The 60,948-nt window shown below is 36.1% G+C and overlaps 2 protein-coding genes across 3 annotated transcripts; one reads left to right on the top strand and one right to left on the bottom strand.

The window, feature by feature from the left end:
- Nucleotides 1–14,272: 14,272 nt before the first annotated feature.
- Nucleotides 14,273–43,205, bottom strand: LOC149793229 (centrin-3). The gene is made up of 6 exons (XM_089967197.1): nucleotides 43,105–43,205; nucleotides 34,645–34,780; nucleotides 27,138–27,252; nucleotides 25,855–25,969; nucleotides 23,897–23,973; nucleotides 14,273–21,774 (listed from the first exon to the last, which is right to left on the bottom strand). The coding sequence occupies exons 1-6, from the start codon at nucleotides 43,119–43,121 to the stop codon at nucleotides 21,731–21,733; spliced, it is 504 nt and encodes a 167-aa protein (XP_089823323.1). The 5' UTR covers nucleotides 43,122–43,205; the 3' UTR covers nucleotides 14,273–21,730.
- A 76-nt stretch (nucleotides 43,206–43,281) lies between these two features.
- On the top strand, nucleotides 43,282–54,544 carry LOC149793228 (uncharacterized). Of its 2 annotated transcripts, none has more exons than XM_089967195.1 (4): nucleotides 43,282–43,423; nucleotides 49,055–50,047; nucleotides 51,813–52,692; nucleotides 53,400–54,544. In XM_089967195.1, the coding sequence occupies exons 2-4, from the start codon at nucleotides 49,285–49,287 to the stop codon at nucleotides 53,707–53,709; spliced, it is 1,953 nt and encodes a 650-aa protein (XP_089823321.1). In that variant the 5' UTR covers nucleotides 43,282–43,423; nucleotides 49,055–49,284; the 3' UTR covers nucleotides 53,710–54,544. The 2 variants fall into 2 exon arrangements, with proteins under 2 accessions (XP_089823321.1, XP_089823322.1); XM_089967196.1 differs by having other exon boundaries at nucleotides 43,297–43,401.
- The last annotated feature ends 6,404 nt before the right edge of the window (nucleotides 54,545–60,948 follow it).

Raw genomic sequence — 60,948 nt, 5'->3', positions numbered from 1 at the left:
AGATGGTCTTTAGGTTTGCGATGAGGGAGTTCATCTTTAGCACAGACGACAGGATTCCAAGAAGCCGTATACGAACTGTGGATCAAAAGGTAATAAAGTTCCCAGGTATCCATTGATTTGTGTCTGTTTTTTTTCTTCTTCACAGATAATAATAAGTCGTCAATTCGATCCTGACTTTTTGCTTGAAAATGTCTGACAAGTAACCGTTTCTTCTTTTCGTCTCCTCACTCTGATTCAGGAGAGCTTCGATACGATGGATCTCTTGAGTGGTTAATGGTGGACAAGAATGTTCACGCAAGTCTTTATACCACTGATGCAACACGTCTTTGTTCGAGATGAGACTCCAAGCTTCGTCTAGATATTCGTCCAATTTTTCTTCTTGACTTAACATCAGGCATTTATCGTGTTGAATTTGACTGGGATGATCGTTTTGACATCCATAGCAATTTTTCTTGATCAATTCCGTCATTTTTTCGACCAAGTGTTTGGCAAAACAGAAGACTAAATGGGCTTCTTGTTCTGGCCATCTCGACTTCATCATGATCACTTCTTCTTCTTTTTCCACGGTCTCCTCACGTTCCATGTCCAAAGTTTCTCCACTAGGTAAAGAGGGACAACAGTCTTCCATGGTTTCTAGTAATCTAGAATGACTTCTCTCAAACTGTTGATTTCTATCGTATTATCGAATTCTGCATACAGGATGACGTTCACTGTCTCTGGCAGTTTATTTGCAAACTGAAGTTCCACACGAATCTGGCCTGGTTTTATAGGGTGGAAATGTCCCTCGTCGCTGCCTTGGTTTGGAGTGAAATCGAAAGCCCACAAAGCATAGCCTCCTGCATAATATTCGTACGTAATGCCGTGACTGGTGTTGGTTCCTAACTGGCCGGTGGCTTCGTACAGGGACAAGTACGATCTCAAGTAATTCATTTTTTCGGGATCAAAGTCAGGTTCGAAAGGTCGGGTACACAAGGTCTTGCCATCGCGACTGACTTCGATTTTCTTCACGTTGAAGTGTTGAAAGTTGAAAGGATTTTCAGCGAAGGCTCCGTTGAAGGCTGAATTCTCGACCATACCAAGGATTAAACGTTTGGGTAGCTGTCCTTGAAACAGATGATCTTCGATCATGGAATGATGGTTAGCGGGAATGGTGAACGTTTTCACTTCCACGCGACGTATGGGATACTTGGCGGTCGTTCTGCTCAACGTTTGACTGATGTCGTTACCTACTTTAGGTAACACTTCCACGCATCGTACGTAGAGTTTGGCCTCCTCGATTTTGGTTTTAGGATTGCCACCAGTAGTAGCATCACCATCAGCCAACAAATGGAAAGCGGCACTACTGCGATTCAGTCTCAAGCGGACATTGACAACGTTCAGCAAATATTTCTCTTGCAACCACATGTCCAAATGCAAACGATCCATCAGTTCTAAACTCTTGTCGGGTCCTTTGATTTTGTTTCTTCGTTCTACAAATCCCTCATTGGTGGTTGTTTTTGTTTTGGGGTCAGCTTCAAGACCTTTTTCATTAAATTCGCCCGCTTCGTCAGGTTCCCACAGCACACAGGCATTGAGATGAGTATCCTTGGCATCTATTCCGTACGTCAAGAGATTTTCCAGGTAGGCACGGTAAGGGTAAGTATCCATGCTGCTGCTGACCAGTTTGTTATTCAAGTACAAGTCCACTGAGCTGAACAAGGAATGCATGAAATTGTTGACGGGAGCTACTTTCTCTTCGCCGCTTATAGAATCTCCTCCCTTATCTAGAACTTTGACTTTCAAGTACAAGTAACTGCTATTCAGATCGATGTAATCTTCGGGCTGTCCCTTGATTTCAAACTCGATGGGAGCAGAATCGGCCAATGAGGAGACGGGGTGAAATTCCACCCATTGGGATTCTTGCATCGTCATCATGGTGGGGGGCATGGCAAACAGATCCAGTTCCGTCTTGGAACAGGCGCAAGACTCTCGGTGCATCATTTTTTGTTCTGTTCTTTCTCAATAATCGAAAACGTCTAAGTCTCGAACGGTTCTTCTTTTCTTGGCCTTTCTAGCTTGAAGTCTGGTGAAAGGGTGTTTTCTTCGTCGTCTCTTTCTGCCTTGTCCTTGCTGAATGCCTGACTCGGTAGCGTGCAGGGCATTTATAGGTGTGTCTCGTCGGCTTAAAATGTCTTTGCCCGTTTGCAGCAAGACATTTTTGCCTGCCCTCATGAAGGCTTCTTTAGGGTTTTGTTTGTCCATGATGACATTTTGGAGAAATTCTTTGCCTTGCGTCAGTGCTGCATCTTTCAAGGCGTGCAATCCGCGTGTCACCATCGGTTTCAACACCGGGGCCACCGAACGAAAGGCCGATTTTAACATATCTCCTAAACCGTGTCCTCGTTGTCGAGCAACCCCTCGGTACACTGGATACATGACTTACGACTCGTGAGAGAACCGTTTTCGAAAATGGAGTTTCACCGTGACTTTTCCTTTGGTGAATGGAATATTTTGTCCCAAATCTCCTTTTATAGCAATGTTGACCGTGTCCAAATACGACTTGCTGACCGGCAAATAGTGAGGATGGACAAATTCGCGGTGGACGTGGTAAGTGTTTCCACCTTCCTCGTCAGCGTTCGTGGCAGAATCTACTTTGAAAGCAATGACACGCAGTAACGGCACGGAGGTGTGTCCCACCACGTTGTATTCCACCACATCGGAGTACACAAACATCGAATTCAGTCCTTGGTTCAGTTCTACCGGGGTACGAAAATACTTGGCAAAAGTCTCGTTGTCGGAAATGATTGGTAATTCGGGTTTTTGTTCTACTTTCTTCCTCAGCTCCATGTCTCCGCCCAACATGTCAAACAATTCAGGACAAAATAACAAAGACATGATTTTACGCCCCTCAGGAAATTTCATCAGGAAGCGACGAGCTTTTTTATGGTACTCCAGGGTGACGATACCTTTATTGACACTTTCCAAAGCTTTCAGAAACACGACATTAAACCTGGTGGCTATGGTGCTGACCAAATGTTGACCACTAAAATAATAGCCTGGGGGAATGAACAAGTGATAGGTGGCGTACTTTAGATTTTGTGTACGGGTTTTCTTGTCATATTTGCTATGGGTATCCAACCACTGTTGCAATTGCTCGTCATTAACTTCCACATCAAATTTATTTTGATTGGGAAGGACATTGAGGACTTGGGTCGGGTGAATCATTTCTACTAAAGCCACTTCCCAATGGGCTTCGTGATCTAAGGGGATGGCCTGAGGTAATTTGGCCGTGTAACAGCACAACGTGTTGTGGGGAAACACCTCCATGGAACTGTCACTGGGTAAGGTTAAGTAAAATTGGTTTTCGTGACTCATAATTCCAGAGTTCTGTGGCTGTCCGAGGGGTTATTACTGGACGTCAGAGGCGTGTCTCCGCCCAAAATGGGGTTCTGGTTGTGGTTGGAGTGGTGACTGACACTGGCACTGGACACAAGGTTCCCGTGGTTCCCGTTCGAGGAGAATTTCAGGGAGGGATTAGGAAGCAGGTAACCGATGCAACTGCTCAATAAAATGGTCCACAATTGTTTGTCTCCTTGTTGCAAACTCAAATTGGCGATGGCTGCCCCGATGACACAATACACCACGAAGATTTGGCAGAAAAAGACGATTTGCGTTTTAGGCACACGTTCTCCACACCACACCCACAAGGGTTCTTTTTGTAAATCTTGCACAGAAGAACTAGGTGAAGGAGGAGTGGTCGACGTAGCTGCGTCTGCTGTGTGAAAGGGCATGATGGTCACTTCTTTTTATAGTCGATGACTTGCGAAGCGTCGATCCAAGAATCAAAACTGGGTGGATATCCTTTCCAACGTACTTTGACTTCTTTGACACGTCGTTTGCCCACTTTACGGGTTCTGCGTTCGAGAATGCTTTCGATGTCGTACACGTCGTCTTCTTTTTTGGTGACACGTTGTAACTCGGGCAAATAAAACGTTCCTTTGAGCACTTCTCCGTTCATGTCTTCCAATTTATAGATGGCAGGATGACGGCCATGCACTCGTCCAGTGACACGAAACAGTTCGGTCGTCCAGTTAGGTAAGTAACCTTTGTCGAAAGTGCGTTTGGTTTTGCCAATGCGCACCCAATCTCCTACGGCCAACTCTCTACTTTTCTTGGGGACAGCCCTCGTTGGGGACGTACCAAACAGGCGCTCAAACACCAACACTTCGTTCTCGGGAGTCACGTCTTGCGGGGCACGTCCGATGCTTCGATAGTAAGATTGGTTGTACGCTTGCACCAGGTGCGGTAAGATGTCGATGTACTTCAGAGTGTGGTGATGCGTAAAATATTTCCACATGCGTTCTTTCAAAGTGCGTTGAAAACGTTCCACGATGCTGGCTTTGGTTTCGGGATTCTCGGTGGTAAAAAAATGAATATCACGTTTCTTTAATTCTTTTTGGAAAGCTTGGTTCAGAAATTCGGTGCCTTTGTCCGTTTGCCATCCAAGAGGGTGACGACCGCTTTGTTTCAACACCCGTTGCAGGGCTCGCACTAACTCGCTGCTCGATTTGGAAGTCAAGGGCACGACCCAGGCAAATTTGGAAAAGACGTCCATGACACAAAACAAATATTTGTAGCCACGATTGTAGCTGGCCAAATGAGAGACATCGGCTAAATCGGCTTGCCATTGATGATCGATGCCTTCCACTCGGGTGCGACTTCTGGCAAACTTGCGTCGAATGGGTTTGTGTAAAGTGTAGGTAGCTTGTTCTTGTAACCATCGTTGCACTTGAGGTAAACGGAGACTTTTCAGTCGAGTTTTGGCAGCACGATACCATTTTTGAACTCCTGCATAACCTGCAGGATGCGAGGGATCGTAGTAAATGCTGGATAAGACTTTTTCCATTTTTTTTTTGTGTTGGCTGGTGTGTTAATAAGGCACCCACTCTTGGAGGATGCTACTCTTTTTCTCTTGGGGTATTTTCTTGGATTGCAATGCTTTGCGTGTGCGACCGGCAATAGGTGTCGAAGAGGAGGATGTCTGAGCGGGGGATATCGGTTCTTGTTTCACTTCTGTCTTCACTTCTGTCTTCACTTTCTTTTTCTCTTGTGATGAAGAAGGGGTGGCCATCATCTTTTTAATCCATCCAATTCTGGAGGTAGGTGGTGTTGTTAACTTGCGTGCTTTTTCTGGTGGAGTTTGAAACCCTTCTTCTTCTTCTTCTCCTTTTTCTGTCTTGGTCACGGGTAGTGATGGTACTGGTACTGGTACTGGTGATGGTGTTGGACTTTTCATCAAGGTCTTAAAATCTTTAAAAGTGGGTAGAGCTGTTTCGTCTAAAGCTTTCTGGTGAAAGAGTTGCAGTCGATGCAAGAGTTGACCGTACTTTTGCGATTTTTCTGTTTCGGACAAATCTTGGCGATCCATCAAGGACTGCAATTCGTGTTGTAACTGGGACATCTCGCTCAAATTGGGATTGGGAGGTAAATGGCGGGTACGTTGTTCTTGCCACCGATGGTATTCCATCCATCGTTTGTAAGGCACTAAAGCTAGTTTTCGTCCTTCCATGGGGTTGTTAGGGGTCGATTCTGAGATCTTGGGACTTCCGAGGGCCTTTTTATCTTGCTCCCACCAGTCCTCCCAACATGGTTCCCAAGACTCCTTTCAGTATGGGGCCTAACAAGAGAGGTAAAATACCTCCACGTTGCACTAACATCTTCTTTTTTTGACGAATGGGAATTTTCTTTTGAACCATTTGGCGAAGAACGTGACGATGTTTGCCTAAGCATTGTTTCTGGTGTTTGGACAAAGGGATCGTGCCTTTCAAGACGTTCAAACAACATTCGCACACGGTATCGATGACCTCTTTGGAGGCCGATTGAATGAAACTGTCCATCGTATCCGGAAAAATTGTGAGCCATCACCGTGGCATGACGATGACAATCTCCGTAACGTTCGATGTCCTCTTGGCTCCACGTCTTGTCGATGGGATCTAAGACCCATTGGGCAAAATCGGCTAACGTGTTCGGTCCCCGAAAGATTTTTTCACGCCCTCCAGGAATCTTGCTGCAGTGAGGGCAATGACTGAAGATAGGTTCTTGAATGCACTTCTCGCACGCTCGATGAGCCACGCAAAAATTAGGAATGTGAATGCCGGTCTCTTGCATGCATTCGAAATCGAAAAAGATGAAATTGCCTTTCTTCTTGTGGCCGTTCTCTTTCTCTGGTGGGGGTTGGTATTTTTGCACGTAGCATTGGTGTTCCAAGTCCACGATGTGGTGACAAATGTGACATTATTTCTTTCCTCGACATACGTGTGCCTTGGCATTATTGGTAAGTATGCCTTGTCCACACGTAGGGCACAATCTCAGGCGTTGACAAGCACATTTCTTCTGTGAACCTTGCGTCTTCAGATGTTGTTGGTAACAGGTAGGGCTGACAAACGTGCGCAAACAAGTTGAACAAGGCACTGGTTCTTCGCTCAGACAGGGTGGAGAGGCCAAACATCCTCGGCATTTCGATCCACAAGACTTGTGTTGCTCTCGATTGTTATAACCATAATCACATTTCTCACAATAATAACCGTATCGCAGGAATGAAGTGATACTGGTAATGGTATCGAAATGGTCATCGTGATGATAAAGGTGAATGTATTTTCCGTCCTTAAAATCTTGCCCTCGAAACAACAGAGACCCACGCATTTCTTGAGGGTGCACTTTCAAGGTGTAGCGTGGAGCTAGGGCATCTTGCAATTTTTGCATCTCAGGAATGCCACAGGGTGTGTCTTTGGACAGGCCAGCTTGTTGCAACAGGAGTTCTGCTTCGTTTCGTTATTTGGCTCGATCGGATCGTTGAATAGTTTTCCAGGCTCTTTTCCATTCTGCCGTGTCATTCTTGTTGGCATAGGTTCGTCCCACCACGATGGCTCGGGCTAAACACATCTGGTCTTGAGGGTTGTTAATTCGGACGAGACTTGTTTTGTTGTTGCGAAGGTCGTCCACCAATAACATCTTTTTGCGTCCAGTCCCTTGAGGAAGAGAGACGTGGGCCATTTTCAGTGTGGCTTTACCATCGGTGATGTCAAACTGGTCATTAGATTGTTGTACGTGTTGAATCTTGTCCATGACTTTGGAAGGGGTCAGTTCTGCGGGTCTGCTAAACTCGATCCAAACAGGGGATTTCAAACCGTCGTGATCTATGGATAGTGTCAAGCGATCGTCTTCTTTGGGTTGACATTGTCGCTTGAGTGCAGTGAGCAAAGAATCCCACATCTCGGTGATGAACCCTTCTGCTTTCTCCAAGGGTACGTCGGCCTTGAAATCTTTAAACTTCACCGTGTAGGTGTAAGCCGTGGTTCTAAATTTTCTAGAGGAGCGCTTTTCCGTCTCTCGAATGGAATAGTACTTTTCAGGGTTGACTAAGGGTGGTGAACTTGGTTTAGAGGTTTCAAATTCTGGTTCACTCATGTCCTCTTCAAAATCACTGGCATGAATTTGTGCCAAGATTTCAGCTCTGGTACGAGGCGATAGATCACGTTTCTGCCTCTTACTTTCTTCTCGAATGAATGGGATCGTTTCATCTTGAGTGCAAAACGTCAAATGACTCAAGTGTAAACACCATAAACTAATTTATAGTCATGACAGACCAGCGTATATAAAAAGGTGCGTGTCTTGTCCTTTCACTATTCATTTCACTCTCAAGCCGAGCACAACGATGGAAGAGACTAACCAAATCGGACGTTTCGTCAGAGCTTTGCGAGGGGTCATTAGAAAATTCTCTTCAGACCAGCCGACGGATTACTCTCCTTCCTTTCGAGATAAAAGTCAAGATACTTGCTATATCTGTCAGAAGAAAGGGCATTGGTCTTCAGAGTGTCCAGACCGTCAAAAAAGAACAAAAACAGGGACTAAAAAAGACAAAAGTCAAGATACCTGTTATTATTGTAAAGAAAAAGGACATTGGTCTCCAGATTGCCCAAAAAAGAAACAAGAGGAGTCAGAAGAAAAGAAGGATTCTTCAGAAGAAGAGAGGGATTCTTCGGAAGAAGAGAGGGATTCTTCAGAGGAAAAAGAGGAAGAAAGAAGACAATTCTATTTACAAGAGGCAAAGAAACAGGAGAAGAAAAGAAGAAGGGAAGAAAATGAGGAAAAGACGGTGAAGAAATTTAAAAAACAGAGAGACTAAACAAGGAGAAAGAAGAAGTCAATGAACTTTTTATTAAAGTGTTGTGTTGTGAATTGTGAATTGGATTGTAACAATGGAGAAAAGAATAAATTAATGATATAAGGTAAGTGTCTTTGAGTTTTGATTTTAAAATAAGAACGTACACTCACGCACTCATACAAAAAGACACGTGCGATAAGGGTAAAATGGGTGGGTTATTTTTTTTTTTTTTTTGAGTTATTGGCAAATTGAAATTGTATTTCTTTTCGAGAAATGTGGCTGGCCCTGAAAAGGGCCTTTTTTCTTTATGGTGTAGGGGTGAGTTTAAGCAATCAACTTTAACTGCCTTATGCCTTTGCCACGGCCAAGGCCTACGTCTGGACTGCGTAATGTTGATGATGATTGGGTTGAAATCACTAAGGGTGGTACGGTAGGCTTAGTCACAGGGTTAACGTGTTTACCTCGGGAAGGTCGTATTCTCTTCGTCGTAATAAAGAAGTCTGATACATTTGTTTCAGACTTCTTAACTCCGCTAAAATGTCCAACAGTACCGTGACCGTTTGATTTTCACCCTCCTGTTCCTTGCTGCTACTTCTTCTTGCTGTTGTTGCTGTTGTTTTTTTCTTACCTCTTCTTCTTGCTGCTGTTGCTGTAGGAGAAAAGCTTGTTCCGCTTCCTTTTGTCGTTGTATTGAATTTCTCCAATTCTTCTTTCTGTCTCTGTCTAAAATTCTCCACTTGCGGTAATGAAGAAGGTAACGAAGGTTCCGGAACAAATTCTTGCGAGGAGAGAAAATCCACAAAATCCCAATTCACCTCTTCTGAAAGTAAGTCCGGGTTCCCTTGGGCAGTCTCCCCTGTTGGTGCACCCCAATGGATCGTTTTCTGAGTTTCCGTCATGTTGAATCACTGTCGCATAGATTGACTGCACACAAGCGCTAGCGAATCTATATAGACCACGTGACGTCACAGACTGCTCTCTTCGGATTGGATGCGAGCTGACTGAATTTTGTAACGCGTGTTCGGATTGGTGAATGAACTCAATCCGTTTCAATCCTTCCTCTACCTATAAATAAGCGCAGTTCACTGCATTGATTCACCTGTTCTCGTCGCTTCAAGATGTGGACCACAGTTGAGTCATCCACCCTTGTGTCTTCCATGATGTTTAGGACGGACATGCTCATGTATGTCCGATCCAAGTGGACCGTTGTCCACAGGACAAACATCAGCCTGTGGATACGTAGGATCTACGTTGAAAGACAAGGATGCCTGAAAAGAGTGCTGATTTACGGACCAACAGTAAGACGCAGCCTAAGGACAAGAAGAAGACCAATGCGGTGCCCTTTATGTTAATGAATACATTAACATAAACCCAAAGGCCCTTTTCAGGGCCAGCCATATTTCTCGAAAAGAGAAAGCCTTTCAATTGCCTACCCCTTTTTTTAAAAAATTTTAAAAAAAAAAAAGAAACCATGTTCAATTCCCCTTGAGGCTAGAGTGACCCAAGACTTTTTTCCATGTTCAATTCCCCTTGAGGCTAGATTGTCCCACGATTTTTTTTCTCCATGTTAAATTTCCCTTGTCGCCAGAGTGTCCCACGATTTTTCTCCATGTTAATTTTCCATTGTCGCCAGTGTCCCAGGGGTCTCTGTAATGCTAATTCTCATTGTCGCTAGGGTATCCCACTTTACAACTCATATGCCTGTTTCTGTTTTTCTTTTTGTTGTTGTTATTTTGTTTTTTATAATTCCCATTGTGTGCCCGAGTAGTCTAAAGCACAAAACTTTACTGATGACTGCTCCTCTCTCCTGTCTTTGTTGTTTCAAGTCTCAGGTCTCAGGCTTGGCCAGAGTGGCTATATGAGAAAGGTTGCTAGCTCTTGTTTTGTGGGCCAGTGGTTTTCCCAGTGTTCCTCCTATGCCAGCTATTTGGGCCATCATGTGTATTTTATCTTGTGCTGAAAAATAGTGTTAAATCCCGCAACAACAGCTCTCTTATGCAAACATTTGCATCGCTGCATCAATTTTGTGCATCTTTTCTCTTTTACTCAGCAGAAATGTGTGTGTCTATATATATATATATATATATATATATATATATATATATATATATATATATATATATATATATATATATATAATCTTTGTAAAGTTTGTCACTGCATCAATGTTGTGCATCTTGCTCTCTTATGCAAACATTTGCATCGCTGCATCAATTTTATGCATCTTTTCTTTTACTCAGCAGAAATGTGTATATATATATATATATATATATATATATATATATATATATATATATACATATATACATATATATATATATATATATATATATATATATATATATAATCTTTGTAAAGTTTGTCACTGCATCAATGTTGTGCATCTCGTCTCTTTGTAAGTACACACACAGATATATATATGTATATTTGATTTAATTGTTTTTTGTTAGTTTTAATTTTTTTTAAATTCCATTACATGTTATCGTAATGTAATTTTATGTACTGCATTTGACATTTTCCAGAAATTCAGTTTAGTTTGACCTGTTTTTTGTAAACACTAATAATATAATTTTTTATCTAATGCTGACCTAGTTCCTGACCTTGATTCAGAATCAGTAAGTGTTGAAGTAAACAACGTTTTTTAATTTTTGTAATGCTTTCGCACAGTAAAATTCATAAAGTAAAATCAAGGCCATACCTGGTGTACGTGAATTGATGCTGCGATACTTGACCTGAATATCAATACACAAATCCAACCATCTTACGGTCCAAGCCCTTTCAGCCTGTGACAAACCATTATACACAAAAAGGTAAAATTTAAAAAATACCTAGTGGGAAAATAAATACAGATCTAAAAAGAAAACTTCAAATCTCGAATATCAACCTAGAAAAAATACGGTACTACCCAGATCCCCTGTGGACCTACCCCACACCGCAAATCAACCATAGCCTACGTAAATTAGGAAACAAACAAAACGACCCGATAGGACTAAGGGCATTAATACTAATGTACATAGACAGCAAAGACGAGTCATACACGCAAACTCTCAAAGACGGATCAAAATCCAAAAATCCAAATAAAACGGCAGAAGTGATAGTGATTCCAAAACTAGATATCACATTTGGAAAAAGACTACCAGACCAGTGTGCAATTTACACTGTAGAATTCATGCCAATACTAATGGCACTAACCTACGTAAAAACATATTCAACAATTAAATCGGTCATTCTAAGCGACTCGTACAGAGTACTAGAATCTTTGGCAATGGACCAATCCAAGAGTAGACCTAATATGATTAACCATGCAAGATCTCTACTTGAAAAAGAACAACAAACACGTTGAATTCGTATGGATCCCCTCCCACATGCAAATTCCGCGTAATGACAAAGCAGACGCAGAAGCAAAAAACTCCACAAATGAACCCATGGCCAAAAACATAGTTTACAGCGTCACTGAAATTAATATTATTATCCGGAACAAGATCAATGCCTTGTGGCAAGAACAATGGGAGAAATCGGACCCTAGTAGCAAATACACAAAATAAAAAAGTAAGTAGAAAAGTCAATTATCCGACCTTCAAAGACCCATACGACATAACAATAGGTAAAACCCTATTGGCAGGATGCGTAGGGAAACACATCAAAAGGGGATCAACTAAAAACTGCCCCATCTGTCCAACTCCAGAAACAATCGAGCATGTGCTAAATATATGCCATAACTACAACCAGTAGAGGGCCGAACTAAAACCCAACAGGAACTAACAGAAGAACGGTGCACGTACCCAGAGTTACTAGTGGCAAAAATAAATAACATAGGAAAGACATATAACAACATCCTGGCATTCATTAACAAAATAGGCAAAAGGGGACAAATTTAGGTTAATGTAGAGCTAGAAATAAAGATATGTCTTGTACAAAGTTGCAACCAGTACACCTAAAAATTGAACCAAAACATATAATTAACTTTATACATGAATCTGACCCGCTAAATAAATACCATTCAATTATTTACAACTAGGGGACAGGCTAACAAACTAAATACAAGGAACAATAAGAACAGATGTCTTTGACATGTCTTAGCGACCCGAGTATTCGGCAAAGATATCTTTCTGTTCAAAATAGATTTAGCCCGAAAATAACATCACATAAGTAAATCAATTCACAAGTTAGGAAATAATCGAAACAAAAATATGTCCGAACTTAACAGACAGGCTAATAAACTTAAAATTAGGAAATACAAAAGATCAGATGTCTTTGACATGTCTTAGCGACCCGAGTATTCGGCAAAGATATGTGTCATATCAAAGTAGATTTAGCCTGAAAATCACATAAATAACTCTATTCACAAGCTAGGAAATAATCAATACAAAATATGCCCAAATTTAACGTAACAAGTAGACAGGCTAACGAACATAAAATTAGGGAATAAATAAGATTAGATGTCTTTGACATGTCTTAGCAACCCGAATATTTGGCAAAGATATCTGTCTTAACAAAATAGACTTAGCCTGTAAATAAAGTAATAAAACAAAAAACAATAAAAGCTAAATTTAACAAAATAACATTTAACTAGCCATGTGATCAAGGGGGAAAAATAAACACACACCCCCTCCTAGAAGCAGACATCTCATATCAAGCGTGGCAGTATTAAAGAAGATCAGGAGACAAGAAGAAACAAAAACATCAGTGGGCACGGAAAAAGAAGAGTAACAAACTTTTCAAAAATTTCAAATACGCACGGTACATGAAATTAAAAGAACTAACATAAGATAGGAAAATACACAACTCAGAAATATCTGAATCGAATGTGAAAATCACATGTTTGGCAAAATAGTATAGATCAGCCCGATAAAAACAGGGAACTGGACATTGATTTAAAACATGAATTTTAAAACCACTGCTGCTAGTGTACTTGGTGACTGCCTGGAATGAGAGAGGACGGGGATGCAGACCCCCACCGGAAGACAAAGATGGAGGATGTCGCTCTGACGGGGGCATTGGCGGGGCCTTTGGGGCTCCTCTGCTTCTGTTGCTTGCTTGGGAGTTATTGCACTAATAGCGGTTAATCGCACAAATTAAGATGTACACAAACGTGTACAACTAACGAGTCGCACGTGGCCCACATGACTATAATCCAAGAATGATGATGATGGTAAATTGGGATCCCCAGAAAACTGGTTAATTTTCAAATGGCAATATAAATAAATTGTGCATCAATGCTTTGTACTAATGCAGACTCAAAATATGGAGCCTGTCTTTAAAAATAAAAAAAACTGCATCACCCCTACCACTTAGATGCATCAGGTCCAAAATCCAGTTATACTATATCTAGCATATCATATCGATACGTCATCTAGCCCATGTAAATCTGAGTGACATCAGTAACCATTTCTGGGCAAACTTTAAGAAATAAATAAGGACTGTGTCAGATTTTAAGCAGATTGTTATTTCTTTAGCTATGTAATTAATTTAAATCTGTAGAAGAAAGCAAACTGTGAATATACAGTGGAGTTGCATTTTGCTTGGTAAGATGGAGAAGGGGGATAGGGTTATGTGAGGTTGTCTATAACTGCGTCTGTAAACGAATGTCAGACACCAGTCTGTAAATTTTCTGAACCTCATGTATGTATGTATGGATGGATGGATGGATGAACGTATGCATGCATGCACGGATGGAATAGGTTGTTACATGAAGTTAGGCAGGGACTGACTATGCATTCATGTAAAAGACCAATGAACAGATAGAAGCATATACCAGAATTAGTAAAATAAAAATTTCCAGAAGATAGTCTGCAGCAAACAGAAATAGAACCACATGGTTTTGCTTTTAAACTTTTTCAGCATCCAGAAAAAATCAAAACTAATGTATACATTTTCAGTCTTCTTTTCTTACAATACTACATAGGTGGCTTTATACAGAGAACTGAGGGAACCAATGTGACAAAAATGCCACTTTATTTTCAATAAAAGATTGTGATAGATAATCTTTAGTTCTCAGATACTTTTCTTTAAACAAAGTGATGCAATTACTTTTAACACACTCAAACAAGCTGATGTTAACACAACATTCCCAACACAGGTGGACTCAATAGCTTTTTAATGGTGCAAAGAAATGACTAACAAGGGGAATATAAATGAACTTTTAATATAGGCTAAAATATATATATACCTATGATATTTTGCTTACAATAAACATGTGAAGTTTTAAAAATCAAATTATATGTCTTATATTTAACAAATACAAGGTACCTGAAAAACAAAACAGTAAGAGAAACACGAAAACAAAGCGAGAAAAAGATCAAACAGAAATGAGTTTAAAGGTAGAAAAATCTAATTTAAGAAACATATAATAGAAGTGATTATCACATGCACATATACATTTGTAAATTGATTTGATCTTATAATCAGTGTAACTTTGGGATCTGTCTTTTGTGTGAAATAATAGGCATTCTTCACTTCGATTTCAATTCCTGTTGCCTGTACCAGTCTCAATTAATTTCATTTTAACTTTAAAGCTCCTACACAACACCGTTTCTAAATTCCACAGAAATACTCTTAAGTTAGAAATCTTGCAATATAGTTCTTAGAGTAACAAAATATATGTTCAGAATATATTATTTCTATTGTTTGTTCTGTACTGTTTAATGCTAATCAGAACCTCTTACAAATCAAGAACATTTACATGACATATATGTCATAACCCCTTATGGCTGTTCCGTTAAAACATACCTGGGACCCACTTTTAATGTGGGGTACACACCCATAGATGCAAGTTAGAATTTTCTTATCATTTTAATATCAAATCTGAAATCAAAGTTCCCTGGCATATATTTTATACAAAAGCTACCTTGTCTGGGTACAATGTGTATTGAAATGGAATAGCCCTTATTAAAAATCTGTCAATAATTTCCATAATTCCATATTCAAGTATTCATTATTAAAAACTGCTTGTGAAAACTGTTGTTTATAGAGTTTCTAAAGATTTCCATTAAAAGTTTTCATGCAGCACAATTTGACAATACGGTAAAGGAGACAGCTTGTTTGTTTGTAGATTGCTCGAGCAGCCTCCTTTAGGCAACCAAGATTGACCACCTACAGAAAGTTTAATTCCACTGACTGACAATGTCTTTTTAGGTCTTAGCTGTATATAATGGGAAACCCTTTCAAATACGTACTTGCCAGAATCACAAGCTTTTGTCATCATGTTTATGTTCAACCAATATCTGACAGAGCATTCTTTTCAAAGTTGGATTCAACTACATATCTTAAATAGAACAAATACATTAGTGTTGGCCAATCTACATCGGGTAAATATTTTTAGCTTACGGGCTGTATATCCTTTAACAATTATAAACACAGTCATGTCAAACAAAGTGGATATACAGTGAAACCTTATACAACCCAACCTCTGGGGACCAAACATTTTGCTTTTGAAATAAAGTGTCAAGAAACATTTAAGGAATGAGATACTTTCATAACTTTGCTTTATAGAAATAAAAATGATAATCATAATGTTTAAATACTCAATTCATAATGTTCCTATGCCAAAGTATTCTCCATTTTTCGACAATGTTGAGTTTACCATAGATCTGTATTCTATGATCAGGCTTGTTTTATTATGTAAGGACAGCATGGTCCTATGTTGCTTAACTGTTAGTTCTCTGTGTGTGTGTGATTTGGATTTATAATGTCGCTTTAACAATTTTCTAATCATATCACTACGATGTATGCAGTGTGGCAGTTTATAGCAATGTCTAACATTGGGACATCATGCCACAGACATGCAGCATGATGTTCCACCCAGTCACATTATCCTGACACCAGGCCGACCAGTCCTAACACTAACCTCTTAATGCTGAGCGCCTAGCAAGGCCGCTGTTAGTACCACTTTTGTAAGTCTTTGGTATGACTTGGCCAGGGTTCAAACCCATGACTTCCCACATCCGAGGCAGACGTTCTAACCAGTAGGCCACCAGACATGTGAGTAAAGACAAATATGTCATGGCTACTTAAATACCTGTACCTATTAGTATGCATCCTTGAAAACCAACGAATGTGACATTTACAATACTGTTGCAGCCTCAAATGGAAAACCATCAAAGCATTAAGCCTGTTTAATAATGCCCATGTATTTAACTTTTTTTATGAAAAGAATGTTACATGGATGATTTGTACAAATGAATTTCATTAGTTACAATAAGCAAATAAATATAATATTTCTTGAATGGCTTATCCATATGCATTTAGTTATCAGTAAGTTACCTTTAAAGCTGTGCCTTTTTATGGTGTACAGACTTTCAATTAGCCTATTATTAGTCAGCCCTAATCTGTGTTGTCGTGTCGAGTATTGTTTGTAACTTGCTGTGAATTTGGGACATATTTTCACGAACAAGCCTACTACAGTATTTACTCACTGTAAACAAAAGGGTCCAGCATAAGTCATTAATTTTGTATCTAAAACACATTTCCTTGTTTGAAATGAGTTTTGGCTTTATGATTTTGTTTTTCTATTTAAGTGTAAACTTGAAATTTGGGACCAACATGTCTTTAATGGAATAAAATATAATGATAGTAAAGAAGAAAAAATGTAGAATTCAAACTCAATTGGATTCTGGTATAGAGATGGTTGAGGTGTTTTATTGCACAATGAAGACCTGATGTGTACTATAATGCCTATTCACACACTATCCATTTGTTTTACTCTGTTTACAGCCCACAATGCATATGTAAATACAGATTTTGCTGATTTTTCTATACTTCCACAAAGCTTTAGGTTTTTCTTTTCCTTACATTTTCTTTACTTACTCTAATTTAAATGACCCTATCTGACAGGAATAATCAATATTGAAAGGTGAATTTTATTTTACATATTAGAAACAGTTATTAGGAAGACTTTACCACTCTTTTTATCTCCAGCCTATTATCAATCATTACACATAGATAATGCTCATTAAACAGGACAAAACTGTGAATTTAAACAAACTATTGTTCTCCATTAAACTTTTCTGATGTGTACATATAGTCTGGCCATAGTTTCTCAGTACAGGTAAAACATCCATAAGTGTATGTCATTTTATTTTAACATTTCAAAGGCTTTAAGAACCATACATGAAGTTCAGAAATATTGCTTCTTAATGATAGTTATTACTAATTTCAAAATATGGCATCTAGACAATAGAAGTGTGTGTGTGTGTGTGTGTAAGATTTGGATTTTTAACGAACATTAACAACTTTTTAGTCATATCACTATGATGTCTGCAGTGTGGCAGTTAATAGTGATGTCTAGCACTGGGGCATCATGCTGCAGACATGTAGCATGATGTCCCACCAGTCACATTATCCTGGCACCAGGCCATTCATCCTAACACTAACCTCTCAATGCTGGGCACCAAACAAGGCAGCTGTTAGTACCATTTTTAGAAGTCTTTGGTATGACTCGGCCAGGGTTCGAACCCACATCCTCCTGTATCCGAAGCAGACCCTCTAAACACTAGGCCATCAGAGCAGTCAGACAATCAAAGGGTTTAACATGAAAGCATGCCCACCTCAAATGCATCTTCCTCAAAAAGAAACAAAAATATATTACATTTCAATTGATATCAGCCAATGATTTTTATTAATCTTTCATGGTCCTGACAAAACAGGTAATTCATTAAGTTTAATATAGGTATCACATACAAGTGGTACAAATATATGTACTGGTCCCATTCATGCCTGTGTCATGATTAGAATGGATAATTAAGCATTATTTTCCCTACTTGTAAGTCAAGAAAATATAAAAGTAAAGAACTATGTGGTAGGTTAAACAAAAAAATAAACAAGAACCCGGAACTGCTTTGTCTACCTGTAAGATAAATATTAATATTTTTCTAAATCCAGTAATGACTGTTTTATGATAGGTTGCAAGGCGATTCATTATATCAATGAATGGCATTGAAAGCTTGAAGGAGTCTCCAGGTCTGAAACCTTAAAATCAAAGTGATTTTCATGAAATAACCTATGCAAATTCAAACAGTCATAACTTTAAACTGTTTAGTCTAATCATAAAAGTTTCAGTACCTTGTTAAAATTTATAAATTTCCATACCAAATTTAATTTCACCAAGGGAAAAGAAAACTTTAAGTAAACATAGCTGCCAACCTTCCAGGCTCACAATTAGTGAAAGTAGGGATAAAACGTCGTGAATTTAGACAAGAATTCGTGAAAAATACCATGACAATAACTCCATCCACTGTGACCGTCAATACTACACTATATAAAGTTCGCAATATAAAACTAAAACACTACATATATGCAGAAATATTTATTTATCAAGACATGATACTGTGACAGACTTAAACTTCCTCAACTGCTTGATCGTAACTTTGTTTTCTAAACAGTTCAGACTGCTTGCCGGCTAAGGTCTTATTTTTCCTCACAAGAGAAAATACACTTCGCTTGCACTGTTGCTGTGAGGAATGCACAGGAGCTGCAGCACTTTTGGTCCTTCCACAGGAAAATTTGGAATCGATTTTCAAGTCTGGCAACATTTGTCAGAACAAATGTTTAGCATGGTCTCCAGCTGATAAAGGTAGATTGTGTTCGACAAGAAAACTCACAAATAATGCTTCAGTGTTGGTAGCCTGCATTTCCTCCGCCAATTGTTTAAAATATTCCGGAGCTGAAATCTGCGAATTCTTAATTTTCCCAACTTCTATGTGTTTTATGCAACCGACGTGCTTCCTCACATCGTCTTTGCAATGTCGCACTGAGTGCAAAAAGCATGATGAATATCGATGTTTAATGGCAGAATGCACGGCCAATTTTTTATTTATTCCAAATTAAACTTCACTTTTTGAGTAATAGAGTTCTTTTTTCTTAGTGGTGAAGACGTTTTCAAAATCGTACATGCGATGCTGAACCGTAACTCAAATCAGTGTTATTGACGCTTGCGCGGAGCAAAATTCCGGTTAGGCCCTGGTTTCTCTCAAAAGCATTTGTAAAACTACTCTTATACATACAGATTAAAATAGGCTAAAATGCTTGCTACCGGGCCAACTGTACTAATCGGCTGTAGATCTACTAATATCGCGTCTAGCGCTTAACGGGAAATCGGTTATTTTATTAAAAATTTAAAATAATTTAGGATTGGAGAATTCGTGAATTTTTGGCTTGCGGCGTGAATCCGTGAATCGCTGAAAAAGTCGTGAAATTCACACCAAATTCGTGAGGGTTGGCAGCTATGAGTAAAATGCTTCAAGTAGGCAGAGGCATCTTTGCTCTGCAGATAGGACAGGTGTAAGAATGTGTTGGAAAAAATATCACTAAAGCAATGAGTCATTTAACTTTACTTTGTATTCTCTGCTATTTTATCACCTTTAAGGGAAACAAGTGCATTTTTATTTTCATGTTGTGATAAGTAATGACAAATAATATAATCAATCTTATCTGACAACTGGGAGTGTATGAAAAATAACTAAAAAATATCAAACATTCCAAATGGGTCTGAAGTCAAAACAATGAAGAAAAAAAACTATGAGTTCATCACAGTAGAAGATGAGGCCTATACCATACTGACAAAGATTGTACAAATTTTTTATCAAAATACATGTAATGGCAAAATAATTAACAAAGTAACTACAGACATTTCTTTAAGCTTGCAGTCACAATTTCCTCTGCCATCATAGGTATTATAATAAAAGCAATATAGCAGAAAGATTGCATTATTAGAATTCGTAATTTGAAAGAGAAAAATAGAGCAAACATTGCAGAAAAAAGTTGCTTATAGAACTTATGGAAATATACATTATCCATGCAATAAAATGCAAGCAAATGTCTTTGACTGATTAAGGAATCTCAACGAATATTTAAAAAGGCAGACAGAGAGACAGCTATAGAACACATACACAAATTCTGGTCTAAGTTTCCAGACAGTAATCAACAAATTTAATTTTAAGTATGAAAAACAAATGAGACAACAATAGTAAGGACATAGACCATGTCATTAAAAAAATATCAATCAATAATGAAGATAAGAAACAGCTATAGCATTTTAACATGCCCATGTTGATACATTAAGTGTATTCCATAAAACTTTGCAATGATTACAAATATAAACGTAAATTACAGAGAGCATGGCACATAGCTCTTATTACAATGTACACCAATATTCTACTTGAAAATATAGAATTCTTTACCCAGAGGTTTGCATAAATAATGAAATCTGAACAGATCTAAACACTCAGAAAAATTCAAAGAGCTTGAATCAAATGAATTAGACTGATTCTGAATTCTTCTCTAACAAGTCAATATTGTACACCTGGTCACAAACCAGTAAAATATTTTGGAATAAATGAATAAGTATTTATATGTACAAAAATAAATATTAATTGAAAACAGATGCATATTCTGTGCAACCTAGATTAGTTTCTTTATGCAGTCTGTAACAAAAGAAATCACTATGGGGTCACAAGATGGCAGCCAGCAAATGTATGGTCACCCCAGACATGTAAGAAGTCAGTCAGTTTGCATGTGATTATTAAATGTTATTAAAGTGAGCACTTGATCCATCATGATTCATATCCCACCTTCAATTTCCTAAAGTATTTATATGACACAATTACAGTCTTGCTGATCATTAGGTAATTCCCTCATACCCTTCCAATATCAAAATGGGAAGCTACTGGTAGCTCTCTCACATGCCCACATTGGCCAAGCATGACACTCAAACCCACATGAATAGAGGTGAGATGGCAGCAATAAGTAAAGGTCTGCACTTTAGACCACTCAGCCACCCAGAATTCCATATTAATGTGTAATGTTTGGCATATAAGCAGAAAAGAAAAGGACAAAAAGTCTATACTCTCAGAACATGACATTTTAAGGATTCAGAGAATTCTGTCACTGCAGTTTTATCGCCTTTAATTTGATCATAGCCATTACTGCACTAAGACTTTTGCATAGCACACACAATTTAAATAAGTTTATGTTAAATGCCGGAGAGTTCATGTCACACTCCTGTTGTTCATCAGAGCATTTGGCTGCTCCTTCTCTTAAAAATAGCAAACATTTATTTTTGCTCTCCCCCGACAACTAGATTTCTCACAAATTACAAAAGGTCAGATACACAAAGCAAAGAAGGTTTTGAATTTCGTATGGTACGGAGTTATACAAATTTCAGTGAGAATGTAATTCTGCAATATAAGAAATTTTGGAGCTTTGGTAAAATTCGTAATGGATCTGCTGCTGATTATGGACTTAAAGTAGATGTTCTTTTTGTTTAGCAGAAATCCACAAAGGCCTGCTGTAGACCGTTGTAAAGTATCTACAGCATGACCAGCAATTGATACAAACAGCCTGTGAAAACGCTTCTGAAAACAATATAAATGAGACCCTACTAATATTATCCTTTTGAAATATTGAAAGTGATGATTGGAATACAAATTAAACAGGAACTGAAAACAAACATTACATTTAGACTGAAGGCAAAATCTCTTCATTCTAACTGGTGAACACATGTAATACAAAATGTGGAGCACACTTCCTTCATTTATTACTGTCAAAATGTGAAAAAGATTTGGCAACAACTAAAAGATCCTATCTCCCTGTTTATGTATCTCCAGTCATAATGGCTAAGAATTCCTCCTCATTAACTGAAAAATAAAAACAAAATACAAAAATAATAAATAAACTATGCAATTAGTTACATTATTTAATTAATCAGCTAAACATAGTTGAACAACTTTTCATTTGTTGTTGTAATAATCAATGTGTTTGTATGTCACAAATCTGAATGACATCATTAAATTCTAAAAATATAGTTAAAGCAAGGACGAGGAAATTGATAGAGACTTCAGCATACAAACGGATGGCTAAACTGAATCCTACAAAAAATGTTAAATTCTTCTAACAGTGGTATAACACATGTCAAACCTATACTTGGAACTAGCCTCTTCAGTTAATAACAACCTCATTAAAGGACCAAGTGATAATCCTGTACATATGGCCCTCAACAACTTGATATATACGACCTCATTATAGGACCCAGTGATAATCCTGTATGTACGGCCCTCAATAAATTGATATATACGACCTCATTATAGGACCCAGTGATAATCCTGTACATATGGCCCTCAACAACTTGATATATACAACCTCATTATAGGACCCAGTGATAATCCTGTACATATGGCCCTCAACAACTTGATATATATGACCTCATTATAGGACCCAGTGATAATCCTGTACATATGGCCCTCAACAACTTGATATATACGACCTCATTATAGGACCCAGTGATAATCCTGTACATATGGCCCTCAATAAATTGATATATACGACCTCATTATAGGACCCATGATAATCCTGTTCATAATACTGCCCTCAAACTAAAGGTCCAAAGAAGCAATGTTTGTGGCATCAACCAAGTATGAGATAAATAATATAAACCAGGAAAGCTCTGTTTATTCTACTTCTGCAAATTTTTGGTACTGGTCACAAGTCATGTGAATTCAAACAATTACCAAACTGCAGCATCACAAAATTAAATGCAAAAATTTCTTTAAAAACAGAAAATCTATGAAAATTTAGTAATATTAAGATTAATTCATATTCCATATACATCATGCAACCCAAATATATCTCACTCACATGCAGTCAGAGTAAGTCAGGATTGGCAACTTGTATAAAAATTTTACAATGAAACCTGTCTATATGACATGCAAAGGCACAACATTCTGTTTTATGTAGAGAGATATTCTCGAATTGCAAAGTAAACATGTCAGTGAAATTACGAAAAGAGATTAATTATTGATGACTTTAATAAGCAGATGGTATTTAATACTTAGAAGTATCATGCTTAAAGTTTGTTTCACTGTATTCTGATAAATTTTCTGAATATATCAGTAAAACAAGCAACTGTACAATATAGCTCATAACAGTCTAGTCTTCTTATTATATTGATAACCAGTATCAGTGTCAGTGACTTGCAATATATGTTAAAACTTTGGAAACCTGAACATCAGTCACTCTAAAGAAAAAAGTCTTTGTTTGTGACTGATGATTTTTTGTTTTTGTTTTATACAAAACTGATTTACTTGACATACTAAAGTTAATAGAAACCTGACCGTTTAAGTTTCTTGACTGCTGTTTCTAATTTATATATTTAATAACAGTCTGGATCCTGCGTCAAATGAATCCTAACGAAATAAAAACAATGTATTTTGCCATCAATATGGTCGATGACAATTTGTACCACTACAATATGAGCATGTGGGGATTCAACAGTTTGTGAGAATTTAGATCAAAGTTAGAGAATACATCAATATGAAAGCATCCATAAACTTTATTAATCACCATATGCTTTGCTAGTTGACTTATACAAATATTAACTGTATCGTATCTTTGCTAAGGATCATAATATCACAGCTGAACATAGCAACAGATGATGTCCAATACTAATGCTGACTTGTTGAAAAATGCAAATGGTGAGACTGTCAATGTTTTCAATAGAATATCAATACTATGATAATCTTTAAAAAATGGTGACTAATTACTAAAAGACTTGTACTTTAGAATTAAGCATTACTCAATAAGCTGCTCAGTCTGAAAGTATGAGAACCTCAAATTAAATATTTGGTCCAAGAAAGTTCCAAGTATTTGCGGCTGTATTGTATTTTTTCCAGCAAAGGAGTCAAATTAAGGCAATTATGATTGATCAGTTTATAGAGACCAAACTTATCTAAACAAGAAGCAAAAAACTGATTTAATGCTTACTCTCTCCATCGCCATCTCTATCAAACTCATCAATCATGGCTCTAAGTTCCTCATCTGTCATGTTCTCACCAAGTTCCCTGGAAAGACAAAGAAAACCACATAAGACGGTTAAAGATAAAAACCGACTCTAAGTCATACTAGTGCCCCATATGGAAGCCACAGCTTACTCTGGTTCCCATCAAGATAAAAACCAACTAAGATTACACAACTCTGTTTGGATGGAATGGCAGAATAGCAGAGGGTAAGCATGGGCAGTTTTCTTGTTCAATCCGACTCTACCGTGGCTACCGTGGCTATACAAGATCTTCACCATACTAAGGTCATGTTAAAAGAAAGTTTTTGCTTTAATGCAAAAATTAGGTTTATTCAAATTATTTTTCACCTTTTATTTTTTAAGTTGTAAACTGCATTTAATAATTTGCTCAAAGAGCCATAGAAATAGTATGAAAATTAAAGGAAAACTATGACAACTTAATTACCATTACACAAAGCACTTTATAAAATAAGGTTTATAATGGAAAGAAATCAAAGTTCCCATTTGACGCAGAACAGTAAAATTCCTGCATGTGCATAATTATGCTAAAAGATACATGTATATGTAATCAATCAACTTGAACATGTAATCAATCAACATGAGCAAGTAATCAATCAACATGAATGGACTTTGTGGCTAGACAATTTTTCTGATATAAACTCTGTCAGGGACAGGGTGAGATGATATCCAAGATATTTAAAAAATGGTATTATTTTCCATATTTTGCTCATTTGTCTGTTATCTAACTCTAGCTAGGCTACTAATAAATACCACCTGCAATGCTGATACTGAATATTTTGCCCAAGTAAATGTATGAAATTGACACCTGACATGGTTGGACTTATGGCATCAGGATTTCTCTCATCTGTTTAATGTGCTGACTCATAGAAAGAATACAAATAAAAAGTAAGAGTGCCATAAAACTCATTCAACAAAATCTATTACAGAACTTCACCAGATTCAGTGAATGTCCACTAGGCTTGATGAATACCCACCATCCATAGTGGACACTTAATCCTTTTCCCTTGTAGGGACGGAGTGGCAGAGTGGCTTAAAGTGCTCACCGTTACAGATCACTGCCATCTCACCTCTGTCTGCGTGGGTTCGAGTCTCGGGCTCAGCCAATGTGGGTATGTGAGAAAGCTTGTCAGTAGCTTCTTGTGGGTTGGTGGTTCTTTCCAGGGTTTTCCTAGGTTCTTTCATTTATACTGGCTGCCATGTATAGCCTATCCTGTGCTGAAAAATGGCATTAAAACCTATAACAATAACCTCTGACCTTGTGACCAAGTCCCACATACTAGGAGGGCAATACAAAATCTGTGATGTACTGTATCAGCTGTTTTTAATGCTTCCACTGACAACATTTTCAGTTAATCCATGTTTATAATTAAGGAAATAAAAGTGGGTTTTACAGCCAGATGATAGACTACTCAATCACCAGCTGTTGAGTACAGGTAAAAAAAAATGCTCCTTAGTTTACTTTCCAGTGAGAATTTAATTTTTCTTTGGCTTTAAATAAACCTGATTCATGTCCAAAACACTATTTAAAATTTTAAAAAATTTGAAGGTCCAGTTATTTAGGTGAATTAAGGTATGTTAAATTTAACAGCAAATAACCTTCCACACTATGAATTTTGAACAACTTTATGGCTTCCTAATACCTATATTGCCATTTGATATAACTTTCCTTTCATTTCTTATTCTTTTCACTGTAATAATTTTCGTACATAAAGCACAGCATTATAAAATCTGAATGGCACAGGATTATGTTACTACATCTTTATATTGAATTAAACTATGGAACACCAACATGCCTCATTAGCCTGAGGAAAGTCTCTGGTTAAGATATCACATTCCTCGAACACTTGTTACATGAAGAAACCTCATTTTTGGAGGATAATGTATCCTTTTTAAAAAAATTTACCTTGCTACTCTTCTGAGGTTACGTAAACTAATTTTTCCTGAGCTGTCATCATCAAAAAGCTTAAAAGCTTTGAGAATTTCTTCTTGAGGGTCTCTCTCCAGCATCATGTCTGTCACTGCAATAAAGAGAATGCTATAAACCAGAACATTTTGATGGATATTCAAGACAAAAAAAATACAGTCACTTTAATAAGATTCTACTTATAAGACTTTCTTTGAAGAGCATGTAGGCCATAGCATTATCTACCTGTAAGTTTGACTGAACATGGTATTCCACATATCATGAACCTTGGTTAAAAAGACAAACCACCACTGAAAACCTTGTTTCTTGAAATTAGAACACCATGTCCAATTAAAGAAAGAATTAAGCTGAACTGTCATTGTGACTGGTAAAAAAAATCAAGTGCCCAGTCAGTGTTTGGAGGAGATTGTATATTGCCAGTGATTTTCAAATCAAAGAGAGAACTAACTTCATTTTGATGTGAACAATGTCACTGTCTCAAAGCATACTGTGCACTTTTAACAAGAAAATGATAAAATAGCAATTTATACCATGCATTTCGACCATATGATTTCTCTTCAGCACTTTAGAAACCACATAATGCAATTACTTTTAACTGATAGGATTACCAAGATCACATCACTGTAAGTATGTATATTAAATAGTTAATCAGCTGCAACTACAACAAGCAACTTAGTATTTATACTTTTCAAATTTCACCAAAAACTGAGTCCAAAAGATTCATATTCTAGCTAATCTCTCTAAACATGTAGTTGTGAAGTTATGATTATTCCAGTTAACATCAGCAACCATTGTAGTTTGAATTGATGAACAATATATGAAGACACCTGTACATGTGTTTGCATGTACATGATATAGGGGTTATTTCAAAGTACATGTACTTTAGATATGTTTTATACTGCCATTTTCAAGTTTAAGAAATTAAAGCAATTAAATTTCAAGCTCTAATGAGTATCTGTACTTGTCTGTAATTACAATACTGTAATCTAAGTACTCCTACCTTTTCAAATTAATTACATGTGCAATATAGAGTTTCTGTTGCACTGTTTTTTAGACCTATGGTCAAAATATATTGCATGACATCTGTCTATACAAGTATAAACACTTTCAAGTAAGCATACACTGCATTTAAATATACTGTACACATTTTCAACTGGAAGACAAAAGATTAACAAATGGGGCATTAATAATAAATTACCAGTCATGTTCAAAATCCCTGAAGTGTTTTAGATGGTATTAATTTTGACGAATGAATTACTCACTGACTTCATTGAAATCTTCAAAAGTAATTTTGCCAGTTCCTTCTCTATCATAATCTCTAAGAATCTTCAAAACATCAGCTTTTTTCACATCGAAACCAAGAGCTCTCATTGCAACCTGGAGAAAGAAAATACAGACATAATAGTGAATTTGGCTAGTAAAGTAAAGTTGAATCGTAATGCACATTTTACACAAGTACCATGAATGGTACATCGTATGCCTGGCTTTTGCTTAATTAATAGTCATCTATGTAGAAGCTGCAACAACCCAGTGAAAAGAAGAATTCACCTATTGAGGCAGCAAGGAATCTATTGTTGATGACTGTAAGAGGGAGTTGAACACTCAAATCAGCAAAGCAAACCAGGCCTCTCTTGCTTCAAAATATCTGGAGGCCTACAAACATAAGCAAGATGACCAAGCTAAAACCATTCAAAGGAAATGTCCTCAGTGTGCTGCTGCATGCGTGCGAGTGCTGGAAAACAACTACATGTCCTTCTATCAAAAAGTGACTGGAAACATTCAAAACCAAATGCTTCTGCAGAAGCTGACAAATTTTCTGGCTCAAAACCATCTCAAATGAAGAACTCCATTGAACAGCTGAGTGGACAACATACATCTCAGATGAGATTAAGGCAATGGAGATGGCTGTAGCACAGGTGATATCAGAGAGGATTGATGATACGAAGACACTGGTAGGGCATAGCTGACTCTGGAAACTAATGAACTTGACCTTTGGTCAGGGTATGCAGTCCTCAGGCATTATTTACTTGTAACATTTATCATATTTGTGACCACTAGATTCCAGAATCAATTGGTTTCTTTAATACCCTAAGTGTAAGTCACACACAAAGGAACTTACTCTGGGACAATAGTTACCCTGTCAATCCCATTTTTCTTTGCACAGGTACATTTCTATCACATGAATGACTTGGTGTGTTGTACTTAATACATGAAGCTCAAATTATGATCCAGTGATTAACAATGGAAATTTTACTGACTGACATTTAAACGTCCATGAATGATGAATACACATTGAAAGACCAAAACGTCATGCATGATTTACAACTGGATACCATTTCAAGAATCAAATGATCCTAATTTCTATAAAAAGAAATAAAGAAAAAAGATCTTGTCTATTCAGTGCATTTAGAGAAGGCTGATCAACTTATTGTGCAATATGTTTACACTTTTACTTTATTCAAAAAAATCTTAACAAACTCACACACCAACTTGACAAGAGGAATAAAGTATTGATCTTCATTTGAACAATGTAAGTTTTCCCTACTGTTTATGAAAAATAATCCTCTAATGATTAGACAATTAAATTCCAGATGACAGAAACTTTTGTTTAAAATAAACCACAACAAAAACGAGCAAATTCTAAATTTATGAAATCATGTACTGACACCTTCACTCAGCTGACTATACATGTTCAATTTTAGCTATACATGTATTGCAAGGGACTGGCCATTTAATTTATGGGGCTAGATTGTTCTTTCCAATTTGGATAATTTTTTTTGTTATTTCATTCATCACAAGGAATGTCATGGTATCCTTTTTATGTTTAAATCACACCTCTATGATCCTGTGATTGAATGTCCGAAGTAGTACAAGCTATTACTGAGAACTTGTCAGGGCCGGATCAGGGACCCTACCCCACCCTGTTAAAAAGATAAACGTAAACACCCATAAACATACAATACAGTCACTTGAAATTTGACTGTTGTTGTATTCTAGCATATATTTATTGCATATTATACACACTTTAAGTAAACAGACACAGACTTTTGCTTCTGTGCCCTTTCGAGGAAAGTGGGGTGCTTTTGAAATTTTGGATCCCCTCAAACACTAGAGCAGATCCGGCTGAGTTTGTGTTTTGGATAACTATCATAACTTATGCAATATTGTTTCACATCCATTAAATATGAATGCAAATGTAAACTGTTTGATGTCTATCATTTGTTATTGTTCTTTTCACTGCAGAGTGCAATAATACAAAATTTCATATTATACTTAACAAAGAATATTGCATAAAAAGAGCAAAAAGAAATAAGGAAATGACTGTCTGTACATTCTGGTAACATAGTGTTGAGAGATTAAAAAAAAAAATAAGATTCATTGCGTCAAATGTACTAAAATTAAGTTCATTAGCACTTAAGTTTTTGTTTGATGTTAAGTAGAGGATTCCATAATAAGCAGGAGAAGGCACTACACTAATTTGAGATAAATGTAGAGACCAAAGGATCATTTTATCAATTGATTGATTAATTGAGAGAGATGAGGAATCAATCCAATGACTTCCAATGAATCCATTTTAGCTGCAAAGATACCAAATACAAAAATCAGCTAAATACTATTGAAAGAAACTGTTTTACATGTTTTATTTTTGTTGTCTTAATAGCCAAACACTCCGACAGTCACAAACAGGAAACTACATTGAAATAATTAAATGTCTTAGACCTATATTATGACTAGGTTATTGACGCATCAATTACATGTGATTGATTAGTTTTTCTATCATGATAAAACTGTTGTTTTTATATTTTCCATAAAAGAACAATCAAATAATAGACACATGTGGATAAAATCACACAGAATGCCTTAAATTTGTTGAACACACATTTAAGATTTGACAATTTTCCACATTATTATTCATTTCAACAATACACCGAGGTCAAATTAATTAGAAACAATTACCAAACTTCCACTATTAATGACGGAACCATAACTTGAGCAGTAAACAACAAGTAGGCAAGAATCATATATACTCGCGTATAGGCCAATAATTTAGGAAAATAAAAGCCCTGGAAGAAGGCTGGTCAGCTTAGCCACTAGCCAAGGTGTAAACTTGAACTATTTTAAGATTTTTTTGTTGACTACCATACTGGCTGTAAATCTTGGGACACAAAAAAATAATTTTTCCGTGTTCTAAGATGTATTGCATGTGAAAAAAATATAATCTCTGTGTCCCAACACTTACTAAACTGTTATAAACTACTATGATTGCCTTGGTTATTTAAATAATGGTAAAAAAAGACTTCACAATTCATGGGATGGTTCAATTTACCCATAAGACCAGGTTTTACTATAGTCTACAGTACTTACAGAGTGCAAATCGTACCTAGCATCATTTCAATCCTCAAATTAGATACAGATTTGCTTTTATAACACTTCAGCTAGTTGGTAATAACCGTTTCATTTACGTTGATCCACACACTCACAAGTTACTCTACTTTGATGACATAAGTAATACTACAAACTTAGGTAATCTTTATGAAAAGGTACACACATTCAATTGTGCAAGGTATAACCAGCATAACTGTTACATGTTCATGAAAGAATAGTAATAATAAAGGCTAAAATTCTGAATATAGATCAACTAATATCATAATCAATCTATCTTACTTTTGTGTTTTGGATGAAAAAAGTCATAATTTTCCACACAATGTAAAGCTAGATGTTTCAGCATCTCCTCTGTTTATAATTGGCAAATTTGTCTTTTATTTTCTGACAGCAATAGAATCCAGCTAATCATTAAAACCCTGAAACTGGCTTGGATTAAAAGGGAATTTTGACAGGCAACTCAATGAGGACTTTGATGTGTCTGTCTGCGCCTGTTCAGGTCTCAGATTCAGCCAATGTGGGTATGTGAGAAAGCTTGCCAGTAGCTTTCTCGTGGGTTGGTGGTTCTTTCCAGGGTTCTTCCTCCACCATTAATACTGGCCGCCATGTATAGCCTATTGTGTGGTGAAAAATGGCGTTAAGCCCCACAACAACAACTTTGATGTGTAATTGCCTTTCAATCAGTAATATTAGCATGATTACCAGAGTTTTGTAAAATGGGGTGCAAGGTCGCTCACATCAAAGCAAACTACAGCTCAGTTTTTATGGTATTAGCATAATGTTTGAAGCATTATTTCTGAAACATCATTATTGTATTTTAGATTATCATTAAAGTTAAGTGCAGTGGTGCCCATGATTTGAATCCAAAGGATGTACTTCATTCAGCGGAATGTACTTCATTCAGCTCATTCAAACCCACAACGTACATGCAATGACACCATGATGTAAATATGCTCACTAGCTTAATTGCGAGTGTCGAATCAAACCTTATTGCTGTTTCTTGTTCTCATACTGGGATAATATTTTAATGAGTAAGGTATTTGCACTTTCAAGGCGAAATAAAAAAATAATTATCTGTGCACTGATATAAAAGTCTAACGCAATAATACATAAACAAACAATAATCAAGTCAAAAGGGAGAGATTGTTTTACAACAACCAACAAATGCTCAATTCCTGTCATCGTCCGATCAAGTTAAACACAATTCTGAATTAGGCAAAAACAACAAGAAAACAGACAGTGCATAAGTTTAAGATTTCTTTGAACAAAGTAAATATGTAAACTTGTTGCAAAAGGTGTTAATCAGCCTTTTGTAAATGAAAAAAGTACAGTAGTACACCACTCCCTCGATAACTCGCGCACATCGGGGTCCAGAAACATCGACCGCACTATAAGCGAGGGGCGAGTTATCGAGGGACCTATAAAATAAGCCCAAAACCAATAAAGTGATTGAAGGGGGGAGGGGTAGGCAGATTATACTGTTGAATACTCACTTTATAATCGTTCTGAGATTAACTGTTAATAAATATCTCTTCATAACGGTGTACTTTATTATTTTCTCATAGGACAACATTAACAATTTCAGGATAAATTACAGTATATTGAGGCGATCATCGAAAACATTATTCCACGTGGTTTCCGTTCGCTGAACATGTGTACCACTTCACACATTGTGTACTACGTCACTAAGTTTTATGTTGAATTGTATGCATTCTAGTTTTATTGTTTGAGCCAAATTAGAAGTTTTTTATACACAAAAGATCGACTCTTTTCGAGAAACAGTGTTGATCGAACGATAGATATATAGATAGATTTAAATTCGATAGAAGTAAAATGGAAAACAAAAAAAAAGCAAGAGTTAATCAGTACTGACACATTTAATTGGTCTACAAATTTAAAACAACGTAAATTAGAACAAGTTAATACTTGCCGTTTGTGCCACGCTTGACAAATATCAATTCACTTTTTGAAAAAATCAGTTAATTTTTTTGTGTGTGTTACTCCTTGGTTTCTCTGCCGCCGAGCAAAATCCCTCAGATTTCTCAACTGCATGAGCTTTACGTAGTCAACATTTTGGGTCTCCAGCCACCTTATGGCAATATCAAAATATTTGCTTCCTGTGCAGAGGGGTGGGGGTGCAACATCTGTGTCTGCATCACTTTCAACACTTGTGTTACTCCAGTTAGAATCGTCTTCTGCTGCAAATTTGTTCGCTATAGAAATAATTATAGTTTCATCTGACATGTATTCGGCTGTAGGGTAATCATTGTCTGCACAAATCCACTCCTCCACCAAGAGAAACGCCCATCTCAGGACCATGAGTCTGCACTAATTTCTCCCAAACAGCCTCGGCATTAATGACATCAGTTTCACTGAAACATTCGAAGTCACTATCGTCGTCGTTGTCTCTGTTAATGTTTTGCTTTACGTCAAAGGCAGCTCCAAGACCCTTAATCCAGCACCCGAGGTCTCTTGTAATCGATCTTTTTTTTTAATGCAACAAACACTTCCCCAAGTTGTTGATCAAAACAAAGCCGGCATGTACATGTAATTAGGTTCTCACAGAAGTACTCACGGGTTTCGATGTGACGGTCGATTGACTCTTTTCATGTTTTCAATGAACAGACTATGTTGTGATTATAATGTTTACACTGAAACGGAATTAAAGGATTAGAACGTGACTTTCACACAGGAAGTCGTTTAACTGGTGTTTATTTCATTCTCTGTTGCCACCTGTTAACATTTACCAGAAGTTTTCATTGATCGCTATTTCACCAGACTGTTTATTTACAGTATAATGACAACTATTTATCCTAAAAACTTACATAATATATGATATCTTTAAACAGAGGTCTCGCTAGGATTTTAAAACTGGGTCTTTCTGCCTCTGAATTCAATCACTAAATATCAGTATATTTTCTCACTCGGCCGCCAAGTCAAAGCCTTTGAACTAACCGCCTAGCTGTTGCATCATGTTCTTTTTTTTTTTAATGTACTCTTATGAAATAGCAACAGTACATCAAAGAGTCTTTCAGTCCCTGAATTCTGTCATTGTAAATATCAGCACAGTAAACTGATCAACACATTTTCCCACAAAGCAGGTGGCTGAAACAGGACCGGCAAATCTTTGAAATTTCCCGCGCACCTATTACATGCGTACGGAGGACTCCAGCCTCAGTGATTTTCTGCGTCCCAGATCAAAAATTGGCGTCCAAATACGTGTAATTAAGCGTTTTCGAGATCTCTGAAATTAATTCTTTTCTAGAGCTTGCAAATTGCAAAATATGGATTATATTTTTACGGGCATTAATCACCATTTTCGATGATAAAACGAGCAATGTATCAAGGTTAAATTTATCAATTCTTATCGTAATTTTTTTCATGTTCAGCATATTTTAAAGATATTTTAAATACATTTTGTCTGGAAAAAATCGGGAGCCAAGACGGACACCGCGTTATAAGCGGGATCGCGAGTTATCCGGGCGCGAGTTATCGAGGGAGCGGTGTATTTAGCACAATTTTCAAGCACTGAGACTGTTTTATCTAAAATCTGATTTGGCATCATATCTATTACACAGTCTTCATCAAAACTAGAAAATGTGTATAATCATCTGATAATGATGTAGATACACTGGCATCTCTCTCTCTCTCGATCTCTAAAGTGTACGCTTGCATGGTTATATACATTAAACCATGCCCATTTGAGAGAGACCAAGTCCACTCCACATTCATCATTCTCAATGACTGTGACAGAGTGTTGTGTGTGGAGCAATTCTTTGTGAGCCGAAGTGGCAACACCATCAGAATGCATGGAGATATGGTGGATGGATTTATCCTAATCCTCTCCACCACCACCACAATGCATGGGGTTCCGAAAATATGTGATTTGTAGTGTACACAACATAAACAACAGGAAATTCCATTAAGCTGATCAGAGTATGATTACTCTGATTGGTTACCTTAGAAACAGATTACTTTGTATAATATTCTCCATGTAGCTATACCTTCAATGCAGGTATTATCATCTGCAATCCTAATTATGTTAAATTGTCAACAATTGCTAATTATTTGGTTAAACACTGCAGGTGCTAAGACTCCAAAGAAAGGAAATAAAATATAAGTTCAAAATAAAACCGAAAAAGGCAAAGAAAATATATTATTGATGGCTGTGTGCTGTAGAAAGAAGAAATGACAACCTAGTGGTGGGGAGTAAATCTGAGTGAGTAAATACAGATAGTTACATGAATTACTGAGTGGAAGGAAGATGCTCTTGTACACAATGTTAAAAATATTAAATGTGTTATGATTAGTAATAACAATTTATTTTATTCATATAATTCTGGCTACTAACATTATTTCTTCTGTGGAAACCTAGAAACAGAATACCTTTAATTCATGGTAGTCAATTGCTCGGTCTTTGTCTGTATCAAAAAGGTCGAATGCCTCCTTTATTTCCTGCTTTTGTTCCTCAGCAAGCTCACGCTTCTTTTTCTTCTTTGTCTTGTCAAGGGCAAACTCTGCTCTGAAACAGAAACAAAAAAAAAAATGAGTCAAATTAGAATATTTCACTTAGGAGTCACAGTGTTACTCCCTTATCAATTCACTTTGTGGGCACTCACCAGTTAGTATGTACTTTTGAGAGAGTGACATATGTAAGGTGAAGTTGTTTGCATTTAAAACATGCACAATGGAGAGAATGTTGGCATACCTCTATGCTACATTAATGTAATGTGGATATTTCTTTGGATATTGTACCTTTGGAAATTGTACATGATCTAAGCACACTGCTAACTAAAATGACTGCTCCCTTGTGATAAAAAATCAGGCTGAATTAGTCTAAAGTACACTTTCCATAGCAGCTATTAAAATAGGGAAAATGAATTTTGCAGACTAGACAATACCAGCTTCTGAAAGTGCAATGAATGAATTACCAAATATATAAAATACAAAAGAAGTTATTGGCTCTTTTTTCATACAATTTACCTCTGAAGTTCAGGAAGTGAAAATGACCAAGTGGAGCTAGCACTTTTTTGAAAGGTGCACATTTGGAGTAAGGCCTAGCTGTATACTCTATAACCCATATTACACCCATGAATCATACACCAAAATAAAGGGAATTAAAGGTTCTTTGAATTATACCTAAGATATACAATGTCTTTTTTAAACAGCCAGTATAACCAGTGAGGAAAGCCGGGGAAATTCTTTTTCTTTAAAATTCTAACCTATGCAACATGTGAAACTGTAGAGTGCCACCATTACATCACAACTAATTTAAGTTCCTTATTTACATATGCACATCTTTAGCAAAACCTCAACAACAATCATCAAACAGTGAAAACTGAAAAGTTCAAAGTCAATGGGTCATTCAGTATTGGATTAGATGACTAACACTGAATGCTCTGCCTGTAGTCTAAACTATGGTTTCCTCAGAAGCCAAGTCAGCTCCAATTGCAAACTGCACAGATCAGACCAACTCTTACATGATGTGCCTGTAGATCCAAAGATGCTAGGATTTTATTTAAATGGGGGCAGGAGGTAGAAAAAAGATGGAGAGGGGGAAAGAAGAGGAAACCGTCATAATTCAATACTAATATAACACATAAATATTTGTCTCTTTTCTGGATCCACTCAGAAGTCAAAATACTCAAAATATGTACTCAATATCACCTCTAGTTGTATAAGCTTTAATCTGTTCCTTATCTTTGTGTGAATATCATTCTGTGCTGAGATTCCAATGTAACATTCTGCTATCTGAAGGGGCATATACCTAACAAGCTTTAAACCAGCTTGAATATGTATGAAGGTGTTCTTTATGTTATATATGACTGTTTACAGCTCATAGGTGTCAAGTCTTGGATATCACTGGTAATCTGCTAACTAAGAAATCAAATTTCTTATGTTTCATGATGCTGCATAAGGGTTTTAAATTCATCATTGCCAAAGTCTGCTTGTTCCGACAGATGTATTTTGATCATATATATACTTACTTTTCAATATCTTTTTACATTCTTATTCATTAAAGTTATCCTACTGAAAAATGTACTAAAACTGTTTTATAGGACAAGAACCCTTAGTACTGAATTGTTTGAGAAAATAAAATTAAAAACTGAAATCTAATATTAAGCTGTTTTATTTCAGATAGGCCTGATATATTATCCATTTCTACATTTTGAAATGCTGCTGAATAGGAGTTTACCTACATGCTGTCTGCTTTGTCCATCCAAAAATATTTATTGGATATACACCGTATGTTTATTTTCAGGCTTAAACCGCATGTATTTTCAGTAACACTTTTCTAGCTCTACTATTCCAATATATGTAAAACCTTTCAAAAATCATTATCACTATCATCAGCTAGTATTTGCTGAATGATTACACTAATACACCATTTTCCCATGCTACCACTCAAGGTGGCCATGATCGTGACTGCTTAATATGCAAGTGCGATGCACTGAATGCAATTCTGACCCTTTTTTAATAGCCAAATGACAATCAGGTTATCACTAGAGTTTATTCGTCATTTTTGGTTGACCAATGAGAGGGTAATATTCCATTAAGCTCACTGCCTTGTATAGTCTGGCATGCCTTAAAGGTATGGTAAGTCAAGAAAAACTACAGATAGCCATACAAAGTTGAATGCTTGAGCTAAACCTCATTTCCAAATTTATTATACTACACAATTAGCACCGACTCTTAAATAGGTCATGCAATAAGGGAGAAGTGTCCTCCCTTGTAGTTTTTTACAGTACATGTATGACTAATAAGTAAATTGTAAGTAATGATACAAGCCCCTGTGTTATTGTTAAATTCAATTATATTAATCCTACAATGCTAAATGCCTCCCCTGATATTTATGTTTAGGTCAACGTCTTACTGACTAAATAATGGCATTGTGTAGCATGTTCACTGACTGAATGATAAGGCAATAAGGCCAACTTTTTAGGAATATCGCACAAAACTGGCAGTCCATATTGATGCTTTTCCACAAATTGATGTCATATTGCTTTAGTTAGACTTTACTTACTCTGGTTTCGTTTTCCTAATGGATTTAAACTGTGATGAAAGCAAATGGATTGTCACAGAATAAGGCAAAAATAACTTGGTTTCACCTTAGAATGATTTGATCATTTCCGTCGTACATGCATACAATGTTACCTAGGGTGGATACTTGTTTTTCTAGGTAAGCAAGCAGAGGTCTCACTAGGATTTTAAAACTAAGAGTCCAGGACTCCCATTTTGGTAAAAATAGGAGTCCCACCATCAAAAGTTGCAGTCCCTACTTTCCTACAGAATCAACAAGGATGCCAGTGCATCTATTTTTAGATGGAGAGGGTTTTGTAATGTAATCACTCACTATAATATAGCTTCATTACAACAGTCCACTGACATGATCGCAAATTTATGGTTTTATTTATTTGTATATGCACTTGTAGCAATCTTAGGCAATAGTATCTGATTTGCTTCTTTTTTCCCGTATTTTCGCAAATACATGTCAAGTCAGAAAACAGCTTAGATCTTAAAGCGCATCTCGTGAATTCCACAACATAGCATTGTTCCATACGTTTCTGACCTACATAATTTGCATTTTAAAGTTAAATCTTTATTAAAATAATACCTAGGCTTTGGTTTCAATGATTTGTATATTTTTTTCTGAATATATTTGCCCAATGATTTAAGAAAAAAGACAATCATATAAACTGGTACATCCCAGACTTAGCGAAGGCCGCCACTATTTCCCGTTAGGCCTACTTGATCACTTACATTTTCTAACTAATTTTATGACGAAATAGTGTATAAGAGGCAGTTAATATATATCCAAATCACTGATTCTGATCTTAAAACACATGTTTGTATATGTTTTATCATCAAAGGATATCATGCAGGAAATTGATAGTTGCTACCTTACTTGGAAAAAGGTTAATGGTAAATCAGCTATCAAAACATAATGCTTGTGAATGGGCAAGAGCTTGTTTGTCAACATAATTTATATAAAAACTAGGCCTAGCTCCTGATACCTTGATGAATACATTTTGCTGCAACACTAGAATTAACCGGGCTAAGGCGAGGGGCATTAAAAAAAATATGGTATGGTCAGTCAATGTACCTACTAAATAATTACTGGGCGAAGTCGTTTTTGCTTTCCTAACAGAAGGCGAAGTTTACATTCAGAAATGAACACAATAACGAAAGCTAAAGTTGTCTATTTGATGTACTTTTATAAATGACCACATGTACATCTCTGGGTCTTTCTGCCTCTGAATTCAATCATTGTAAATATCAGTACATTTTCTCACCTGGCAGCCAGTCAAAGCCTTTGAACTTGCCACCTAGCTATTGCATCATGTTCTTTTTTATGTACTCTTATAAAATGGCAACATGTATGTACATCAAGGAGTCTTTCAGTCACTGAATTCTGTCATTGTAAATATCAGCACAGCTAATTGATCAACACATTTTCCCACAAAGCAGGTGGCTGAAGCAGGACTGGCAAGTCTTTGAATTTTGCCGCACACCTATTACATGCGTACGGAGGACTCCCACCTCAGTGATTTTCTGCGTCCCAGATAAAAAATTGGCATCCAAATATGCGTAATTAAGCATTTCCAAGATCTCTGGCAAGTGAACTAGCATGTATCTCGTTGTAGATCACTTGAGTTACTAAAAAGCACGGTATGCACGGGTATTTTACCCTGACTATTACTCAGTCTCCTGTGGATTTAAGGCAAGTTCAGTTTCTAACTGACACACTGGTCTATGGATCTTGTCAAGGAGAGAACGTTCTCCATTTGTGTTCTCCTGCCATAGGGGTAAGTGTTACATTTGTATTTTATTTGATATGTGAAGTATATTCAATTTTTAATGTATGTCGTATCGTGAAATTATGTCTTTACTACTACGCAGATTTGAAACGTTGCTAACTTTTGAATTACAAGTTGCTATTAGAGTTTAATTTAGTAGCATGTATCTACAGAATTTAATTCCGCACCTATTATTATGACCAGTTTGGTTTTACTGTAGCTGTTTAGGGCTGTCTGAAGCTGTTAAGAGCTGTCTATAGCCTCTGCATGTATGTCTATGTCTGTGTGCATGGCAGATCCATGAAGGGTGGGCGTGGCTAATACAAGTGTGCCAACCCAATTAAGGAGAACTGTGTGATGTCGGTGCATATGTGTGCGGGTATCTCAGGCTATCTTTCTGGCAGTCTGTGTGTCAATATGGAAGATGATATAACCATCAAGGCCATACAAAGACGAAACCACTAGTTTGTTAACTTGTGTGCATGTTGGATCCATGAAGGGTGTGTACGGCCAATACAAATGAGGGACATACCAAGAATTCGGGAGATTTGTGTGGTTTGTCAGTGGACACATTTGCAAGTTTTACAAATATTTATGAATCATCCAGCTGTACAAATGAATGACTGAGTCATGGTTGTTTCAATTGGTTGTTGTTTCAACTGAGTACAAGTGAGTCATTTTGATTACATAAGATTATTTGAATCTTTATTTTGATTACATGAGATTATGTGAATCTCACTTTCGTTTCAGGAGCTTATTTGAATCTCACTTTCATCTGAATCTTTATTTTCATTCCATGAGATTAGTTGAATCTCACTTTCATTACATGAGGTTACATAAGATTATTTGAATCTTAGCCATACATGAGAATACATGAATCCTTTTTAGTTAGACATATGTTTGGAGCATGAAAGAATCATTGCATTTGTAATATATATATATATATATATATATATATATATATATATATATTATTTTATTTATTAATTTTATAAATTTTCATCTTTCATCACATTGTGTTGTGTTGTCATTCAATCCAAGCACCCATTCAGGTCTATCCTGTTACATGGACATGTTTTCAAGTTCTGTTGGCCTACATTTCAGTGTGCTAGAATGTAATGGAAGTCAAGAATGCCAAAATCAGTTAAAACGATGATAAAGAACTTGAATGAAATGAAGCTGTCTAAACAATTTATTCAATACTGGTACATTAATATTTGTTTCTTTAAAGAAGAAACATACTTCAACTTAATCTGATTTCAGGATTCCCGGCTTCTATGGCATTACAGCCAAATGAATTGTAGGTCAACAGAGCTTGAAAACATCCATTTGCTTGTGTGAGAATTTGAATTTATCAAAAAAAAAAAGACATCAGAATAAGTAAAGACCATCTAAAGCATTATGACTTTAATTGGTAGAAAAGTGTTAATATGGGCTGCCAAGTGTGTGAAATATATCTGAAAATCTGACTTATCATTCCAATGTTAGTCAACCTTGGAGCATGCAAAACAATGCCATTATTTGGTCAGTAAGATGGCAACCTAAAAAAAGACAATTATAAGGTGAGGTATCTTACTCTGTAGACTCAGGAATAGTAATATAAGACATCAACCCCGATACTTATGTTATGGGGGTCGAGGTCTTACTGTCGAAATAACAGCAATGTGTAGCATGTTCTGATGGAAATTAACAATGGAACAAGCAGTCAAATTTTCAGGAATATCTCACATGCCTGACAGATTATATTCCTTCGGATGGACTTGAAAATTGTATGCCTCTTTCCAATGGAAGCCAGGAAGTCCGAAATCAGTACAAAGGATAATAAGAATTTTGAATGAAACGAAGCTACCTAAACACTTTCTTTGACATTAATATATTTTTATTCGTTTTGTTAAAGAAATATGCTTCAAGTTAACCCTATTTTGGCATTCTTGGCTTCCATCACTTTTTAGCCAGCTGAAAAATAGGCCAAGGAAACTTGAAAACATGTCTGTTTTCCTGTGTGAGAATTTGAATTTATTAGATAAAAGACATCAGAGTAAATAAAGTCTGACTAAAACATTATGACTTTAATTAATAGAAAAGCATCCTTATAGGTTGCCAAGTGTGTGTGTGATATTCCTGAAAATGTGACTTTAATTACAATGTCAGTCGATATCAAAACAAGCAACACAGTGCCATCATTTAGGCAGTAAGACCTTGACCCCCAAAACATAGATATAATCAGGGTCAAAGGCTTAAATTGAAGGACTAGACTAGGGATTAGTCCTACAACGCAAGACACATCACCCGATATTTTTGTTCTGGAGGGTGATGGGTCTTACTGCCTAACTGATGGTGCTGTGCAGTGTGTATTGATGTCAACTAACAGTGTAAGGAAAAGTCAAATTTTCAGGAATATCACACACAACTGGCAACTAATAAAGACACTTTTTTACAAAACAAAGTTATAATGTTTTTACCAGACTTTACTTATCCTGATGTTTTTTATCTAATAAATTCAAATTCTCACAAAAGAAATGGACCTATTTTCAAGTTTCGTTGGCCTACATTTCAATTGGCTGGAAAGTGATGAAAACCGGAAATGCCGAAATTGGGTTAACATGAAATATTAGTCTTTAACGAAATATGTTATGCCTATTGGAACTGTAAGCAATATTTCGTTTCATTCAAGAAACATATCCCCACATGAACCTACTTGAACATACTTAGGCGTACCTCAACTACTATCACATTGCAACAAATTCAAATGTATGTCAATGGAACATGAAAATACATCCATTTGCTAGTGTCATATTTTCATTCTGCCAGGATAAAGACAGCACAGTAAGTATATTAATTACACAAAAATTAGTGGAAGAGTCTCACTATAGGCAGCCAAGTGTGTGAGATATTCCTGAAACTTTGACTAATCATTCCGATGTTAACCAACATCAGGACAGGCTATACAAGACCATTGTTTGGATAGTAAGACAGAGCAGTAAAACAAAAACAAAAACAACAGGTGCTACATCTTGTAGGACTATAATCTGATAATACAAACCTGTTTGTTTGTACCCCCCTACCGATTTAAATAATGGAAACCTTTAATGTGATAAAAAGTGCAAGGAACTTAGTCAATTCATTCATTAATTTATAGTTTCTAACCTGACTCTGAGTAGAGTGGCCCTAACACTGTCATCTTATGCACATTTCATGCTAAACGTAAGTTTTCAGTGGAATAGATGGACATGCTTGGATCCATTTCCAGTTTCTGGACAAGTCCATTTTCAGCAAAGGGGTGTATCACGACTACAGATGTACATACATAAGTCGTCTGCTTCCAATATTTACAATGTTAAATCAAGCAAAGGAAAATTTGCTATTTATGTAGATTTAACAAGCGGTTTAATTTCTATGTTCATGTATGCAAAGGGATATAATTCCAAACTCTCAACTTTATGTAATTTACGCAATTATTCAGCAGCTGCCGAACAGTATGAACTACGTCATTACGTTGTCTGATGGAAACAAACTAGCCTACAGTGTACGCAATATGGCGCCGTGTTAGTATGGAAAGTCCGTTAAGCATGAAATGGTGCAGGGGATGCCAGCATTAATGCCATTCTGGTCACAATCATGTTAGAAATTATAAATCAATGACTCAATTGACTTAGTTCTGTGCACTTTTTATCACATTAAACGTTCTCGTTTCTTAAATCGGGGGGGGGGGGTACAAATAAACGGGAATGTATAGGCAGACTATAGACTTGAAAGGCGTCTTACATTGTATGACTAAAGTAAGGTTTGACGCGCGAAAGTAACACTGATGCTGACCGCTTGGTGGCAGTGGAGTTAAAAATTATAAACCAACGAATGAAATGAATATGTTTTGTACAATTTGTGTATTTCTTATGTTTTTCGTTTTAACATCGAAAGATAGGGTACAATCGCGAAAACATGTAATACATTTAACAACGCTGAAATGTTACGCATTACAATGTGATAACATAAATAATGTACGAATGCAATTTTTACAGATTGCAATCATATTATGTATTACGCATACCTCAGTGCTAAACTCATATTTTTAATCTTGAATTGGTATATTAGAGTATAGCAAACGGATTGACAGGTACAGACAGATCAAAACACGGCGCCAGATAGACTGGTTTCATGTTTCTAAACCAATTTCAAATTTTACTAAATTTTGTAACAAGTGTAGGAGTAGCAGTCAGATGGTTTTGGAAAGTCTTTGTACCGTTCCTCGTTTAACTTCTAAAGCCAACTTTCGTTCTCTCGGTTATGTCATGGTCCACATAATAGCACACAAACGGGAGAATCGTGCACACGCACTCTACACGACGTAAAATATACACTTTATATCAGTATGTTTTTGAGTGTTTTTACGAGAAATAAGTCGGCTTTACTGTATACTGATGCTTTGAAGTGAATCGTTCTTCACTAACTGACTAAGGGTAGACCTTGTAAGCCGCCGACCTAGTCCTACATGTAAGACCTTGATGCTGATATTTATGTTTTGGGCGTCAGCACTATAACAAAACCTACATGTGCTATGTCTTACATCGTAGGACTAGCCGCCGACCATGATATTTATGTTTTGGGTGTCAAATATCTCGGTCGAGGGCTTACTTTGTAGGACTAAACTAAGGGTAGGCCTACAAGGTATGACATCGGTCCTGAAATAAATTAAAGTTTTTGGGTCGCCCAAAAAAAAGAAAATGTCAGCGGAGGCGACTTACAATGTTTGACTACACCTAGAGCAATACATTGTTCCCTGTCATTTGTTTCTAATCTAGCTGATGGCTGCCACCAGTCTAGTCCTACATGTAAGACATAGAACATGTTGATTTTGTTTAGGTGCTATGTCTTACTATCCAAATAACGGCCTTGTATAGCGTATTCCGATGTTGTTGACATCGGAATGAGTAATCAAAGTTTCAGGAACATCTCACACACTTGGCAACCTATATCGACACTCTTCCACAAATTTATGTGTAATTAATATACTTACTGTCCTGTCTTTATCCTGGCCGAATGAAAATCTGAAACTAGCAAATGGATGCATTTTCATGTTCCATTGACATACATTTGAATTTGTTGCAATGCAACAGGAGTTGAGGTATGCCAAAGTAAGTTCAAGTAGGTACATGTTGGGGATAAGTTTCTTGAACGAAATGAACCGTTGCTTACAGTTCCAATAGGCATAATATATTTTTATTTGCTTCATTAAAGAATAACATTTCAACTTAACCCGATTTCGGCATTCCCGGCTTTCATCGCTTTCCAGCTAACTGAAATGTAGGCCAACAAAACTTGAAAATAGGTCCAATTCTTTTGTGAGAATTTGAATTTATTAGAGAAAAGACATCAGAGTTTAGTCTGACTAAAACATTATGACTTTACTTTGTAGAAAAGCGTCGTTATTTTAGTTGTCAGTTTTTTGAAATATTCCTGAAAATTTGACTTTCGTAACGATATTAGTCGTCATCAAAACACGCTACACAGCGCCGTTAGTTAGGCTGTAAGACCTTGACACCCACAACATAAATAACAGCGTCAGGTCTTACATGTAGGACTACCACCAGTCATATTAAAAACAAGAAAAAGAATAGGCAAAAAACAATCAGTACCGTTTGGGCAGCAGAAGTGTTTACAATACTTCATCTGACTCTGAGAATCACTTAGGCCGATAAATCAGCCCTTCACCCATGATAGTATTGATTTTTGGGTGAGGGCCTGATATCACCTATTCATTAAAAGCTGCAAATTTGGCTGCACACGTAGGTCTATATTTTATACACTTACCGGTATTTCTCGTGGCTGTGCAGCTACTGTCGGCTGAAGGGTCCTTTTGGTGACATGTAGATTATATTTCCTGAGCAAATCATGTTTGGTGACTTGTAAATCCACCTGGAATAGCACAACCATCTGTCCTATGGCCATTTTGAATTTTGCACTTGATATGGCAGTTACCAATTACCGGTATGTGTCTAAAGTGTAAGCAGGTTTGTTCCACATGCAGCAGAATTGCATATTTCAATGAACAGATGACATCAGACTCACAACATCATCTATCAGTATCAACACAAATTTGTGAGGTTGATTTATCGGACTAAGAATCACTTACAGAGGAAAGAACACCTTAAATACACAAATGGGGAACTTTTCTTGAACATAACAGTACTTGTTCACCAGTAAATTTTATTTCCTCAGTTTCTTTATTTATTTTTTTTTTGTTCTTTTTGGAAGTAGGAACAAACCACTGTGACTCAAATCATTGACAACAATTTACAAATACATTTTATTTATTCTGTGTATAAAGTAATACAAGGGAGGACACTGATATATCAGAATGTTTAGCATAATATGTTTAGTTAAGAGATTCCACTTTTTATGTCTACACAAATTTTGACTTATAACACCTTTAAGGAATGGAAGACCATTTTCCCTTGTTCTATGTTGTAATACCTTGAATGCCCAAAACATAAATATCGGGGTTGAGGTCTTGATTTGTAGTACTTCATTTTCCCATGCTAATGCTCGAGACATGGCCATGATAGTGCCTGCATAATATGGAAGTACAGCACACTGAATTGGAGGCTTCCTTCCTATTGTTTGGATTAATATCGCATTATCAGTAGGTGTAGTAAGTTATTTTTCAGTTTTGGAACAAGCCAAAGCACATTGATCAGAATCTGGCCCATTAGGTGTGGTCCGTCTGACTTCGGGGTGAGGCAGGGACCAGTGGTATACTAATTAACAACACTTACCAGTGGTATACTAATTAACAACACTTAAGTCATATTGCAATCAACTGTTTATATCCAATATAGTTCTGCCCCCCTCTCCAAATTCTACACTAATGTTTATCTTCGTTGTTTCTCACTATATCTGTTGAATCAGAATATCTATCACTCCATTATGTCTATTAGGTATAATTTCTCTTAATTGTCCATCTTGAATATCTGTTTCTGTTTTTTTCTTTCTAGCTACATCAGATTCTGTTCTCTGCTGACATTTTTTTCTTTCTGCTTTCTGCCCCTCACTATACCCGGTATTTATATATATATATATACCAATATCGTTATCCCACACCCTTTCCCCACAAACAGAATATGATTGGCTAACCATTGCTAGAAGAATGACAGCTCCCTTTCCCCCCAGATCATACCATAACTAAATGGTGCTGAAACAGCAGGGATATGACCCAGTTATCCAGATATGTCATGATGCTGACCTGTTTACTTTGTCAAAGCCTTTCCTGGAACCCACAAACTTGACTAGCCATTGATATGTTCTCACACCCAACTTACATTAATTTCAGTGATGCTGACCTAGTTACCCAGATTTATCATAACTTCACTCACATCTACCTCTGAAATTCCCATATTTACCAAACACACACACAGACACAACATATTACTGGTTAAAAACCTGATATTGGTACTGCTATCTATTTAACCTTTTCCCCCACACTAACACTCCCTTTGGTCATATGTACTAAGAATCCCTTTGGTCATAATAATGTAATGTATGTTAGTCTAAGTTTAATCCCTCCAATCCCATTTTAGCACCCCAACATAATTATCATCTAAAATTGGGTGGGAGGGGTCAGAGGAAACTTTGAATATAAGCATATGTATCCTGTCTTTTGAAAAAAAAGTTGGAGCAAATCAAAAGTAAGTATTAAGGAGTTTTATTGATTGGAGGGAGGGGAGAGGGCTAGGAGATTACCAAGGGTGAAGTGGAGGCCACTTGGGTTCATATGTTTGAACTAGCTGCAATGCTGTTTTATGAGCTTTTAAAAGCATGCATACATGGTATCACATTTCCAATGTTAAGTGACAGCACACATCATGTTGCAGAAATAATAGACCAGCAAATAGTTATCTGCCTTTTTTTATTCTCTTTTAAATTACTTACCATCAGTGGAGTGCAAAATTACAAAAACTGCAATGCAGTGGTGGATGGTTGCTTGCATTTAGAGACAGTTTAAGAATAAAACTGCTTGGAAATGTTAGATAATCTGGACTGTTATGTGGCTTAAAATTGCAGTTTGACCTACTGCAATACTGAATTTATAAGCTGAGAGCCAACTGAAATTCTAAGATTTCTACAGGCTAACCACCTACTGTGGTGAGGTCACAAAAATATGCAGTGATGTGATCTGGCTGAGACCATTGTGACTGCTGAAGCATTAGTAGATAAAGTGAAAGTTTTATGTGTCTGCCTCAAGCCTATTAAAGTAACTGTGGGGAAGTAGGGATGAATTTTATCAGTGATCTTAACCTTAAAGATAAAACCTTAACTGTTGTACATGAGATGCCATCAGACAGAAACATGTATACTATACTTCATCAGATGATAAAAAATAAAAGGGAAATAAAAATAATCATGAACTGCTTAATCGTGATCTTGATCATGAAGATAGGATGCCAGATGGGGGGTGAAACACATCCCTTAGTGACCAGATCTCATTCATATGTCTTGAACAGAGCCAAAACTATAGATCAGAAAGAACAAGGTTACTGAAACCTAAAATTCTGCCGTATGAAGCTCTTGATATTCAAGATGATATTCCAAATGTGGAATACCACAGATGTACCATGTTTACCCCTTGGGCTCAAGTGGCTGTGATGGTATAGACTGGAAGGAATGTATTAAGAAAAATATAATGCGTCCACCCTTGATCATGAAGATAGGATCCCCAGTGTGGTATGTGACAAGAAAGCAAAGTGTGATGAAAAATATAAATTATTCACCTTGAACAACTTTGTTGTACATGAGACACTTTAAAATAATAACATACAGGCATATCAAGTTTATTTCCTAAAACTGAAATGGCACAAAAGTGATAGTGGACATGAGTCTGATATAAAATTTAAATATTTAACTGTGACTGGGATCTTGAAAAAATTACCACCAGTGTGCTTCTTCAAACCGAATGATGATATACATACATATATATATATATATATATATATATATATATATATATATATATATATATATATATATCCAAGCATGACCTACATATATGTTGGTCCCAAATGTAGTGTATGCTCCAAAATATACCAAAATAAAATTTAATAGTAATCACAATAAGTATGAACTTCTACACTATAAAACCTGTGTACCAAATCGTTTTCTGTGAAGTGAAATGCTATGCTATCATTGTGTTAGTACACAAATGAAAATTGTATTAAGACTTCACTGTTATAGATAAAGTTGCCACATTAAAATCGCCATGTACATCCTTATACTCATCAAATACAAGACTTTGAATTGTGATTTTCATTTACATTTAGATTCATTAAACTTTTATGTATGGATGCTGTTCATTCCCTGAAACAGTGTGAACATTTACCTTACCAAACAATGTAAAAATTGTTCACATTTTTGTACAAGTTCCATGATGATAGTTTTATGTCTTGGGATCCTCAAATAAATATGGAAGTGGGTTGCTGTCATGTCACATTTTTAAAAAAATGTGGGTCTTTTTGTTGATTAATTTTTGAAAATCTTGTGAGATATGTAACTTTTATGATGGCATTATAGTTTTTATGTATTCTAGTTAAAAAAATATCATCATTGGATCATATTTGATCATGTTTAAAAAGCATTTGTATTAATTATGAACAAAGCATTGATATTTGTGCATTTTATTCTTTATAGGTTAAAAGATGTGCCTTTCAACTGTACAATCAAACATTTACATGTTATAACTATAGTATCAAAAGCATCACGATTCCAGTATAAATTTATTGCCAAGGAAAGAATTCCCATTTACATGTTATAACTGTAATATCTACACCATCATGATTCCACTTTAAATTTGTTGCAAAGGAAATTATTCCCAGTTGCGTAATTATTATATATACAGTATCTCGATTCCAGTATAAATTTACTGTCAAAGAAAGTATTCCCAGTGAATACTTTCCATTATTATGCAGCACAGATGAATCTTCAGAATTAATTCTTTGATTGTATTTCAGATAATGCTGTAAAATCAACAAAGCATGGATTGAAAGGATATTCAGACTGCATTGCTTCATTCTTTGTTGAGCTTTGAGGTAGAAAATGATTTAGTTTAAGGAGTTAGCCATGTAAAAGTCACAGAGTACTTTGAAATGGAGCTACAGCTTGAGAAGATAGTTGCATTTTTCAGATTGTGAGAGGAAACTTGGCAAAAACACATGCAATTTAAAGAGAGTGAAGAAAACTTATGTTCTTTTTGAAAAATATACTATTAGTATCTATAATGGAGATGAGGAAAACTCAGAATTTTGGTCAACTTTGTGACCTATGTACTTTAATCCACATGGGAAAACTGTCAGAGGCTTTAGGTTTCCTGAAGAAATGCCCTAAAATTCAAGACCCAGATAACTTGGCAGTGTACAAAACTATCAAGTACTACTGTCAATACTTGTCAGGTATGTCTCAGTCCTTTGGCATTGCGCTGGCAACAACTTGTACAAGTGAGGAGGTTAAAAATGGACAAGTCCGTGAATTGGTTATAGAGATTCTCAAAATTCTGTTTGCTGCAGGAATTACACCGAACACAGTAACTAGATTAGAAACGCCATTAATGGCTGCTGTGAGTACCCATGATGAACTACTCACAAGTCTTCTTCTAGAAAATGGTGCTAATCCAAATTTACAAGATGGCCAAGGGGAGATGAATGCATTTGCACTTGCAATAATTTTGAATGAAGTGACAATTATTAAGCAGTTTTTGTCATATGGAGCAAGGGTGAATGAACCATGCTGTCAGAACATGACACCATTGCAGCTGTCTATGAACAAATCTGTGGAGGTGTCAAAATTGCTGCTGCAAAATGGGGCCAATGTACAGCAAGTTCTGAGCATTCATACTGGAAACAATGTACATCTTGCCCAGCCCCCACTGATTCAGGCTGTGGAAAGTAATAACCTGTACCTGGCCTCAGTTCTTTTGGAACATGGGGAGGATATCAATCAGGGCTATGGTAAGTAATAACTGGTTTCAGGGAATTACCATTTCTGCCAAGATCATACCAATAAAATCAGGGCTGTCAGATTGTTTCCTTATTGCCTATTTTATTGGAATCTAAAGGATGACTTGAATTGGAAAACATTTAAATCTAAATACTGTGGTTTCATTTATATTTATTTTTTGTCCATTTTTAAGCCTTTATGAGAGAAAAAAAAAGACGTTTTCACTGGTACTTAAATTTGTGAATCTGCCAGTTTACTTATTTATTGGTATTTAATTTTTTTTTCTCCATCAGTAACCAATATAAAGAATACAAAAGAACGAAGATGGGCCAACAACAAAGGTCGGATTTTTTAAGGGCTGAAACAATACTACAGTCAGCTTCAGTGCAAATTAAATTCCTGTCTAAGATCAGTCCATTTCATTGTGTTCTTTGTCAAAGTGATCAACATCAAACAGCTAATGCAGCCAGACACAACAAACCAAGTGATTATTAAAGCACATCTGTACATGACATTTGAAACCACTGTCCATAAAGCTTTACCATCAGTATATTGTGACAGTATTGATGTTGAGAGTTCCATGGTTCTTAGTAAATACAAAATCCATGAAAAACTGGTATTCCATGAAAGAAGTGAAACCACAGCCATCAGGGGTACAGTTGATGAATTCAGGTAGATAAATGTATCAGGTATCAAATCATTTTAATCTGCCCAATCATTGCTCTGACTCGGCTCCCTTTGCTTCATGATTTTGCAACTATTGCTGCTCAATTCCAGAGATTAAAATAAATAACATTGAGGACCATGTGTACTATTTATTTTTATATTTAAAATCTAAATTATGAATTTTGGCATACCTGGTCATAAAGCTAGGCACAGTGTAGGTGATAATATGGTCATTCTTAAGATTTTAGTGGCCATTTAACATTTTCGGTTTCCTGGTCCTGATAATTTGGTCACCTTGGGCATTAAGAGCAGAGTTCTTTTGATTTGGATTTAATGGCAGATGAAGATAAAATGTAGAATATATACAAAAGCATAGTTTATCTTACCATAGTAAACCTAGGTCTATGTGGCAGAACTAACAGCATTCATCACTTGCTTTAACTTTAGGTAAGTCATTTAATTCACTATTTGCAGTTCTCCTGCATTATTTCGGCCTATGTCCTGGCCTCAAATTCACAGATAAAATGATCTTATCCTTCAGTTTCCTCAGGCAGTTTATACAAAATAAAACTTTAGTCATATGTAGTCTGTATTTATGTGGTAGTCAGACTGAAAATAATTTTACAACTGACTTAATTTTATTGGTATTAACATGTCTGAATTTTTCCATATCTGCTGAGGTTGATCGCACCGGTTGTGTGTGTGTGTATATATATATATATATATATATATATATATATATATATATATATATATATATATATGGGTCACCTACAGGCTGTATGCAAGACTAGTCACATGGAAAGATGAACTGTTGTAGAAAATAACTGCAGTCCTGCAGTTGAGGAGGAATTATTCTCTAAATTGCATCTGCTAAACATTTTAAAAGAAAACATGGCATATATGTTAAATTAGAAAGTGTGAATGTCATTTTCTTGTTAGGGCATTATGATTTTGAAGGTCCTCAGAAGGTAATCAGTTGACAGTTTTCCTTGCTGAATCAGGGCTTTATGTTACATATATGATAATTTTCTTTCTTGCTTTTGGAGAGCCGCTATTCTATTCAGTATTGGAAATGTTTTCATCTGCCTATTTCATTTTTGCTTTTAGATGTAGACCACATCTATGGGAGCAACCACCAGTCTCCAGTACATCTAGCAGTGATGCATGGTAGAAAAGAAATGGTTGCACTCCTTATCCAGCATGGTGCCAATTTAGAGAAAGTAAATGGTCTTGGAGAAACACCTCTTGGTCTTGCCCTCCATGCAGACAACAACAGTGATGGAGAAATTGCCAAAATGTTGCTTAGTGCTGGTTGCAGCCGAGTTAAGGAAAGCAAGATTAACCTTTTCCAGAAGAGTTATCCCCCTTTGCATATCTCTGCTTTTCTCGGATTTGATTATCATAAGGAAATTATTGAATGGATTCTTGATTATGAATTAGATCAAGGTAATGGGAAAGCTTTAAATATAGCTGAAGAAACTGTACCTAAATTGTGTGAATGTAGGGAATTTAGTAATAATTTAGATGTACATGAGAACAGAAGCAATAGTCAGAAAAAAACTGCATTTATAAACTTAAAAGCTGCAGATAGTTCCACCCCACTGTTCATGGCTGTGATGAGTGGAAGAATGGATATTATTAAATATATTTATGAGATGGGAGGTGATCCATACATTGAGTGTAATCAAGGAAATTTGATTCATGCTGCTGTTATGGCCGTAAGCTCAGAAGAAGTACTGGATTTTGTTTTAAGTTTTAATCTAAACATTGACCATATTAATGATGATGGAAACACGCCGCTTATCCTTGCTGCCAGAAACAACAACTCGAGTGCCTGCAAGAAGCTAGTCAGTCATGGGGCTTGCTTAAACATGCAAGATGCACGCTTTGGAGAGACAGCACTTTCAGCCAGTGTGTACTTCGGATGTGAAAATAATGCCCAGGTCCTGATCAGTCACGGAGCAGATCCAGATATTCCTGATTCCAGGTATTTATGTTTACATAAATTTGTTTTAAGAAAATTTTTTTTATTTATGACGTAAGAGTGTCTGGTTCATAAAGAAAAGTTTAAATGTTTGTTTTATAACATAAGAGTTAATGGTTCAGAAAGAAAAGTGTAGATGTTTGTTTTATAACAAAAGAGTGTCTGGTTCATAAAGAAAAGATATTTGTTTTCATAAAATTGCATCACTTAAGATGCAAACAGTAAATTTGCTAATTAAATCAAAACTGAATTAATGAAGGTATTTATTTGTGTACTTGACATGTAGTAATATGTGTAATAATTAAATGTACTCTTTATCATAACCATTATTATTTATCTTTCATGATAGTTTTGGTCCAAAGTAAAAAGTGCATGACAGCTGTGTATGTAATACTACTTTGAACAATTTTATCAATGTTATTTATGTTGAGATTTTATTTCCATTCAATTTCAAAGCCTAGCACTAAAGCTAAACATTAAAGTAAACCTACACAAAACACTATTTTCACACAAAAAAATATTAGATTTTTATTCTTAAGTCACGCTGGCTTGAAACAGAAGAGGGTTGGTTGTTAGGTGAAGCTTGAATCCTGTAAGTATTTTCAGAACATTTATGGAACTGTATCTTCAGAAAATGAATTTTGATATTTTTAATTGTCTGATTTATTTACTTATTATTGAATTCACTTTATTATTTATTATTTTCCCAGAAACACAACAGCATTGTATTGGTCAATTTTCAACTGCCGGGAAAGGACCTTAAAACTTCTGTTGGAAGCAGGAGTCAAACTAACACAACGTGACCTTGCCCACTATCCTCGTAACATCAAAGTAATGCGAAATCAAGAACTGCGGCAAATGCTAAATGAATATGTTACTAAGCCACCATCATTACAGCAGGCATGTCGTACAAAAGTCAGGACACATCTGAAGCACCTGTCCCAAGGGAAAACTATTGCACCGTTTATTTTACTGTTAACAATTCCATCAAAACTTAAGAACTTCCTTCTAATTGAATAAGTCAGCCTTTCTATTTCAAATTCATTACCTGATCACATTACACTATGATAACTCTGCTTTCTCCAAATTCAGCCATCCTGGAAGGATGAAATAGGTCTTCCTATTTATACATTGTGGACAAGGGGAAGCAACTCTTACAGGTTAACTCCCTTTGCTACCGACATTGTGTTCACCATTATACGCAGATTTTACTTTCACTGTCATATTCTAAGATATTCTTCAGACAATCCAGTTAAATTCTTTCAAATGTGCAACTTAAATTTGAACATCAAATTTATTTTCTGTGGTACAGTACCATATTTGCTGGCCTATAAGTTAATAATTTTTTGCTAGAAAAATCGGGGATTTGTCTTGTAACTCTAAATCGACTTATATATTTGATTAAGCCATTCAAATCACATTATTATGTATCATGTCATTTTTTAGTATGTTAAAACCATGTCATTGTTTAGTATGTTATAACAAAACAACTTTTTTCTAAAAGTTGAAAAATACCTGTACATTACTTAATGTATTATGGATTATAATACACAAATGTAAGTTGTCAGTATACCAGTTATTTCGAACTAATTAGTCTTCATAAAATAAAAGCACTTAATTTTATGCATGCTTTTATAACCCCACCTCTGGCCATTTTATTTTTGGTATGTGCATTATTTTCTTCAGCTAATAGGCTTGATTGGTTAAACCCACCACTTTTGTCATCTAACCTTCATGAAGCATTCATTAAGTTTGGGACTGTCCACTTAGGGAGGGGGAGTAAAATCAAGTAGTACATATGGCTGTACGCAGCTTATAAAACTATTATAGCAACAACAGATAGTATTCACACACCTTCCAGTTTGTTTTTACCTCCATTTTACAAATTAAAAGAATCAAGGAAATAGCTATAACAAAAGTAGGTGTAGTAGATCATTGTCAGCTGGCCATGGAGAAGGCAGTATTCCATTCAGCATGTTGACTTGCATATTAACCAGGCGCAACCATGACCATCTAGAGTGGTAGCATATGAAAAGACATTTTCCCTCTTTTTGGGAGGGCTTAATTTGGAGGTTGCTGGAAGTTTACCTTGTATAATGGATTGGGTACGTATTAGTAGAAAAACATATGAAATTCTCACAATTAGCAAACTTTGTTTTCTAATGAAAGACATGGCATTTTGACAGCATATCCCTTTCCATTTTAATAAAAATTTGGATGGCTGTAGATTTTTTGTTGATTTAAAATAAAACATTTATTTAAAAGAATTGAAATTGATGTTGTAATTGTTTTAGTTCTGTTATGCAATTTTAATAGTTCTTCCAAATGGCTGTATTTGTATTTCCAATTTACTTTATATTTTTACTTAATATGTTATTTCATGCATTTTTGTTGTAGTTGATGTTATGCTTCTACCATGTGTCTTGTGTTTAATTTTATAATGATCTCCAACAAACCCTTGTGTGATATATGTTCTAGTTATTTTTATCAAAAAAGTGAAATACTTTAAACTGACTGCCTTAGATCAGAAAAATCACAGACGAAAGAATTTAGTTAATACTTATTTAAAATAAATGATGTTTATGTTGGTACGTTACTAGAACTAGGAGTAGTACTCTGGATTTGGACGCAGCAGGTTTCACTGTTAGGTCCTACTCTCAAAACGATTTGCGCTGTACATGAGGGTGTTTTATATTTGTATTGAGGTATATTCAAATAAGGTTGTGTCATAGTGCACAGAACAAACATTATTCCATAACAAGACACTCCATTTTTGATTGGTTCTTAAAAGCCTAAAATAAAATCAATTTAAATTAATTATTGAAGTGATGTAAATAATTAAAATTGTATCCCTTTAATGGAATATAAAGCCTTTTTCACATTATAAGGGGTGTAGCAGTATAGGACTCACAGTACTAATTCCACTCCAATGGTAAACATATGGAAACACTGTCATATTCAAAATTCAATAACTTAAAATTTATGGGTGCTGATAATGACACCTATAATTTTTTGTGCACATCTAACCTTGGTGCAAGCTTATGTGTGGAGAACACCATATGACCCGCGGCAATTTGTTTACATACATGTGCATGAAACACGTGTTATTGATTCTGCACCAAATGAATCAGGTGCTACTTTCAGTATTGAGTACTCCTGAGTCAAGCCTGTAAAAATGCTAAAATTGCATCAGTAGAAATTTGTCAATATTTTTTTTACATTACATATAGGACAAGCTCTCAAAAGATATTTTTCCTAAAATTTTAATTTTCATTATTAACCAATTATGGACCACCAAACCTGTAAATACTCTATCATTTCTTCACCCATTTCTAGACTGGTTCACAGTTCTTCCGTATAATTAGTACCGTGTGTCCTATAACCAGATTTAATTTTTTTTGAAAAAGTTGTATTTTACTCCTTGATATTAGAGCATAATTGTAAGAAAGAATTGGCCATGCTTGTGCATGGATAATAGTGCAATAGCATTTTATGTGATACCAATATCTATAGTTAAATTGCATCCGCATCACATGTTGCTGTGTTGTATTGTACTTATTAATGGCTTATTCTTGTTATTAAAATAATTGTTTTCTGCCTTTGTATCTTCATGTTATCTTTCTATGGCATGCATGCTACACAAAAGAAACACAAGCATGCTGACATCAGCAAGTATGACATCACAGGGTATCAAATTACATGACGCATTGTATTTTCATCTCTCACTGGCTATAAGACAAGTTTTAAATGTTTTAAATTTCAAAATTGCATTTCTTTTCTTGCTGACTCTCACAGAAATAAGATACAGTGCATCCCTATTCACATCAATCAAACAAAACAAATAAGTGTGCCACATGACAGGTCAAAATGATAAGAGGCCATTGCCCTTTTGTGACTAAAACATATACACACACCCATGAAGCATCAAGAGATGCTGACATTCCAAACTTATTTAAACTATCATCACATGTGATTCATGACCCCCAAATGTTAATAAAAAGGTATAAAAGCCAAGGAAGAGTTCCATAAGCTTTATTATACTGAATAATTAAATAACATAGTGCTACTTTTTAGTATAAAACTATGGGGAAGGGTGAATAAGCAAAGAATAGACAGAGTAATTTCTTCAAGCCTGGTAATGTTCCCCACAACGGGGGTGGGGGGAATGTGTATCAACCCAAATAACACATCAGCATGAGGTATGTTACATAAGGACAGCAAGAGACAAATTTGAAAAAGCTATCCAAAGTTCCTATAATGCTGACATTGATGTTGGAGACAGAAAGTGTATGCACAAACTGTTATGACTCAAGCTATTAAGTATGCTGGAGGTGGAGAAATGTGTGAAAAACTTTGCTATGCCAAGACAAGTTCATGTCTCTATGCAATATGCAGACACTGATAAAAATTGTCACTGAATACACTACTTGTTAAATTTAAGTAATAGAACTGAATTGCATATTGAAGTTGTCTAATACATAAACATATACCTACATTTACCCAAAGCTCATAAAAAGTTAAGAAAAAGTCTCAAAATCATTACTGTGGCTACTTTCCACTATAAGCAGTGTTAAATTACTTACTTTTTAATATAAAGCTGAAAAAATGCATACATTATTGAACAAAAGAGAAACAAAGCAAACATTGCAATCACTCAATTACAGTCAAAGGGGAGGTAATACACCTTGAATTGGCAAACCAAATAGCAAGCTCTAATTTACAGCTAAATGATTCCTTACTATTACTTGATGGTAAGAACAGAGCAATGTAGGTTTAATAAATAGCTTTTGTTTCAAATATGAAACCATATTTCTGACATGAAGCTTGTTTTCATTTATTCACAACAACATATATGGTGAAGAAAACCCATATCACTTAGTGCATGCAGTAATCAAATGCTGAGATTTGGAATAATGTGTTCTGAGACCACAAGTTGCAACACCCTGAGTATAAAGGTTTTCTATCATGGGACTTGGTACATGAAGAAAAAAGAGATCTGGTTTGGTGGGAGAGAGCAGTATGTTCACCATGCAGTTATACATCAAGAATGTTTCAACTGTATGAAGGGAGGTTGGGGAAGAAAAACTGCCTGTGTAAAGAATGCAATACAGATAGGACTTTTGCAGACTTATATTGGGAATGAAGGGTTGAAAACTATTATTTTAAGTGAAAATGTCCCTCCCTGCTCCCTCAACAAAAGGAATGCAGAAAAGTTCCAATACTGCTTGCCCAAAAATGTAATGTACCAATATGAGAAACATGCTGAACATAGAATAGGTGTCAAGGAGTTTAATTCTAGGATAAGAAATAAGACCGGTATAATTGATATTCAATGTGACTCGACATATAATAATTCAATTTACAGGTTGAGGCAATGCAGCATGTGCAGTTTTGTGCACAGTCCTTATTTTTACAATGTTCTCTGCTTTGATCTGCTGAGTGTGTCTCTAAAGTTAAATGATCAGTACTGATACATAAGTGATTGTGACATAAGTGGCTTACATATAAAATCTACCCCATCCCACCCCATTTTGGGGAATTATTGCATGTGTTAAATGGTATTTAACCATACAGGCCAATCTATGGGTACCATCATATGAAATTCTGCCATCAGGCCATACTGTGCTCTTTTCCCTATGGCCTGAGCTATATACTTCCACTCTCCAGTGTATAAAACAATCCCCATCTGTCTTTTGTATAGAATTTTTCTCCAAAATCACATGCAAACCATGATAAAAAGACTCCATTATCACTGTCATATGTAAAAACCACCAAATTGATACCCTGGATGCACGTGGTAACCATGGAAACAACAAACTCCTATTATGGTATAGGTCGCATATAGGACTCACGGTACTAATTCCACTCCAATGGTAAACATATGGAAACACTGTCATATTCAAAATTCAATAACTTAAAATTTATGGGTGCTGATAATGACACCTATAATTTTTCGTGCACATCTAACCTTGGTGCAAGCTTATGTGTGGAGAACACCATATGACCCGCGGCAATTTGTTTACATACATGTGCATGAAACACGTGTTATTGATTCTGCACCAAATGAATCAGGTGCTACTTTCAGTATTGAGTACTCCTGAGTCAAGCCTGTAAAAATGCTAAAATTGCATCAGTAGAAATTTGTCAATATTTTTTTTACATTACATATAGGACAAGCTCTCAAAAGATATTTTTCCTAAAATTTTAATTTTCATTATTAACCAATTATGGACCACCAAACCTGTAAATACTCTTATCATTTCTTCACCCATTTCTAGACTGGTTCACAGTTCTTCCGTATAATTAGTACCGTGTGTCCTATTACTTAGAGGTATTAAAGTGACCACATTACATTTAAATGTATCAGTTATGCAGGAACTATTGTTCATTTTTTTATTGGTGTAAATTAAGCCTTAAATGAAACAATAAACAGGCAATTTATGCATAGTATTTACCATTTCTCTGGAAAATTTCATGGTAAGAGTATATGTGTTTGCATACAAAAATCAATTAAGCCTTAAAATGGCTTAATTGATTTTCATAAGACATGATTGCAACTGTATACTATAGGTATGTCATTGACAACAAGTCAGCTTGATAATCAAATAACTGATTTTTTTAAAAATGATATACAATAAAAAGATCATATTTTAAAGGCGGAACCAAAAATGTTGTTTTCTTTTTTGCCCATTATATTTTAAGGAGGCATGTAGTGTTGCCCATGTCCATCTATCTTATTGTGTCATATCTGTCTTTTTGTAATAGTGTTTCAGCCGAGTAACATTTGAAGTACTACGTGAATTGTAACCATGCTTGGTATTAGCTTTACTTTGATCGTCGACATTTTTAAAAACAAAATTTAATGGAGTTATGGTCCCTTGTTTAATTTAGACGTTGGCCCTTCATTTAAGTCATACTGGTAGAAGCTTTTTGGAAATCCATGGCTATTCCTGGGCAACCAGTTTGAAAAATGTGATCACCCTACTCAAACTGGGTTTCTAGATTTTTTTGATTGCCTGGTATACTAATGTGATTGCCCCATGATTGCTGCAGTCAAATTGTTTGACAACTTTTATAACCCGCCATCAGTCATGCTAATTGAAAGTATCACCCATGTTGACACACTTGCTTACTCTGAGATCAGCAAATAACAGATAATTGGACAATTTCCTTATTTTATGTTGTTTTTTACTCCAATAAATCGAACCTCAAACCATTAATAGTATTAATATATAACCAAGTTTGGTAGTGGCCGAGTGGTCTAAAGCGCTTTCCGTTACGGATCACTGCTGTCTCACCTCTGTCTGCGTGGGTTCGAGTCTTGGATTCGGCCAATATTGGTATGTGAGAAAGCTTGCAAGTAGCTTCTCGTGGGTCAGTGGTTCTTTCTGGGGTTTTCCCGGGTTCTTCCTCCACCATTAATACTGGCTGCCATGTATAGCCTATCGTGTGCTGAAAAATGGCGTTAAACCCTACAACAACAACCAAATTTGGTGTCTTGCTGTCCATTGGCTTCTTAGTAATTGGCCACCCCTATCCAGAAGCTTAAGTGTATTTTATGTTCATCCAAGTTTACATCATTATGATTATTATATTGTTAATCTGAGTCTTGTGTCTAAACTTTCAGGTAAAGAATAGCCAACAGTTTTGGATTAATACGGCTTATTACCCGTAGAAATCACCCAACACTTGACTTTAGATTTATAGGACGATAATTTGATTACCCTGCTATAGGTACTAATTGGGGAAATTTAACATTAAAAAATTAGTCCTTGGGGAAAAAAAAGTCTTAATATTTCAAGGGATCATTTTTTTATATTTTTGGTTGGTTATCCATAGTTTTTCATAATGGAAAAAATGGTTGTCTGGCATTAATTTCTGGCTATCCCTGGTTCCAGGGCAGTGGATATTTTTACCCCTGCTATATGTTCCATAGACCTTTATTGTTAACACAGATAATGTGGCTTTATTGGCCAAGGTAACTGTCTTAAAGTTGAGCTAATTAACAGACTTAGGGATTTGTAAAAGTACTTAAAATGAAATAGTTAGCTGTGAAATGTGAACAATTTTAATCTGTCAGCATCTGAAAATCAATCATCAAAGCATACTGTGTTTGCATCATTGTGGGAATTTGATGTTTTATTTGCTCGCCACAAGAAATGAGGATTTGACAAAGCATATGTTAATATGAGGCTGTATGAATCTTTACAGATTTTTAGATTTATATGGTCATCAAAATCCTTACTATGATTAATTTGT

This window comes from Sinohyriopsis cumingii, chromosome 8 (assembly GCF_028554795.1).
Source record: "Sinohyriopsis cumingii isolate HCF-2022 chromosome 8, ASM2855479v2, whole genome shotgun sequence".
In the NCBI taxonomy this organism is placed as follows: Eukaryota; Metazoa; Mollusca; class Bivalvia; order Unionida; family Unionidae; genus Sinohyriopsis; species Sinohyriopsis cumingii.
This window is presented reverse-complemented; position numbering and strand designations above follow the sequence as displayed.

Coding starts and splice junctions, on each gene's coding strand:
- LOC149793229 (XM_089967197.1), bottom strand. Junction 25,970..27,137: donor TGAAGATTTCAATGAAGTCA/GTGAGTAATTCA, acceptor TCTTTATTGCAG/TGACAGACATGATGCTGGAG. Junction 21,775..23,896: donor TAGAGATGGCGATGGAGAGA/GTAAGCATTAAA, acceptor TTTATTTTTCAG/TTAATGAGGAGGAATTCTTA.
- LOC149793228 (XM_089967195.1), top strand. CDS start 49,285: ATGTTCTTTTTGAAAAATATACTATTAGTATCTATAATGGAGATGAGG. Junction 50,048..51,812: donor GGATATCAATCAGGGCTATG/GTAAGTAATAAC, acceptor TTTTGCTTTTAG/ATGTAGACCACATCTATGGG. Junction 52,693..53,399: donor CCAGATATTCCTGATTCCAG/GTATTTATGTTT, acceptor TTATTTTCCCAG/AAACACAACAGCATTGTATT.